At 44.5% G+C, this 72089-nt stretch overlaps 1 protein-coding gene across 2 annotated transcripts; it reads right to left on the minus strand.

Moving 5' to 3' along the window:
- Nucleotides 1-13127: 13127 nt before the first annotated feature.
- grb14 (growth factor receptor bound protein 14) lies at nucleotides 13128-44929 on the minus strand. 2 transcript variants are annotated; one of them, XM_033024197.1, is made up of 13 exons: nucleotides 44538-44929; nucleotides 37207-37363; nucleotides 36476-36597; nucleotides 34905-34976; nucleotides 32018-32155; nucleotides 29675-29785; nucleotides 29060-29155; nucleotides 24710-24790; nucleotides 23598-23714; nucleotides 21688-21757; nucleotides 17697-17784; nucleotides 15658-15751; nucleotides 13128-14232 (listed from the first exon to the last, which is right to left on the minus strand). In XM_033024197.1, exons 1-13 carry the CDS (start codon nucleotides 44598-44600, stop codon nucleotides 14086-14088), a joined length of 1356 nt encoding a protein of 451 aa, XP_032880088.1. In that variant the 5' UTR covers nucleotides 44601-44929; the 3' UTR covers nucleotides 13128-14085. The 2 variants fall into 2 exon arrangements, with proteins under 2 accessions (XP_032880088.1, XP_032880089.1); XM_033024198.1 differs by lacking the exon at nucleotides 24710-24790.
- Between the last annotated feature and the right edge of the window lie 27160 nt (nucleotides 44930-72089).

Genomic DNA, 72089 nt, shown 5'->3' on the forward strand with positions numbered 1-72089 from the left:
TGCATGTACAGCTTTGAAATATTTTAGAAACCAATCAAAGAATTCTGATGATGACTTTATTCAATTGTACAGGAACATCAGGTTTTAGATTTTATCGTTATGTTTTATATATATTATACATACACACATACACACACACGTCCCTTGAATAATTGAAATGCTAATAGTTTTGTTCCCACGCCAGTGATTTTAGCATTCAGCATAAATTACAGCAGAAATAGATGCGTTTTGATTAATTAATTCATGTAGTCAGGATCTGTTCATACCTTTCATTCATTTGTTCTTTGCACCTTTTCATACTCTAGTTTCCAATTCCCCTGACACTCAGTCTAGAGAAGGGTCTCAACCCGAAACAACACCTGTCCTTTTCTCCGGAGATGCTGCTTGACCCGCTGAGTTACTCCTGCATTTTCTGTCTATCTGGTTATCAATGTCAAGGCCAGGATTTATCACCCATCCTCAATTGCCCTTGGTCTTGATGGGCAACTTCAGAGGGCATTTGGCAGTCAACAGTATTGAATGGATCCAGAGTCACATATAGACAAGACCAGGGAAAGATGGCAGACACAGGGAACTGCAGACGCTGGAATCCTGAGTGAAACACAGAGTGCTGGAGGAACTCAGTGGGTCTTTACAATTTAGTCTTTGGAGATTTTAGAGATACAGCGTGGAAATAGGCACTTCGGTTCACATCGGGGGGCCGTTGAAGAGCCGAGGAAAAACCATCGGAGAGCGAGGAAGACTGCCGAGAATGATGTGGGACACAGTGGAGAGTGGGGGAGCGAGGGGGGGGGGGGGGGATGTGAGCTTGAGAATGAAGGGGGACCCGGCAAGGGAAGGGGGTGCCTGGTTGCCACATGCGGCGGCTGGCAGTAGATAGGAATTTTGGTGAATGTTTGTAACTTTGTCGATGCCAGAATCATGGCGACACTTGTGTATTGCCTAGGTGAGGTCTGCTGCATGATTTTACCGAGTTGCATTCAAAGCAAAGCTTTTCACTGTACCTCGGTACAAGTGACAATAAATATATCATTGAATGATTGAATCAACCCATATCCTGCTGTAACATACCTGTGACCAGAGGCTGGACAGACTGGAACTGTTTTCCCTGGAGTGTATGAGGTTAAGGAGTAGTTTTATAGACGTGTATGAAATCATGAGCGAGTAACAAAGGAGGATCTTTATCCCAGGGCAGGAAAAATCCTAATCCAAAAATCCAATGGAAGACATAGACCTAAGGAGAGAGGGGAAAGATTTAATAGGAAGCCGAGGGGCAACTTAACCACACAGAGAGTGGAGGGTATATGGAACGAGCTGCAGAGGAAACTATAGAGGCGGCTACAATTATAAGGTTTGAAATATATAATATTATATTATAATATTTGGACAGGTACATGGAAAGAGAAGATTTAAAGGGACAGGGCCAAATGCAGGCATATGGGATGAGCTCATATGAACAGGGGCATGTTGGAATGATGGGGCAGTTTCTATGCCCTGTAATGTCATGGGCGGCACAGCAGTAGATTTGCTGCCTCACAGCGCCAGATACCCAGGTTCGATCCTGACCTTGGGTGCTGTCTATGGAATTTGTACCTTCTCCCTGTGACCATGTAAGTTTCTCCGGGCGCTCCGTCTGGTTTCCTCCCACGTCCCAAAGACATACAGGTTTGTAGGATAATTGTCCCCGGTGTGTTAGTGTATGGGGTGATCACAGGCGAACCAAAGGCCTGTTTCCGCACTGTATCTCTAAAGTCTGAAGTTTCTAAAATTCTAAAATTTATATTAAAATTCTAAAATGATGGATCATTAAAATGTCTAAAATGTTTAACTAAAATGTTCTCTTGTGATTCCAAATGCATTATATTCAGTGATTGCCCTGACATTTCTTACATTACCCCTTTCGCATTTGTTACTGTGAACAAGGCTAAAAGAACAGCAGAAATATTAATTGTGACGTTGGTCTTATACTGAAGGTGCTGAGTAACATGTGTGAAACAATACTGCTACCTAGAGCTCAGAAAATGCCACTAAACCTAGAAATGCGTTAAAAGTAACAATAACACAACAATGCATTATGTTGGCTAAAGTGGTTCAATTAGAAATATCTTCTTAAAAGATTAGAGTTATAGAGTTACAGCTTGGAAACGGGCCCTTCAGCCCACACAAACCAACATGTCCTAGCTACACTAGTCCCACCTGCTTGTGTTTGGCCCATATCCCTCTAAATCTATCCTATCCGTGTACCTGTCTAAATGTTTCTTAAACATTGTGGTAGTACCTGCCTCAACTACCTCCTCTGGCAGCATATTCCATATACCCACCCTGGTGTAAAAAAGTTGCCCCTTAGGTTGCTATTTCCCCACTCACCTTAAACCTTTGTCCTCTGGTTCTTGACTCCCCTACAAAAGACTTCTGCATTGACCCGATCTATTCCTCTCATGATCTTGTAAACCTCTATAAAATCACCCCTCATCCTCCTGCCCTCCAAAAAACAAAGTCCTAGCTTGCTCAACCTCTCCCTATAGCTCAGGCCCTTAAGTCCTGGCAATATCCTTGCAAATCTTTCCTGCCCCTTTTCCAGCTTAATTAGTTAATTTCATTTTATAATAAAAATGAAGTGAATTTAGCAAACTAAGAATGTCTGTTGACTAAATAGACCTGAGATTTTACAGAAGTATATAATATATAAAATTAATGTACTAAGCTAAACTAGAGAGTGGTAGACACTGCCCGGTCCATCACGAGTTCTGACCTCCCCACCATCCTAAGGATCTACAGAAGGCGCTGCCTCAAAAAGACAGCCATCATCATCAGAGACCCACACCACCCTGGCCACGACCTCATCTCACTGCTACGATTGAGAAGGTGGTGTAAGAGCTTGAAAAACTGTGACCTCCAGGTTCCAGAACAGCTTCTTCCCAGCAACTATCAGGCTCTTGAACACTGCACAACGCTGACCTCAACTACTATGAACTTCAATGGACTGTATCTGTGGATGCACAACGGACTTCCATTTTGCACTGTTAGAGTTTGGTTAACTTGTATTACTGATTATTAATGTATTGTATTTTTCATGATTGTATATTTATTTGTTTAAGAAACAACTGCAGATGCTGGAAAAATCAAAGGTAAACAAAAATGCTGGAGAAACTCAGCGGGTGAGGCAGCATCTATGGAAAGAAGGAATAGGTGTTCATTGTTTGGGCCTGTTAAGCTGCAGCAAGTAAGAATTGCATTGTCCTCTTGCCTGTGCTTATGACAATTAAACACTCTTGACTTGAATCTTGACTAAAGAAAACAAATAATGCTTTATCCAAGAGAATCAGGAAGAAAATGAGAGGATGGAAAGAGGAATTAAAAGTTATAAATAATCAGACGAAACAAACGGGGTGTTAACAAATACATATACAGTAAAACACACAGTGCTGAAGGAACTCAGTGGGTCAGGCACCGTCTGTAGAGGGAATGGACAGACGACGATTCAGATCGGGACCCTTCTTCAGATTGATGGAGTAAGGGGAGAAAAACTAGAAAAGAGAGGTGGATGTTGGACTTTGTTGATTGGAGCGTGGGAGGTTGAGGGGAGACCTTATTGAGATGCACAACATTATGAGGGGCATGGTTAAAGTGAACACTCACAGTATTTTTCCCAGCGTAGAGGATTCTGAAACTAAAGAGCACAGACAGGGTTAGACGGGAGAGATTTAAGGGGGACCTCAGGGGCAACCTTTTTCACCCAGAGTGTAGTCCACATCTGGAACAAGCTGCCAATGGAAGCTATAGAAGCGGATACAATTATGACTTTTAAAAAACATTTGGACAGATATAGGAAGGGTTTAGATGATTATGGGCCAAATGCAGACATTGGGACTAACCCAGTATGCCAACTTGTTTGGCATGGATAAGGTTGGCCAAAGGGCCTGTTTCCTTGCTGTACAGCTCTGACTGATTAGTCATAGTCATACAGTGTGGAAACAGGCCCTTCGGACCAGCATTCCCATGCCAACCAAGGTGCCCCTTCTACACTAGTCCCACCCACCTGGATTTGACCCATATCCCTCTAAACCTTTCATATCCATGTAACTGTCCAAGTGTATATTAAATGTTGTTATAATACCTGCCTCAACTATCTCCTCTGGCAGCTCGTTGCATACACCCACTTCCCTCTGTGTGAAAAAGTTGCCTCTCAGATTCCTATTAAATCTTTCTCCTCTCACCTTAAGCCTATGTCCCCTGGTTCTGTACCAGACTGTTCTGATTGTACTTGGTAATTAGCTTCAACATTCAGGATATTCCAAAAGATATTATAACAGTCACATTTGGGCACCACAATCCCATTGATCTCAAGCCATTGGAGAACAGCCAATAAGCAATTGTTTTAATGAACATATACATCACAATCATTTGATTTGTTCTTCCCATTGCCATCACATATATCTTAGTGAAATTGCCCCAGCATTACACTTGATTAATCAGTTCAAGCACTTGAGGTTAGCTGTCAGTTTCCATCGTGAACAGAATAACAGGTTTTCAATATGTAACAAATATCTAAATCACAAGCTGCCAATGAGTCAAATCTTGAAATACTTAGAGCAGACGGAAATAAGTCAATTTACGAATTAGTTAATAGACAGTTATTTTGTTCAGATTAGGTTTGAGATTCAGCGTGGAAACAGGCCCTTCGGTCTACCGAGTCCACACCGACCAGCGATCACCAGTACATTATTTCTACCATACACACTTGGTGCAATTTACAGAAGCCAAGTAACCTACAAGTCTTTGGAGTGTGGGAGAAAACCCACACATTCACAGGAAGAACGTACAAACTCCATACAGACACCACCCGAGGTCAGGATTGAACTTGGGTATATGGCACTGCAAGGCAGCAGCTTTACTGCCGTGCCACTGTGCCACCTCAAATGTTAAAGTAATAATACAATTGTTTTTAAAATCATTGCCTGGATGGCATACTGTGATGCATTTGGTGGTGTTGCTGCTGCACAGCACCAGAGACCTGGGTTTAAACCTGACCTCAGGTGCTAGTTGTGCAGAGTTTGTGCATAGTTTCTCCCTATGACCTTGTGGGATACCTCCGGGTGCTCCGGTTTCCTCCCACATCCCAAAGACGTTCACGTTTGTAGGTCAATTAGCTTCTGTAAATTCCCCCTAGTGTACAGGGAGTGGGTGAGAAAGTGGGATAACATAGAACTAGTGCAAACAGGTTATCAATGGTAGGTGTGGATGCAGTGGGCTGAAGAGCCTGTTTCCATGTTGTATCTTTAAACTCAACTAAATTAAAATCCCTTAGTTTGGATTTGAGACTCAAGAGTGTTGAATTGTCATAAGTGCCAACTGTAGAACAATGAAATTCTACTCGCTGCAGCTTAATATTCCCATAAATACAATTACACACTGATAATATATAAGCATCAAATATACAAACATTAATAATACTATGTAGCCATAATAGTGCAAAAACCGAAGTACATAGTGCAACCAAAGACACAGTCTGCAGAAGATCATAGTTGCTGAGGTTAGTGTTGTGCAGTTGGTTGCTAGGAAGAAGCTGTTCTTAAACCTGGAGGTCACGGTTTTCAGACTTCTGTACCTTCTTCCGATGGTAGCAGCGAGATGAGAACGGCCAATGTGGTGTGGGATATTGGCTGCCCTTTGATCTCTTCAATGGTGAGGAGGTCAATGTCTGTGACGGACTGGGCATTGTTCACCACTCTCTGTAGATCCCTTCGATGGCGGGGTGGTCAGTGTCCATGACGGACTGGACAGTGTCCACCACTCTCCGTAGATCACTTCGATGATGGGGAGGTCAGTACCCGTGATGGACTGGGCAGTGTTCACCAGTCTCTGTGATCAACTTTGTTCCTTTGTGTTTGAGTTGCCGAACTAGGCTGTGATGCAACCAGTCAGTAAGCTCTCCACTGTAATCCCTTTGGAAGTTTGATGGAACATTGATCGACATACCGAATCTCCTCAGTTTTCTAAGGAAGTAGAGGCTTTCTTTGGGATTAGATTGATGTGTGATCTTTGGAGATATGTACACCTAGGAATTTGAACTTGTTTATGAACATAAACCCAGTGTCTGCTTCTGGGAATATTGTCAAGCCATCCAACCAATTGTGGGCATATTTAAACAATGAAATGGTGCAAATGACAATAAAAATGTTGTTTAATTCCTGAAATCTTAAATTATTAATTATCCTCCATTGTCCCAAAGGTTGACTGATTAAGAATAGGTTCCTTCACAAAAGTGCAATTCACAACTTGCATTTACTACCACAGATATGCACTCCATGGCCTGTCCCTCCCTCCTACGCCACAGGGATCACCCGGGCTGTCTTCCAGTTCATCTGAGGGTCAAGGATAGACCGGATGCGACGGGCCACAATGTACAAGTCAGCAGACAACGGGGGTAAATGCGTGCTCAACTTCACCCTCACCCTGATGGCCACCTTCGTGTGTGGCTGAATCAGGCGGAGCGTTGAGCCAAGGCACGTGGGCACCAAGTGTCACTACCTGCTGAGGTTCTACCTGTCCTCGGTGTTGCGAAGGATGGGTCTGGCGCAGATGCCACGCAATGTGCCAATCAGCTGGACATTGCCGCACCATCTGTAGTTTGTGGAAAGGTTCTTCCGGACCAACACCTTTGACCACAAGTCCATCGGGCAGTGGTTAGCACGGAACGTCCTGCAGGCACTGCAGGGAAATGACTCCCTGGATCCAGTGGCGTGGTTCCCAGAGCAGACTGCCCAGCTTGTGTGACGAAATGCCTCATTGCCAGAACTGACCAACAAGCACCAAGACCTGGCTTGGCTGGCGGTGAGGGGAGCCATAGAAACATAGAAACATAGAAACATGGAAATTAGGTGCAGGAGTAGGCCATTCGGCCCTTCGAGCCTGCACCGCCATTCAATATGATCATGGCTGATCATCCAACTCAGTATCCCGTACCTGCCTTCTCTCCATACCCTCTGATCCCCTTAGCCACAAGGGCCACATCTAAGATTTCCCCCTTATCCTTAAGCTGTGACCCCTTGTCCTGGACTTCCCCAACATCGGGAGCAATCTTCCTGCATCTAGCCTGTCCAACCCCTTAAGAATTTTGTAAGTTTCTATAAGATCCCCTCTCAATCTCCTAAATTCTAGAGAGTATAAACCACGTCTATCCAGTCTTTCTTCATAAGACAGTCCTAACATCCCAGGAATCAGTCTGGTGAACCTTCTCTGTACTCCCTCTATGGCAATAATGTCCTTCCTCAGATTTGGAGACCAAAACTGTACGCAATACTCCAGGTGTGGTCTCACCAAGACCCTGTACAACTGCAGTAGAACCTCTGTGCTCCTATACTCAAATCCTTTTGCTATGAAAGCTAACATACCATTCGCTTTCTTCACTGCCTGCTGCACCTGCATGCCTACTTTCAATGACTGGTGTACCATGACACCCAGGTCTCGCTGCATCTCCCCTTTTCCTAGTCGGCCACCATTTAGATAATAGTCTGCTTTCCTGTTTTTGCCCTCCCAGTTAGATCCTTCCTGCACCGTCAGAACCTCACTACCAGCGCACGCTGCCCTCGGGACGGCTGCTATGGAGAGGAGATGGTTGCCCACCTCTTTGCAGAGTGTGGATTCGCAAAGAGAGTCTGGAGAGGTTTGCATTGGTCCCTGTCATGATATATTCCGAATAGCTCTGTCACAGAGGACCCTGTGATTTACAGACTGTACTCAGGGATGAATTCAGAGACTGATATCAAGTGCTGCTGGAAGGTCATCAACTGGAAAGACACTCTTTGGTCTGCCCGAGCATTGTTGACCTCCCAGCAGAGCGGGATGTCTGTCGGTTGCCGACTGTACGTGCTGAGGGACGCACTGAAGCTTGGCGCAGCCAACGCCAAGTCTCGGTTGGGGAGGATCACAGTGTAAGGTCCTTCCACTGCTGGACATGGGGGCAGGGTATGGTGGAGACCCCCCTCAAAATAAGGGAAGGGATTCCACGCCAGTGGGCCACATGAGTGGCAAGGATGGGGGAGAAATTTGAGAAATTTGAGAAATGTGTGTAAACTATATTGAATGTTTGTATAGCCTCCGAAAATGTTGGATGAATTTTTTGCACGGTTCATGTATTGTACATATTTATTACTTGAATAAAGTCTATTATGAAATAAATAAATAAATTGACACCAGATCACTTTAATTTAAGCATGCACCAATAACATTTGTCTACATGTTGTCCTGAGAAATTACGATGAAAATATATAATTAATCTTATTAGCAAACTAATTTAAAAAACAGTTTTTAGATTATTCTCAAGAGTATTACAACCTATTAACTATATTGTGTTTTATGGATTATTGAATTGTAAATCTAAATTTATTGATAATTGAAATGCTTAATAAAAGATAGAGGTTACAAAAATAAGTTATAGCTACCTTTCAAATTAAAAGATAAGGGATCAGAGTGTTTTTGATTTTGTACTTGTTATTTTGATGACATTTGTCATAGATAAATTAATGAACCACCATCGACTCCATCTGCACTTAATGCTGCCTCGGGAAAACAGCCAACATAATCAATGACCTTTTTCATCCCAGCCGTTCTCTCTTCTCCCCTCTATACACGCACTATTAGATTAAGGAACAGTTTCTTCCCCGCTGTTATCAGATTTCTGAATGGTCCTCCCATAAACTAGGGAATAGTCCCGATCTGCCAATCTACCTCATTGCAGATCTTGTACTTTTTCTCTGTAACTGGAAGGTGCAACGCTTTTACTGTATATTCTGCACTCTGCTATGTTTCTCTTTGCACCACTGGTGTCATTGTGTATGTGCATTGTGTTCAGTTTTGGTCGCCCTGCTTCAGGAATTATGCCACTAAGTTGGAAAGAGTGCAGAGATGATTTACGAGGATGTTGTCAGGACTTGAGTCCTTGAGTCCAGTGCTCCGGTTTCCACCCACACTCCAAAGACCTGCACGCTTGTAGGTTGTGTAAGAAGGAGCTGCAGATGCTGGTTTACACCAAAGATAGACACAAAATGCTGGAGTTACTCAGCAGATCAGACAGCAACTTTGGAGAAAAGGAATGGGGCAACGTTTCGGGTTGGTCTGATGAAGGGTCTCAACCCAAAACTTCACCTATTCCTTTTCTCCAGGATGCTGTCTGACCCACTGAGTTACTCCATCATTTTGTGTCTACATTCAGATTTGTAGGTTAATTGGCTTCTGTAAATTGTCCCTAGTGTGTAGGAAAGAACTAGTCAGCGCGAACCTGATTGGCCGAAAGGCCTTTTTTCATGCTGTATCTCTAAAGGCTAACGCTTGGGCAGGCTAGGACTTTATTCCTTGGAGCGCATAGGGCGAATGCAGAGTCTTTTACCCAGAGTAGGGGAATCAAGAACCAGACGGCGTAGGTTTAAGGTGAGAGGGGAAAGATTTAATAGGAACCTGAGGAGCAACTTTTTTTATACAGAGAGTGGTGGTTATATGGAATAAGCTGCCAGAGGAGGTAGTTGAAGCAGGTACTATAACAACATTTTAAAGAAGATATTCTATCTTCGTTACTCAATTCCCTGACCGATGAAGGCCAGCGTGCCATATACAGTCTCGTAATTTATGTACTCCAAATAATTTGTGATGTTGGAATAAAAAGTAGTAAATTGAGATATAAATATAGAGAACAATTATAATGTTTGTCACTGGATATAAAATCCATTAAACACGAATAGACCTCCTAAACCACTAGATGGTGCCAGAGGGCATGTGGGAGAGACCTCAACAGAAAGATGGCATTGTTAAGTTATGAATTGTAAAGCTTGAAGGTGAACAAGCACACTGCTTGTCTTCAGTATTCTGAACTTCAATAAATTAGATCACAATTGCAGTTTCCAGATATAAATTATTTGATGGAGACACAAGGAACGGCAGATGCTGGAATCTTGAGCAAAACACAGAGTGCTGGAGGAACTCAGCAAGTCAGACAGCATCTGTGGAGGGAGATGGAAGAACAGTTCCAATGCGAAATGTCACCTATTCTTTTTCTCCAGAGATGCTGCCTGACCTCCAGAGATTCTACATTGAAAATATAATTCTCTCACCTCTGTACAGAACCATTATAAAAACCAATCCAATGAAAATTGGAGGATGCTTTATTTATGTGGAAAATGGCAATTAAACACGAGTTGCTTCAACAGTTTGCAACTAGCTCTCTCACTCAACCCACTAAAATTGAAAGGTTATGAAAGCACTTGCAATTTAAATTTCAGTGCACTACAATGCTGGGCAAGTTGTTCTCATGTCTTCACAAACAATATCTAGAAAGGAAAATCCAATGCAGAATGTTCAACTAAAAATTAAAATGTGCTGAATCCAAGCTGCTGAAGGAAATACGGAACTACAGATGCTGGTTTATACCAAAGATAGGCACAAAGCGCTGGAGTAACTCAGCAGGTCAGGCAGCATCTCTGTGGAAAAAGGATGGGTGATGTTTCGGGTCAGGACCCCTCTTCAACCTGCAAGTGGGGGGGGGGGGGGGAGGGGGGGGGGGGGGGAGGGGGGGTGGCATGAAGAGATGGAGGCGAGGGAAGAGCAGGACCCAGTGCCTTCTACTTACACTACCTTTCCCTTTCAGCCCCTCCTTGTCCCCTTCCTGTACCCTAGTCATTTTACCAAGTCTACAGTTCTCCACATTGTTTCCCCCTTGAGGTCATTCTTTCCCCAGCCAACAATTGACTTACCAGGCACTGCCCTGCCAGAAGTCATTTGCCCTTAATGATCCTGGTCTTCTGATCATAACCTCCCCCCCCCCCCCCCCCCCCCACAAATCCCTACTTTCAGTCTGATGAACGGTCCCGACCCAAAACATCACCCATCCTTTTTCTCCAGAGATGCTATCGCACCCGATGAGTTAATCTAGCACTTGGTGTCTATCTTTGCTATACACTTACATTTGCAGTTCCTTGTTTCTTTAACAAATTAGCAAGTTGAGCTCAGTTCACATTTTAATTTTAATTAAGAATTCTGTATAGGATTATAGAAACATCGAAACATAGAAAATAGGTGCAGGAGTAGGCCATTCGGCCCTTCGAGCCTGCACCGCCATTCAATATGATCATGGCTGATCATCCAACTCAGTATCCTGTACCTGCCTTCTCTCCATACCCCGTGATCCCTTTAGCCACAAGGGCCACATCTAACTCCCTCTTAAATACAGCCAATGAACTGGCCTTAACTACCTTCTGTGGCAGAGAGTTCCAGAGATTCACCACTCTCTGTGTGAAAAATGTTTTTCTCATCTCGGTCCTAAAGGATTCCCCCTCTATCCTCAAACTGTGACCCCTTGTCCTGGACTTCCCCAACATCGGGAACAATCTTCCTGCATCTAGCCTGTCCAACCCCTTAAGAATTTTGTACGTTTCTATAAGATCCCCCCTCAATCTCCTAAATTCTAGCGAGTACAAGCCAAATCTATCCAGTCTTTCTTCATATGAAAGTCCTGACATCCCAGGAATCAGTCTGGTGAACCTTCTCTGTACTCCCTCTATGGCAAGAATGTCTTTCCTCAGATTTGGAGACCAAAACTGTGCGCAATACTCCAGGTGTGGTCTCACCAAGACCTTGTACAACTGCAGTAGAACCTCCCTGCTCCTATACTCAAATCCTTTTGCTATGAATGCTAACATACCATTGGCTTTCTTCACTGCCTGCTGCACCTGCATGCCTACTTTCAATGACTGGTGTACCATGACACCCAGGTCTTGTTGCATCTCCCCTTTTCCTAATTGGCCACTATTTAGATAATAGTCTACTTTCCTGTTTTTGCCACCAAAGTGGATAACCTCACATTTATCCACATTATACTGCATCTGTCATGCATTTGTCCACTCACCCAGCCTATCCAAGTCACCTGGCAGCCTCCTAGCATCCTCCTCACAGTTAACGCTGCCCCCCAGCTTCGTGTCATCCGCAAACTTGGAGATGTTGCATTCAATTCCCTCATCCAAATCATTAATATATATTGTAAATAGCTGGGGTCCCAGCACTGAGCCTTGCGGTACCCCACTAGTCACTGCCTGCCATTCTGAAAAGGACCCGTTTACTCCTACTCTTTGCTTCCTGTTTGCCAGCCAGTTCTCTATCCACGTCAATACTGAACCCCCAATACCGTGTGCTTTAAGTTTGTATACTAATCTCTTATGTGCAGGGGACCGCGGGTCAAATGAGATGGAGGAACTGGGTGAAATCCAGGTTAGCAGGGAAGTGTTGTTAGGTAAATTGAATGGATTAAAGGCCGATAAATCCCCAGGGCCAGATAGGCTGCATCCCAGAGTACTTAAGGAAGTAGCCCCAGAAATAGTGGATGCATTAGTGATAATTTTTCAAAACTCTTTAGATTCTGGAGTAGTTCCTGAGGATTGGAGGGTAGCTAATGTAACCCCACTTTGTAAAAAGGGAGGGAGAGAGAAAACGGGGAATTACAGACCAGTTAGTCTAACACCGGTAGTAGGGAAACTGCTAGAGTCAGTTATTGAACCATATAACAACCATATAACAATTACAGCACGGAAACAGGCCATCTCGGTCCTACAAGTCCGTGCCGAACACTTATTTTCCCCTAGTCCCATCTACCTGCACGCAGACCATAACCCTTGTAGTATATGTATATGTAGATTGAAGTCACCCATTATAACTGTTTTACCTTTGTTGCACGCATTTCTAATTTCCTGTTTGATGCCATCCCCAACTCCGCTACTACTGTTAGGTGGCCTGTACACAACACCCACGCGTTTTCTGCCCCTTAGTGTTTCGCAGCTCTACCCATATCGATTCCACATCCTCCAAGCTAATGTTCTTCCTTTCCATTGCGTTAATCTCCTCTCTAACCAGCAACGCTACCCCACCTCCTTTACCTTTCTGTCTATCCCCCCTGAATATTGAATATCCCTGGATGTTCAGCTCCCAGCCTTGGTCACCCTGGAGCCATATCTCCGTGATCCCAACTATATCATAATCATTAATAGCTATCTGCACATTCAACTCATCCACCTTATTACGAATGCTCCTTGCATTGAGACACAAAGCCTTCGGGCTTGTTTTTACAACGCTCTTACCCCTTATACAATTTTGTTGAAAAGTGGCCCTTTTTGATTTTTGCCCTGGATTTGTCTGCCTGCCCCTTTTACTTTTCACCTTGCTATCTATTGCTTCTACCCTCATTTTACACCCCTCTGTCTCACTGCTCACACACTTCAAATAAGAACAACTCACTCTGACTCGCTTACTCCAACACTTTGTATCCATCTCTGCTCATTTGTTGCCTTGGGTATCAAGAAAATGGCATATTTTATCTCAGGTTTTGGTGCCCCTTCTTACAATTGAAAGGATTGTTCCGTTAGCAAGGCATTGTGATCTGAATAAGAAAGGCATGCATACATTTTGAAATGAGAATAGTGTTACCACAATCAAAGTTATTGCGCGCAGATCATCAACTCACAAGAAGACAGACACAAAGTATCAGCGGGTCAGGCAACATCTCTGGAGAAATAGAATAGGTGAAGTTTCAGATTGAGATCCTTCCTTCAGACTGACTGTTGAGGAGAGAGAACTGGAGGTAAGAAAAAGTCAGGGTTCTGTCTGAAGCATCCCGACCCGAAAAGTCACCCATCCTTTTTCTCCATAGATGCGACCTGACCTACTGAGTTACTCCAGCATTTTGTGTCTATCTTCGATTTAAACCAGCATCTGCAGTTCTTTACTGCATATCTGCAGTTCCTTTCCACACAACTGACAAGCAGCGTGGATTTTACTGATGCCGCACAGATTGTCTTGGTATGGGCCTCCCATTACAAGCAGCAACCAAAGAAACACTGATTCCTCATGGACAAGTGGATTGAAAAATAAATCCACAAAGATGGAGTATTAATGAACATCAATCTAACCATCCAAATACACAGGCAGTCTTCCCCTATGTCGGAGACACCACACACTTCATCACAAATACTTTCTCACAGTTTCGGTGTTTTTGTTCTAAGCCCACACTCCATTTATTATTGAAGACATTCTGCTGAGCCGATGGCTTCAAAGGGAACTCCGTGTACAGTGGTACCTCAGCTTGCAGGGCAGTGCTCCTTTGTTAAGTTCGTAGAACTCCACCAGCTGAATAAGGTCAGTAAATTTGGTGTGACCCTCATCCAGGGAATAATACAATTCTCCATCTTCTTCCAGCTGTATTGATGACATGAAATAATAAAACATTTCCAATATATTAAACTTTAAAATTCATCAACATTGATATTTTATATCCTTTTCACTCACTTTTTACAATACTGCATATCCACGAAAGATCTCAGCCATTACGAGGATGTAGTCAGGACTCGAGATAACCTCTTTCTTGATTAGCAATGGGTGTCACAGGTTATGGGGAGAAGGCAGGAGAATGGGGTTGAGTGGGAAAGATAGATCAGCCATGATTGAATGGCGGAGCAGACACGATGTGCTGATTGGCCTGATTCTGCTCTGATGAATGGGATGCCACAGTAATGCAGAAGTAGAGTTACGGCCTTACAGCGCCAGGGTTTGATTCTAACTATGGTTCCTGTCTGTACGGAGTTTGTACGTTCTCCCTGTGACCATGTGGAGATTCTCCGGGTGCTCCGGATCTCTCTCATGCTCCAAAATTGACTTGAGGGGCCGAATGGCCTAATTCTGCTCCTATGACTTATGAACATTGAACGATTTCTATTTTACTTAGAACCCAACAGTATGAACACTGAAGGTAGACACAAAATGCTGGAGTAACTCAGCGGGACCGGCAGCATCTCTGGAGAGAAGGAATGGGTGACGTTACAGGTCGAGACCCTTCTTCACACCAGCATCTGCAGTTCTTTCCCACACAGTATGAACATTGAATTCTCCAATTTTAAGTGACATTCCCCTATTCCCCCTCTCTCTTTCCTGTGCCTCCCGCATACACATTTCTCCCATTATCCCACCCCTCTTTGCATAACCCCCTAATCCCCTTCCACCCACATCCCTCCCTCCGGCTTAACATTTCACTCCTCCTCTTCTCTCCTTATCTGACATCATTTTGTCTCCTTCTCACCTCCAGCATTTGTCACTTACTCTACCCATCTGCCAATCACCCCCCTCACCTATATCCACCTATCACTTGCCAGGCTTTGTACCACCCCAGTCTCTTTTCCAGCTTCTTACCCCTGACTATAATCAATTTGAAGAAGGGTCCTGACCCAAAGCGTCGCCTGTCCATGTTCTCCAGAGACGCTGTCTCACCCGCTGAGTTACTCAAGCACTCAGTCGCTTATATTTGTAAACCAGCATCAGCAGTTCCTTATGTCTAATACAGGACAGCACGGAAACAGCTCCACCGGCCCAACTGGCCCACGCCAACCAAGATGCCCCAAAGCTTTCCTATCCGTGTCCAAGTTCAAGTGTCTTTTAAATGTTGTTATTGTACCTGCCTCAACTACCTCGTCTGGCAGCTTGTTCAATTCACCCACCACTTACGCAAGACCTCACTTACAAAAGCTAAAAGTAAAATTAATTCATTATCATTTTCAAATGTACTAATATTAAGCAAATCGCTATGTTATTAACACATTTGCAGCAAATCTTTAAGCTCCAACCACTTACCGGAACAATTTGAAAATGTCTTATCTTCTGGTAATGACATAACGATAAAACAAAACTCTTCACATTGCTTTGACTGTCACGTACTAAGAATATCCTAGATGATGAAACAGGGAGAAATACTGTACATACACATCAACTTGTTTGCGTTGTATTCTTTGCACACCCATTGATCCTGCACCTCTTTTCCCCTCCCTCTGTCCCCTTCTTCCGATATCCCTCCCTCTGGCATTACATTTAGAACATACGACCATCAGATCAGACATAGGAAAAAAATTAGGCAATGCGCCCATCGAATTTTCTCCGCCATTTAATTGTGGTTGATATCATTTTCCCTCTCAATCCAATTTTCCCTCCTTCTCCCCGTAACCTTTGTCACTCTTAGATAATCAAGAAATTATAAATCTCCGTTTTAAAAATGGTTTGTTTTAAGGTTTTTTTAGTTTAGCTTATTCACTGTCATGTTTACCGAGGTAGAGAGAAAAGCTTTTGTTGCATGCTATCCAGTCAGCGGAAAGACTACACATGATTACAATCGAGTCATACACAAGAAATGATTCAAATTTTGAAGGAGAGCAGTTTAAAAAAAGTTTTGTAAAGTTCATTATTGGAATCGAGAAAACCTTATGGAGTGTAAACATGCCTTTCTCCAAATAAGTTTAAATTTTGCATATTTATGTCCACTGGTTGACATTTTGGATTGTTTTTGTGCCATTTGTATGACGTTGAAGGCAGTTATGTGAGTATCTTTGATTGTTTTGGTTTTGGAATCAAGAACCAGATGACATAGGTTTAAGTTGAGAGGGGAAAGAATTAATAGGAACCTAAGGGGCAACTTTTTCCACACACAGAGTGGAGGTATATGGAACAAGCTGCCAGAGGAAGTGGTTGAGGCAGATACCACAACAGCACTCAAAAGCCATTTGGACAGGTACATGTATGGAAATGGTTTAGAGGGATATGGGCCAAATAGGGGCAAATGGGACCAGATTAGTTGGGGCATCTTGGTGGGCATGAATGAGTTGGGCCGAAGGGCCTGTTTCTGCGCTGTGTGACATCAGAATTCTATTGAAGCTTATCTTAAAAAAATAATATTATAACTTCCAATAAATGAATTTTATAATAAATAATGTAATTTTAATTAATTTAATTTAATGAATTAAAATTAATAATTAAAAATAAAATTATAACATCTTATTCTGCAGCTTCAACAGAGCTGTGAAATATTTAAATGCACATTTCTTTAGCCTATTATGGACCACATTTTAGAACTTTAAGGTGGCAACAACAAAATGTACAACTTCTGCGGTGATAGCTTTGATTAATGCACCTTAGATGATAATGTTTAAAAAATGTGTTTTCTTTACAGAGGATAATTATGCAAAAGGTCAAACCACCCACGGCCCTAATTACACGAATCCCATCAGAAGGAAGACACAGAAAGAGAAATCTTAGTAATATTAGCATTTGGCTTAATTATTCAAAGTTTAAAGACTTAACATGAAGATCGTATAAATGTAAGAAAAAGCAAGGAAAAAACAAAATAATTGATTTCAAAATGAAGAGATTTCACTCTTTAAAGTACAGGTCCACCACAGATTTTCCGGCAACCCAGATTCCAGCGCCTTTCTAGATTATCCATGTTGCCGCACCAACAGAGGTCATGGGCTTGGGAAGTCGGCTATGGGAACGGATCTGACGGCTCCAGCCGGACAGAGTTCCAGAGCCCCGGTCGCAGGGGGCAAGTTCGACCCGCCGATCGGCCGTGGAAGTCCCGATGAGGTCGAGATCGGCCGTGGAAGTCCCGATGAGGTCGAGATCGGCCGCCTCATCCGGCCTCGGTACCATGTTTCTAGGACTTCTGGGGGAGATTTCAAGTGTGCTCTCATAATTTATCCGGATTAAAGGATGCGCCGGACCACCAGTTGCTGGAAAATCAGTGGTGGATCTGTAGTTGAAACACTTGCTTTTTTATAACTTTGCCATTTAAATCATGGTAATTACATAGCTGGACAAATAATTACTTTAACACAGTTGCTTACCCATCCACAAGGCCTTGTTGTTCAATTGCCTTTTGAGCTTCATCTCTGGAGATTCGGTGATGAAACCACATCTGCATTCTGTGAACAGCTGCATTATCAAAGCAAGGTAGAATTGTAAAAAGGTGGCAAACTCGAACTGGTATTTTGAATGAATAATGAATGAATACGTTTATTGGCCAAGTATTCATATACAAGGAATTTGCCTTGGTGCTCCACCCACAAGTGACAACATGACATACAGTGACAGTTAGGAATGACACATAAAACATTAAACATTAATAATAAAATATTATTGATTAAACATGTGAATTAAATTAAATACCAGAGCAAAAGGAGGCTACAGATTTTTGGTTATTGAGTAGAGCTACCACTCGTGGAAAAAATTTGTTTTTATATCTGGCTGTGGAAGCTTTGACAGTCCGGAATCGCCTTCCAGACGGAAGTGACAAAAAGTGGCAAACTCGAACTGTTATTTTCATAATTTCATAAAGCCACACGAAAACCATGCATATTAACTGGACAGCACAGATGTTAGAGCACATGCACACACATAAATATACACAAACACACATGTATTATATATACACGCACACACATATTATATATGTGTGCATATATGTATAAATGCATGCATTTGTGTGTGTGTGTATGTATGTGCATATATATATATATACATATACATATATGCACATACATACACACACACAAATGCATGCATTTAGACATATATGCACACACATAAAACAAACAAACAAACAATAATAATGCAAAAAGACAAAGCCAATGCCCCCAAGTCGATGTAGTTCAGAGCTTATTTGGAGGTTTTAGTGTTTAATAGCCCCATGGCTGCAGTAAACACTCTTGATAAGAACTGTTTGACTGCATTTCCCAAGACGTTTGCAGCAATTGGCGGCACAGTGGTGCAGCGGGTAGAGCTGCTGCCTCACACGCCAGAGACCCGTGTTCGATCTTGACTTTGGGTGCTGTTTGTATGGAGTTTGTACGTTCTCCCTGTGACCTTGTGGGTTTCGTCTGGGTGTTCTGGTTTTCTCCCACATCCCAAAGACATGTGACTTTCATAGGTAAATTGGCCCTCTGTAAATTGCCCATGGTGTGTGTGGAATGGATGAGAAAGTGGGATAACATAGAAAAGTGTGAATGGGTGATTGATGGTTGGTGTGGCCTTGGTGGGCCAAAGGGCCTGTTTCCGCACTCTATCTTTAAGTCAATCAGTCATTCTCATCTCAAAAGTAATTTGTCCCATCAGAGGTGTTAAACTTAACAGTACAGCAGAACAGGAAGTCCTGGCCAGAGGAAATATAGAAAGGTAAAAAGATAGATGGGATAGACAGGATCCTTTCCCCAAGATGAAAAAATCAAATACTAGAGGGCATAGTTTTATGTTGAGAGAGGCAAAGTTTAAAGGAGATGTGCGTGGTTAGTTTTTGTATGCCTAGGGTGATGAGTGCCTGGAACACACTGCCAGGAGAATACCTTAAATGAAGATACGGTGGAAGACTTTTGGATAGGTACATGGATACAGGGAATGGAAGGATATGGATTATGTGCAGGCAGATAAGTGATGGGCCAGGCATCATGTATAGCAAAGACACTGTGGGCCAAAGTGCCTGTTCTTGTGCTGTACTATTATTCTATGATCTATGTACTATGTTCTATGTTCAAAGATGGGAAGAAAAGTGATTAGCAATAACCAGAGAGAGCTTGAACATACAAACTGGCAATACACAGATACTGAGAGTTAGCACAAGTGGTAAATAAGGCGAGGAGAATTGAAGACTCTTTACATGAATGTCCAGTGCATTCAGAAAGTATTCAGGCCCCTTCACTTATTCCACATTTTGTCACATTACAGACTTATTTTAAAATGGATTAAATTCATTTTTTTAATCATCAATCTATACCCCAGAATCAAGAAGCAAAAAGAGGTGTTTCAAAATTTTTGCAAAGTAATTAAAAAGAAATAACTGAAATATCACATTTACATAAGTATTCAGACCCTTTGCTATGACACTCAAAATTGAGCTTAGGTTCATCCTGTTTCCATTGATTATCCTTGAGATGTTTCTACAACTTGATTGGAGTCCACCAGTGGTAAATTAAGTTGATTGACATGATTTGGAAAGGCACACACCTGTCTACATAAGGTCCCACAGTTGACAGTGCATGTCAGTGCAAAATCCAAGCCATGAAGACGAAGGAATTGTCCGTAGACCTCCAAGACAGGATTGTGTTAAGACACAGATTTGGGGAAGGGAATAAAACAATTTCTGCAGTATTGCAGGTCCCAAAGAACACAGTGGCCTCTGTCATTCTTGAATGGAAGAACTTTGGAACCACCAGGACTCTTCATATAACTGGCCGCCCGGCCAAACTGAGCAATTGGGGGAGAAGGGCCTTGGTCAGGGTGACCAAGATCCCGATGGTCACTCTGACAGAGCTCCAGAGTTCCTCTGTGGAGATGGGAGAACCTTCCAGAAGAACAACTATATCTACAGCACTCCACCAAGCAGGCCTTTATGGTGGAGTGGCCAGACGGAAGCCACTCCGCAGTGAAAGGCACATGACAGCCCGCTTGGAGTTTGCCAAAAGGCATGAGAAACAAGATTCTCTGGTCTGATAAAACGAAGATTGAACTCTTTGGCCTGAATGCCAAGCGTCACGTCTGGAGTAAACCAGGCACCGCTCATCACCTGGCCAATACCATACCTACAGTGAAGCATGGTGGTGGCAGCATCATGCTGTGGGGATGTTTTTCAGCGGCAGGAACTGGGAGACTAGTCAGGATCGAGGGAAAGATGAACGGAGCAAAGTGCAGATAGATCCTTGATGAAAACCTGCTCAAACAGGACAACGACCCTAAGCACACCGCCAAGACAACGCAGGAGTGGCTTCGTGACAAGTCTGTAAATGTCTTTGAGTGGCCCAGCCAGATCAAACATCTCCTGAGGGACCTGAAAATAGCTGTGTATCGACGCTCCCCATCCAACCTGGCAAGAGCTTGAGAGGATCTGCAGAGAAGAATGGGAGAAATTACCCAAATACAGGTGTGCCAAGCTTGTAGCGTCATGCCAAGAAATCTTGAGACTGTAATCGCTGCCAAAGGTACCTCAACAAAGTACTGAGTAAAGGGTCTGAATACTTATGTAAATATGATATTTCAGTTATATCTTTTGAATTATTTTGCAAAAATTTCTAAACACCTGTTTTCGCTTTTTTATTATGGGGTATTATCTGTAGATTGATGATAAAAAAAAAGAATATAATCCATTTTAGAATAAGGCTGTAACATAACAAAATGTGGAAAAAGTGAAGGGGTCTGAATACTTTCTGAATACACTGTATGTAGCATTTGTATAGTTGAAAAACAGTAAAAATCCAATGGCTAAGAATCCCTATTATGCAATGCAAAAAGTGGTCCACACAGGCCAACAAGGAAATTTCAATCAATGCAAAATAATGTTGCCAAAGTGCAGTAAGTCTGAAAATTGGCAAAATTTCAAATCACAGCAAAATTTTAGATTAAGATATTTACAAGGATATTTCTCTCCTCCTGCCACTTCTCCTACATTCCTTACACAATTTTCAACTCTTCAATCTGTCTCTCACACCCCCTGCTATAATCCCTGGCTTTTGCTCCAACCATCTGCCAATCAACACCCGCCCCCTTCCCGTGCCTGCCTCCACCGATGAGCTGCCAGGCTTTGTCCAGCCTCTCCCAGCTTTCAATTCCCCCTCGCCCTGCAATCAGTCTGAAGAAGTGTTCCAACTTGAAATGTCACCAACCCATGTTCTCCAGAGATGCTGCTTGACCCGCTGAGTCACTTCAGCACTTTGTGTTCTTTTAGATATTGTTAATTATTGTTCACTGGTTTATAATCAGCAGCAAATAGTGATTTGAAATAAATTGGCTAATTAATAATTTATCTGGTTTACATTCTGATTTATCATCATAAGTACACATCAAAACCACCTTGACATGGTGTAGATGTCTGTGATGCAGTTGAACTTCCATGTGCGTTCATACGATGCCAACTTCTTCTCTGTTTTGATGCAAAGTAAATTTAAACAGCATGAATTTCATTCTTACTCTACGTGATGTACATTTCTTGAGAAGCACTGTATAAATTGTCAGGTGTTATTCCTGTACATTGAGCTGCGCAGAACTTGCATGGTATTACAGAGAGTTGTGGATGTAGCCCAGTCCATCACAGACCAGACTCCCCACCACTGAATCCATCTTCACTTCACGCTGTCTCGGGAAAGCAGCCAACATAATCAAAGGCTTGTCCCACCCCGGTCGTTCCTCCTTCTCCCCGCTCCTGTCCAGCAGAAGATACAGAAGCTTGAAAGTGTGCACCACCAGACTCAGGAACAGCATCTTCCCCTCTGTTGTCAGGATTCTGAATGGCCCTTCCATAAGCTAGAGTACTGTCCAATTCACCTCTATCTCATTGCAGGCATTGGACTTTGCCTATGGAACTGATGCGCCACAATGCTGAGAACTATATTCTGCACTCTGTATCTTCCCCTTTGCACTACCTATTGTATTTGAGTTTGGCTTAGTCATATCTATATAGACCTGAGACCCAGGTTTGGTCCTAGATCAACCCAAGTTTGATCTTGACCTCAGGTGCTGTCTGCATGAAGGTTGCATCTTCTCCCTGTGACGTGTGGGTTTTCTCCAATTTCTCTGGATCCCTCCCACATTCCAAAGATGCGTGGGTTTGTAGGTTAATTGGCCTCCGTAAATTGCTTCTAGTGTGTAGGGAGTGGATGAGAAAGTGGGATCACATAGAACTAGAGTGAACGGGTGATCGATGTTCGTTGTGGACTCGGTGGGTCAAAGGGCCTTCACTTTAGACCTCAGAGATACGGCGCGGAAATAGGCACATTGCCCCACAGTATCGTCACCAACCAGCAATCACCACGTACACTTGCACTATCCTACACACTGGGGACAATATACAATTAATTAACCTACAAACCTGCATATCTTTGGAGTGTGGGAGGAAACCGGAGCACCCAGAGAAAGCCCACGCAGTCACAGGAAGAATGTACAAATTCCACCTTGGCCACGCTGCAACCGTCGGGAAAAAAGGTGCAGGAGCCTGAAAACTGTGACCTCCAAGCTCAGGAACACCTTCTTCCCAGTAACTATCAGGCTCTATCAACGCTGCAAACACCAACTAAACTGGGAACAACAAACTGTCTTGTTGCACAAGGGACTTTGGGCTTTTGTTTTGCTCTAGTTTAGTTTAGCTTAGCTTAGTTTATTTTAGTTTAGTTTAATGTCACGTTTATTGAGGCACAATGAAAAGTTTTTGCTGTATGCTATCCAGTCAGGAGAAAGACAATACATGATTACAATCAAGCCACCCACACTGTTGAGATACATGATAAAGGGAATGACATTTTAGTGCAAGATAAAGTCCAGTAAAGTCCAATTAGAGATAGCCCCGAAGGTCTCTTTGGCTCATTTCTAATTTGTTGATGGTGTTATCTATGAGCACTGTGTGTGAGGAGAAGTGAGAGACGATGGTTTCACGGGATGAGCTGGCCATGGGTGACGGGGGAGATCGGGAGCCGCTCCAGTGGAATGAACATGCGGGAATCTAGACCGCTCGATAAAATGGCGCCACACACGGCTGCGCCGGCATTATTATGTGCAAAATGAATTTCACTGTGTAATGTTTACTTGCATATGTGAGAATAAATATCCATTGAACCATTGTGTTTACAGACATGTTATGCTGGTGCAAGGAAGAATTTCATTGTTCCATCTTACACCAATTAAACACCGTTGACTCTAAGTTCTGAGAGAGAGGAGTGTAGTGGGGAGGGAGTGCAAATATTGTTGACCATATCAAAGCCATACATTACCCTCCACGCCAACCCTTCCTCAGCAGCGGCCGACAGCGCCTCACTAGGGTTTTCAATCACGCGCCCTCTGCGTCCTGAAAAGTCCATTGCTACCAGCGAGTTTTCTGAGATGCTCCTCTGCAAATGCGAAAGACATTATTTTAGAAAATAGATCTAATGCGGACTTAAAATATAATACAAAAATATGAGCAAGACAATCTTAGAAAATAGATCTAAGGCACACTTAGATATAATATGAAAATGTAAGCAAGACATTCATAAGTTCATAAGTTTTAGGAGCAGAATTAGGCCATTTGGCCCATCAATTCTACCCCGCCATTCAAGCATAGTCTATCTTTCCCTCTCAAACCCATTCTCCCTTCTTCTCCCCTTAACCTTTGTCATCCTTACTAATCAAGAATTTGTCAATCGCTGCCTTAATAATAATAATAATAATAATAATAATAATAATAATAATAATAATAATAATAATAATAATAATAACTTTATTTGTATAACACTTTTTATACAATTGAATGCAACCCAGTGCTTTCCACAGACATAGGTCTAAACAAAAATACAATTTAAAATAGTAAGAACATAGGCAGTTAATATAGAGTATAGAACATAAAAAGCACAGATTTATATAAAAATATAAAAAATAAAATATTATTGATTTGGCCTCCACCGTCTTCTGTAGCAATGAATTCCACAGATTTACCACCCTTTGACCAAATAAATTCTCCGTCATCTCCTTTCTAAAGGTGCATCTTTTTATCCTGTGTCCTTTAGTCCTATGTCCCACGTGAAAACATCCTCTCCATATCCACTCGATCCAGGCTTTTCACATTCTTAGAAGGTAGATCTAATGTTGACTTAAAATATAATATTTAAATGTTAGAAATGGTGTTGGAGGCAGATACGGTAGGGTGTTTTAAGAACAATTTGGATGGATATGCAGGGATCTGAAGCGATATGGATCACGTGCAGGCTGAGGAGATTGGTTTGACTTGGCCTCATGTTCGACGCAGACATTGTAGGTCAATGATCTTGTTCCTGTGTTGTACCGTTCTATGTTCTATGTACAAAGCTATAGTCTAATGTTCTGCAATTGCAAGGACTGAACAACATACCATTGGCGATGAATTCCCTGATGCAAGGCTGCCGCTCCATTGGGGTGGAGTCTTATAATTTTGATAGAGTTGCAATCCATACTGTAAAATAACAAGGATTTTAAAAGAGAAAAATGCATAAAGCAGAATAATTTGATAATGAAATGATGTTAATGCTTTTAAAGTCTTTAAACGTGACAAAGCTGCCCGTCAATATAGGACTGTGTATACCAACAAAACCATTCTAAACACACTGGAGATTTGGGGGAAATTTGAGGGGAATAGATAGGGTAAATGCACAGAGGCTCTTTCCCAGGATGAGGGAACCAAGAACGGTCATGTGTAGGTTTAAGCTGAGAGGGGAAATTTAACAGGAAACATTTTCACACAAAGGGTCATAGAAACATAGAAAATAGGTGCAGGAGGAGGCCATTCGGCCCTTCGAGCCAGCACCGCCATTCATTGTGATCATGGCTGATCGTCCCCTATCAATAACCCGTGCCTCCCCATATCCCATGACTCCACTAGCCCATAGAGCTCTATCTAACTCTCTCTTAAATCCATCCAGTGACTTGGCCTCCACCACCCTCTGTGGCAGGGAATTCCATAAATTCACAACTCTCTGGGTGAAAAAGTTTTTTCTCACCTCAGTCTTAAATGACCTCCCCTTTATTCTAAGACTGTGCCCCCTGGTTCTGGATTCGCCCAACATTGGGAACATTTTTCCTGCATCTAGCTTGTCCAGTCCTTTTATAATTGTATATGTTTCTATAAGATATCCCCTCATCCTTCTAAACTCCAGTGAATACAAGCCTAGTCTTTTCTATCTTTCCTCATATGACAGTCCCGCCATCCCAGGAATCAATCTCGTGAACCTAAGCTGCACTGCCTCAATCACAAGGAAGTCCTTCCTCAAATTAGGAGACCAAAATTGTACACAATACTCCAGATGTGGTCTCACCAGAGCCCTATACAACTGCAGAAGAACCTCTTTACTCCGATACTGAAATCCTCTTGTTATGAAGGCCAACATTCCATTAGCTTTCTTCACTGCCTGCTGTACTTGTAAGCCAACTTTCAGTGACCGGTGTACAAGGACACCCAGGTCTCGCTGCACCTCCCCCTTACCTAACCTAACCCCATTGAGGTAATAATCTGCCCCCTTGTTTTTGCCGCAAAGTGGATAACCTCACATTTATCTATATTATACTGCATCTGCCACGCATCTGCCCACTCACTCAACCTGGCCAGGTTACCTTGCAACCTCCTAACATCCTCTTCACAGTTCACACTGCCACCCAGCTTTGTGTCATCTGCAAACTTGCTAGTGTTGCTCCTAATTCCCTCTTCCAAATCATTAATATATATGGTAAACAATTGCGGCCCCAACACCGAGCCTTGCGGCACTCCACTCGTCACTGCCTGCCATTCTGAAAAGGACCCATTCACTCCTACTCTGTCTGCCAGCCAATTTTCTATCCATGTCAACACCCTACCCCCAATACCATGTGCTCTAATTTTAGTCACCAGTCTCCCGTGCGGGACCTTATCAAAGGCTTTCTGAAAGGCTAGATACACTACATCCACTGGCACCCCTTCATCCATTTTACTTGTCACATCCTCAAAAAATTCCAGAAGATTAGTCAAGCATGATTTCTCTTTCATAAATCCATGTTGACTTGGACTAATCCTTTTACTGCTATCCAAATGCCCCATTTTTACCTCTTTAATAATTGACTCCAGCATCTTTCCCACCACCGAAGTCAGGCTAACTGGTCTGTAATTCCCCGTTTTCTCTCTCGCTACTTTCTTGAAAAGTGGAATAACATTAGCTATCCTCCAATCCACAGGAACTGATCCTGAATCTATTGAACATTGGAAAATGATCACCAATGCGTCCACTATTTCTAGAGCCACCTCCCTGAGGACCCTGGGATGCAGACCATCCGGCCCAGGGGATTTATCATCCTTCAGTTCCATTAGCCTACCCAATACTATTTCTCGCCTAATGAAAATTTCTTTCAGTTCCTCTACACCCTTAGATCCTCTGTCCTCCAGTACATCTGGGAGATTGTTTGTGTCTTCCTTAGTGAAGACAGATCTGAAGTGCCTATTCATCTTTTCTGCCATTTCCGTGTTGCCCATAATAATTTCACCCGTGTCTGCCTTCAAGGGACCCACATTTGACTTTGCTACTCTTTTTCCCTTAACATATCTAAAGAAACTTTTACTGTCCTTCTTTATATTCCTGGCCAGCTTCCCTTCGTACTTCATCTTTTCAGCCCGTATTGCCCGTTTTGTTTCCTTCTGTTGTCCTATGAAAGTTTCCCAATACTCTGGCTTCCGGCTACTCTTTGCTGTGTTATACATCTTTTCTTTTAGTTTTATTCTATCCCTAACTTCTCTTGTCAGCCACGGTTGCCTCCTACTCCCCTTAGAATCTTTCTTCCTTTTTGGAATGAAATGATCCTGCGTCTTCCGGATTATGTCCAGAAATTCCTGCCATTGCTGTTCCACCGTCATTCCTGCTAGGATCCCTTTCCAGTCTACCTTGGCCAGCTCCCCTCTCATGCCTTCATAGTTCCCTTTGTTCAACTGCATCACTGCCACTTCCGATTTAACCTTCTCCTTCTCATATTGCAGATTAAAACTAATCATATTATGATCACTACCTCCAAGCGGTTCCTTTACCTCGAGTTCTCTTATCACATCTGGTTCATTGGACAACACTAAATCCAGAATTGCCTTTTTTCTGGTCGGCTCCATTACAAGCTGCTCTAAGAATCCATCTCGGAGGCATTCTACAAACTCTCTTTCTTGGGGTCCTGAACCAACCTGATTTTCCCAGTCTACCTGCATATTGAAATCCCCCATCACCACAGTGGCATTACCTTTGTTACATGCCAGTTTTAACTCCTGCTGCAACTTACACCCTACATCCGGGCTACTATTTGGGGGTCTGTAGATAACACCAATTAGTGTCTTCTTGCCATTTGCAATTCCTCAACTCAATCCACAGTGATTCTACCTCGTCAGTCCCTATGTCTTCCCTCGCAAGGGACTGAATTCCATCCTTCACCAGCAGAGCTACCCCCGTTTAACTATCCCTTTACTCTCTTTCCCTTTAACTCCGTCCTCGACTATCCCATTTGACACCCCACCCCCCTTATTCAGTTTAAAACCACCCGTGTAGCAGTGGCAAACCTGCCTGCCAGAATGCTGGTCCCCCACCTGTTAAGGTGCAATCCGTCCCTTTTGTACAGTTCCCCCTTACTCCAAAACAGATCCAAGTGATCTAAGAATCTAAATCCCTGCCCCCTGCACCAGTTCCTCAGCCACACATTCAGGTCCCGTATCTCCCTGTTCCTGCTCTCGCCAGCACGAGGAACTGGAAGCAAACCGGAGATAACAACCCTGGACGTCCTGCTTTTCAGCATTTTTTCGAGCTTTTTTGGGTGGGTTTTTGAAAGGAGCTGCCGGAGGAGATAGTTGCGGCAGGTATGCTACTGCAAGTAACAATTTCACTGATAAAGTTAGGGCATCACCAATGAGTTAAATACCTGAAACCAGACTAAATTGTAAGGTGCATTCAAAGCATTATTCACAATGATATGCTCTATAATTTGATACGTAAATATATTATATACGTATATATAGATACATACACACATATATCTACATGTGTGTGAGCATGTGTGTGTGTGCGTGTGTGTGATCACGTGTGTGTGTGTGTGTGTGTGTGTGTGTGTGTGTGTGTGCGCGTGCGTGTGTGTGAGCACGTGTGTGCGTGTGTGTGAGCACGTGCGTGTGTGTGTGTGATACAATATAATATATATTCCTTAGGAGCTAGATTAGCGGTACATCATGGAACCAAGCCCTTCGTCCCACCGAGACCACGCCGACCATTGATCACCCGTTCACACTAGTTCTATGTTATCCCACTTTCTCATCCACCACTCCCTGCACACGATGGACAATTTAGAGGCCAATTAACCTACAAACCTGCACGTCTTTGGGATGTGATAGGAAACCCGGAGGAAACTCCACAGATGTTTATATATTATTGTCATCTGTACCTCTGTACAGTAAAATTCTTTGCATACAATCCAGTAAAATCATACTGTAGATAGGCACAATTATAGGTAAGTACAAAAGTGCAAAGATTGTAGTGTAACAGTAGACCTCACCGAGACAGTAATCAGAGAGTCACCACATTTCTGGTGCCAACTGGTGCCCTTCAGGTTTCAAAGTTCTTAATAGTAGGGAGAGGTAAATAAATTGATTATGGGCTATTTCTAAGCAAATATCCAAGAAGGATGCGGTGATGAATACAACATAGGTTAATTCTTGCAACTATACTCGTGCTATTACCTTGAAGAGCCGTACCACTGTCACCCAGCACATCCTGGACTGCTCATCATCTGCGCAGAACAACCGCAGGTCCCTGGCATCTGCTGATTTGTTACACTGGAAGGTCATGTTACATTATTTAGTATTAGTGCACAATTTAACACCTGCAGGAATTAAAAATAGTTAAAAACTGTTTATATCTCCTTAAACCAAGAGCTAGAGTACCTAGGTTAAGGTGAGAGGGGAAAAATGTAATGGGAACACAGAGGACAGTGGGTATATGGAAGGAGCTGCCAGAGGAGGTAGTTGAGGCAAGTACTATAATAATATTTAAAAGGCACAAAGTTCTGGAGTAACTCAGTGGATCAGGCAGCATCTCAGGAGAACATGGATAGGTGATGTTTCAGGTCAGGACCCTTCTTCAGACTGAAGAAAGGTCTTGGCCCAAAATATATCCTATCCATGTTCTCCAGAGATGCTGCCTGACCTGCTGAGTTTCTTCAGAACTGTGTGTCTTTTTTTGTAAACCAACACGTATAGTACCTTGTTTCTAAGATTAAAAAATAATAAAACATGCACATTCAGATTAAGGGGATAACTAATCATATTTAGAAATACAGTTCGCAGGTGACGTACCTTGATGCAGAATCCAAAGTTTGTTGGAGCTCCATACATCTTCCTCCCTGATAATAGTATGTAAACGTTGCTTTCATTTAACTCAGCAATAAACTGTAGATGTCTTGGTTCCTGTTATTACAATATCAAAACAGTTAGAACATAGAACAGTATGGCATAGGATCAGGCCCTTCAGCCCACAATGTCCATGCCGAACATGATGCCAAGTTAAACTAATCTCTTCTGCCAGCACATCACTTTAAACTTTGCTCCTCTCACATTAAAGCTGTGCCCTCCAGTCTTTGACATTTTCACCCTGGGAAAAAGGTTCAGACTGTCTACGCCATCTATAGTTTGATATACTTCTATCAGGTCTCCTCTCAACCTCCTTTCAAGTGTTCGTCTGGGTATATAAACATATCGAAAATGTCTGCTTCTACCATTATTGTTCGAATACAACACCTTCAGTACCCTCAGGGTGAATAGATTTCCCCTCAATTCTCCTTGAACCCATTGACTAATAACCAAACGCTACTAATGAACAAGTCCTACTCAGCTAGGAATGAAACAGATCCTACTCATTCATGCTGCCTACACCCATCATTTCCTACTCTTTACGAAGTCAAAGGGTCCTGATCCAAAACATCATCAGCCCATTCCCTCTACAGATTGGGGCAGCATGGTGGTGCAGCGGTATAGTTGCTGCCTCACAGCACCAGAGACACAGGTTCAATCCTGGCTATTGGTGCTGTCTGTTTCTCCCTGTGACCGCATGGGTTTTCTCTGGCTGCTCCGGTTTCCTCCCACACTCCAAAGATGTAGGCTAATTGGCTTCAGTAAGTTGCAAAATTGTCCCTAGTGCGTGTAGGTTAGTGTACGGGATGATCGCAGGTTTCTGCGCTGTATCTCTTTAGTCTAGAGTAAAGATGATGCCTGACCTGCTGAGTACCTCCAGCACTTGTGTTTTACTCAAGATTCCAGCATCTGCAGTTCCTTGTGTCAAATGGTCATCCAGCACAGAAACAGGTCCTTTGGCCCAATGCTATTCATCTATGCTTGTCCCACCTGTCTGCCTTTGGCCAACTTCCCTCTAAACCTTTCCTATTCATATACCTGTCCAAGTGTCTTTTAAATGTTGTTTTTATCCCCTTTGTTCTGCCTGCCTGCCTGCCAGCATGGCCTTCCTGCCTAGGATCCCAAGACCTGGGCGCTGAGCCTGGCTCTGACGGCTGATGCTCCTCCGGGGCACGCAAGAAGGGAGAGGAGCGGCAACCTCAAAATCCTGGGGAGGTGAGGAGGGAGAGTGGGGGGGGGTTGAGGGAGAGGAGGGGGTAGGGAGGGAGGGGAAAGTGGGGGAGGTGAGGAGGGAGAGTGGGGAAGGAGTGGGGATAGAGGGAGGGGAGGGGGTAGGGAGGGGAGAGATGGAGGGAGGGAGTGACTGAGGGTAAGGGAAAGGAGAGGTGAGGGAGGGATAGGGAGATGGTAGGAGGAGAAGGGAAAGAAGATGGAGGAGGTGAGGAAGGAGAGTGGGGGAGGAGGGGAATAGAGGGAGAAGAGGGGGGTGGGGGAGGTAGGGAGTGGTGAATAGTGGGAGAGGAGGGCAGTGGGGGAGGTGAGGAGGGATAGTGGGGGGGATAGGGGGAGGTGAGTAGTGGGGGAGGTGGGGGATAGAGGGATCGGAGGGGGTAGGGAGGGGAGGAGTTATGGAGGGAGGGAGGGAGTGACTGAGGGTAGGGGAAAGGAGAGGGATGGAGAGGTGAAGGAAGGATTAGGGAGGGAGGAAGAGAGGGGAAAGAAGAGGGAGGGTGAAGAGGAGGGGGATGGAGTGCTGGGGGATGAGGGGTTGCTTGCGCAGTTGGGGGCTATGGGTGAGTGGTGGAATATTGCGTTGGGGGAACAGATTGTGTTGGGGGATCAGGCCTCCCGTGTGACAGGGACCCAACGGGTCCCAAATAGTCTAGTAGCTGATAAAATCCATTATTGCTGAGCCTTCACAACCACATTGAAAAAAAAACTATTCCCACTTCGTCAACCCTCTAAGGACTTGCACTCCAAACTTTGTATGCTCTTCCACACTTTGGTGCATCATCAGAACTTGCATCTCTACTCTCTCCAAATATTTCCACCATTATCGAAGAGACATAATTGATTTATTTTTGTCATAACATTTGTTTCACCATCACAACATTGGAGGTTAAAAGATCAATATAACGGCCAGTGAATACTTCCTCAAATTCCATGCTGTTATTCCAAAGAGTTCAATAGAACATAGATCAATATCCATGAAAAAATAATAAAAAGCTTGAAAGGAATTTTGGGTGAAATGTAGTTCAGAAAATAATTCAATTGGTGCTAATCTCTTACCTTTGACGTTCCTTTGGTGGAAAAGTATAGGCCTGACCTTCGCAAGATGAAGTAACATTTCTTCCAAGACTTCTTCCCCTGTTCTCTAATGTGGAGATGCCCATGAATTTCAGGACATGTTCTTGAACTCAGGAAATCCTAAACAACCAAATTTCCAAATGTAAGTACGTCTAAAGATTAATTCTCATCTCAACTTTTCAGAGCAGCCCAAAAGTTTTAAGATATATATATATATATGTATGTATATGTGTATATATGTATATATGTATATGTGTATATATGAGGAATGGTTTAGATTGTGCATATTGGTATATATATTCATAGTCATCTCAATGTTTCTACACCACTCCTCACTCACACCTTGATCTCAATCTCCATGTTAAATCTTCACCAAAAACTCCTATTTTCTCATCACCAGCTCTCTATCTATCTATCTATCTATCTATCTATCTATCTATCTATCTATCTATCTATCTATCTATCTATCTATCTATCTATCTATCTATCTATCTATCTATCTAAAACTCTCATCTTGTTCTCTTCTAGTTTGCGTTGTTTTTAAATTTGTGCAAAAACGGTACGCGATAGCGCTACGATTTTTTGCTACCTTACTCGCCATTCTCCTGTGCTGCAAGTGCATCAAGTTTTGTTCCGATCGGTGAAATATTACGAAAGTCATTGTTCTTCTCTCCTGTCATTCGCTTCCGGCACCCACTGTCAATCACCGGCGGCGAGAATAAAGCTGAAGGAGCGGAGTGAGCAGAGTGTAGGCGGGGGCTGTGTTCGCGGGTGGGCGGGGCCTGTGTTCGCGGGCGGCACCTGTGTTCGCGAGCGGGCGAGGCCTGTGTTCGCGGGCGGGGGCTGTGTTCGCGGGCGAGCGGGGGCTGTTCTGTGGGCGGGGGCTGTGTTCGCGGGCGAGCGGGGGCTGTGTTCAGGGGCGGGCAGGGGCTGTGTCCACGGGCGGCGGCGGCGACAACCACGATGAGCAGGGAGCCGCTGAGTGCAGCCGGGAGCCGGGAGCCGTGAGTGCGACAGGAGCCGGGGACGGGAGCCATTGAGTGAGTCCGGAGCCGGAACCTGGCGCCGGTGATTGCGGTTGGAGCCGGGAGCCGCTGAGCCCACACACCCCCCTCACCCCCTCTACCACACACACACCTACCCCCCTCCCACATACACCCCCTACCCTACCCCCACTCCCCCTCACACATCCCCCCACCAACAATCCCCCCTCCCCCACACTCCCCCTCCCCCACAACCACACACCCCCATCACCCCCGGCCCAGCGGCAGCAGCAAGCAGGCAGGTAGGCAGGTGGGCAACATGGGGACTGACTGAGCGGCAACAGCAGGCAGGCGGGTGGGGAGGTCGGGGATGGGCCGAGCAGCAGTAGCGGGTGGTCGGGCAGGGCAGGGACCGGCCGAGCGGCAGCAGCAGGTGGCTGGGCAGGGCGAGGATGGGCCAAGCAGCGGCTGAGGCGGAGTGGGTAGTGTGTGGGAGGGAGAGTTGGGTTTCAGGGTGTCCAAGCAGTTCACACGGAGTTTGAGTAACTCACACATGCACTCACACACAATGCAAACTGGTCCAATCGACAAGTCAACGGGATCTAAACCACAGCTAACAATGAATGACCTGTGGAGGAAGGAACTGCAAATGCGGCTTTATATGGAGGGAGGGGGTGACTGACGGTAGGGGCAGAAGATGGAGCGAGAGGGGAGGTGAGGGAGGGATTGGGGGAGGGGAAGAGGAGAGGGGAAAGATCCTGGGGAAAGATCCTGGAGAGGGGGGGAGGGGAGGAAGAGGGAGGGGGGGAGGGAGGGGGGAAGGGGGGGAGGGAGGGTGAAGTGTGGGAGGGCAAGTGGCGGGAGGGAAGGGGAAGAGGCAAGGGGGGAGTGAGGGGAAGAGGGGGGGATCAGTGGCGTCACAACGGGAACCCATCAGTTGCGCCTGCGCAGTTGAAGGCTATGGGTAAGTGGTGGAATATTGCGTTGGGGGAACGGGACCCAATGGGTCCCACTTAGTCTAGTATACTATTAAAAGTCTCATTTTGTATGTATGTACACACGTGTGTGTGTGTGCCTGTTTCCGTAAGTGTTCTTTTACATTCGTCAAAATGCTACGCGCTACAGTTTAAAATTTTGCAGATTATTACACACATTAACCCGGTTGCCGCAATAAACAGGTTCCCTTCACATTTCATGCTATATTTTACGAGTTATTGACGATTCAAGTTTTAAAAAAATGGCAAAAATCGGTTCTCACACAGCCTTTTCCCATGACTTTCCACTGATGATGTCACAATCCCACTCACAGTGCACCAATCACAATGGGCTCTCACGCTGCCGAGTGCCACAATGACATCACAATGTTCCACCACCTTCCAGTGACGTCAGAGGGAGGTCCTCATTTCAAAAACAGCTTAATCAGCTCCCCAATGCATACATTTAGTCTAGTAAGTCCTTAAGATTTACATCCCTCTGCACTTGCTGAAGTAACTTAAAAATTGCATTTTCAAACCACCTGTTTCTTTTTAACCTATTGACACAAACATTTTTGACTGCAATTTCAGGCAATCATCTTCTTTTAACCTGTGTTTTTTTTCTGTAGACAAAAAGTGCCGTTTATATTCAAACAAGCTCACAGAGTCAGAGAGTCATACAACATGGAAACAGGCCCTTCGGCCCAACTGACCCATGCTGATTAAGCTGCCCCATCTACACGTCCCACCTGCCCACATTTTGGCCCATATCCCTCTAAACCTTTCCTATCCATGTACCCGACTAAGTATATTTTAAATGTTGAAGCCATTTAGAAATCATCCCCTTAACGAATTACAGAACAAATAGGTTATAAAGATATTGTTCGAACATTGTACAATATAATGGCTCACCTGTATCAACTGTTGATGACTTAAACATCCATTTGTTTCATTGCTGCAAGACACCATGTTTTCTGGAAAAAACTAAGGGAGGGAAAAAAACACAAACATTCTGACTATAATTTCAGGCAACTTCCTATTTTATCCTGTGCCTTTATTTGTAGACAGCAAGGTGCTGGTATTCCTCTTGAATGGGGATCCTCTCTCTTGTCAAGTGGCTTTTTTTTTAACCACAATCTGATGATCAACTACCCTCTAAATCTAATCAAGACTACAAGATCGTAATCTACTGACCATCACTCTGGCCATCTGCTTTAGTATCTTGAGTTGTAGAAGGCACTTGTAATTGGTGATATAGTGGTGCTGCGGCAGTATCTGCCTTACAGCATCAGTGACCCCTGTTCAATACTGACTAAGGGGGGAGGGGGGTGGGGGGGGGGTGGGTTGTCTGTATGGAGTTTGTACATTCTTTCTGTGACTACGTTGGTATTCTCCGGAAGTTCCGGTTTCCTCCCAGACTCCAAAGATGAGTAGGTTTGCAGGTTAATTGGCTTCTGTAAATTGCCCTTTGTGTATAGAATGTGAATTTGGGACAACATAGGACAGTGTGGTCGGTGTGGACTCAGTGGGCCAAAGAGTTTGTTTCCATGCTGTGTCTCTAAACTAAACTAAACTAAACCATCAAGGAAATCTTGATCATTTTGCATTATTCCAATCAGAATAAATTAATCTTTAAATATATTTTAAAACTTTGTTTTTGCAGAAGATAACAGAGGAGGACATTTGTAAAAATAGAACACTCATTATTATCACATAAGACATACCAGCTACTTCAAAACACTGTAATTAGTTTTCTATTTATGGTAAGTCCTCATATCACTGTTGATAATACTCCAGAAGTATTTGCTATAGGAAAATGCCATTAAGCTGGAAAGAGTGCAGAGCAGATTTACAAAAAATGGTGTCAGGGCTCAGGGGCCTGAGCTATAGGGAGAGATTGGGCAGGCAAGGACTTTATCCATGGAGCACAGGAGGATGGGGGGTGTTCTTATAGTGGTGTATGAGGGGAATAGATAGGATGAATGCACTCGCGTTTATCCAAAATGGTGGAATCAAGAGCAGAGGACGTAGGTTCAAGGTGAGAGGAGAAAGATTTAATAAGAACCTGAAGGACAAGTCTTCGCACAGAGGGTGGTGGGTATATGGAACACAGGACCTTGGGTATATGGAACTAGCCACCAGAGGACACTAAATGCTGGAGTAACTCAGCAGGTCCGGTAGCATTTCTGGAGAACATGGATAGGTGATGTTTTGGGTCAGGCCTTCATCAGAGCTGCCAGAGGAGGTAGTTGAAGCAGGTACTATAACAACATTTAGAAGACTGTTGGACAGGTATATGGATAGGAAAGGGTTAGCAGGATATGGGCTAAACGTGGGGAAATGGGACTAGCTTAAATGGGGTATCTTGGCCAGCATATGGACATATTGGGCTGAAGGGCCTGTTTCCTTGCAGTGTGACCCTATGACTCTAAAACAGCGACTGAGATATGGGTTCAGTTCCCCAAACAGCTGATTTCACTCACCGATGGATTTTTAAAGAATTCGTATTTAGTATACATTTTTTTGAAGTATAATTTACAGTCTTGATCCATCGGCCAGCTTGATTGTACCTGAATTATTGATTCATGATCTTCTACAATTCTTTCTGCACAAAGGATAAAAACATGTCACATTTTATGTGTCTTTGCATTTAAAACAATTATTTTTGGCATAATGTGGTAAATAAGTCCAGGCACACAAAGAAGCTTTTACGCTTTTCCCAAAATCCTGTAGACACAAGGAAGTGCAGATGCTGGAATCTTGAGCCAAATACAAAGTGCTGGAGGAACTCAGCGGGTCAGGCAGCATCTGTAGAGATGATGAACCTCTAAAATATTACTTTGGTCTAGTTGTAGAGATACAGCAGGGAAACAGGCCCTTCGGCCCAACGAGTCCATGCCGACCAACAATCCCCTTATACTAACACTATCCTTCACACTCTAGGGACAAATTACAATTTTACCGAAGCCAATTAACCTACAAATCTGTACATCTTTGGGGCGTGGCAGGAAACCAGAGCACCGGGAGAAACCCCCCGCAGGTCACGGGGAGAATGTACAAACTCTGTACAGACAGCAACCGTAATCACGATCAAACCAGGGTCTGTGGCGCTGTGAGGCTGCAACTCTACTGCTGCACCACAGTGCCACCCTGACCCATTTAAAACACATTTTACTTTAATTAAAGAAGTATTCAGCAGCCGATGCTGGCTTACCTATACCAATATTAGACAAGTGCTCAGCAATAGTCCAGACACCTTCATTAACACAATGGTTTCTCATTAGGAAGAGCTGACACACATCACGGGCCACAATGTCACTTGGTACCTCCAATGCACGGCTACTGCCATCTTCATTAAATACCTTAATTACCTGGAGATAGAAAGATCCAGTCACCAGCTCAAATTAAATTGTTGGCCATTATTATGCTATTTACCTATATCAATCGTATTGACAATCCCCAGTGACAAATCCTGCAGCATTCTACCCAAGATAAATGATCAATAATAGATCTTAACACAAGTTTTAACAGGAAATAAGATATCTAAACACAACAGATAATCAGAGTAAAACTTGGCTTTTGAAGTAGCTGCCAGAGGGGGAGGTTGGGGCAGGTACTATAACAACAATTAAAAGATTTGGACATGTACATGGATAGGAAAGGTTTAGAGGGATATGGGCCAAATGCAGGCAGGTGGGACTAGCGTGGATGGGGCACCTTGGTCAGCAAGGGCAAGTTGGGCCGAAGGGCCTGTTTATGTGCTGTATGACTCTATTAATCTATATAGGCATCCTCAAAAATAATTTTGACTGCTTATGATATAATTGCCCTTTTCCAGGTCACAGCATGGAAGTTCACAACCCGTCACCTGTTAACATGGCTCAGAGGAAATCATTTTACAAAATCATCAATTTAATAAACAAACTTACTGAAAGGAAATCATTAAAGATTGATGCAAATAGTCCTATAAATGTATTCATTATGTTTTGCACACGCACTCATTTAATTATCCAGATATCTATCACATTTGTTTTTGACAGGCAATGCAATATGCAAATCCAGTAGACTACAATCATATCTGTTTTAAGGCTTTTTTTGTCTACCTCTGTTTTAAGGCTGTTTTATTATTTATACATTGTGCCTATCTTGCAGTAAAAATAAGATTAATGGTATTTGAACAACTTCGTATTTGTTTAAAAAAATCTTTCCGAGCACATCTCTTTTAATGTTTGCTCATCTCATCTTAAAGCTATGTCCTCTATTCCTCGACATTTCTGCCCTGGGTGAAAGGTTCTGACTGTCTACCCTATCCTATGCATTCAATCTGTGCTTCAATAATCCACTTTACCGGTTATTATTTCTGTAGACAAAAGGGTGCTGATATACAAATCAACTAGAAATTTAAAAAAATTCCATCAATGTATCCCACTTTTCAGTTATAATTTTGTGATCAATAAATTTCAAATTTAATAAAAGTATTTATGTTGCAGCAAATTTTGGACAATAAAACTGAGTGGGCATGAGATTATTTTAAAAAGAGAGTCAACGAGTTTAGAGAGTTTAATTGTCATATGTACTGACAACGGAACAATTAAATTCTTACTTGCAGCAACAGCACCACAGGCATGTAAACACAATAACACACAGATATAATAAACAAATCAATAAATAATTCACACCCGCAGTTTTCATCTTCAATTTATTTTTAGCAAAGTTTCAGACCACAAACCTTGCATTGTGCTATTTATACATTTACATTCTCATTTATTATGTCTAAATGATAAGACCAAGGCACAACTGTACATCCCTAGAGGAGCAAAGGTCACCTGGCTCAGAGTCGGCGAGGCAGGGACACAGAGAGACACAGAGACACAGACACAATAACAGCATTTAGTTTAGTTTAGGGATATAGCATGGAAATAGATCCTTCGACCCACCGAGTCCATGCCTGCAGTCGATCACCCGAATACTAATTCTATCCGACACACTAGGGACAATTTGCAGAAGCCAACTAACCTGCAAACCTGCACGTCTTTGGAATGTGGGAGGAAACAGGAACACCCGGAGAAAACCCACGCTGTCACAGGGAGAATGTTCAAACTTGATACAGAGCGCCTGTAGTCAGGATCGAACCCAGGTCACTGTAGCTGTAAGGCAGCAACTCCACTGCTGCGCTATTATACCACATATTTAAAAGACGCTTAGATAGGTACATGAATAAGAACGGTTTAGAGGGATATGGACCAAGTGCAGGCAAATAAGACTAGCTTAGATGGGGAATCTTGGTTGGCATGGACGAGCTGGGCCGAAGGTACTGTTCAGTGTTGTGTACTGTACGGGATAACATGAAAAGCAAAGCTCATCATTGTACCTCAGTCATGGAGGCATGGAGACAGAGGGGCAGAAGGTTTGAAAGCACCCACCACCAGGCTCAGGAACAGCTTCTTCCCCTCTATTGTCACACTTCTAAACGGACCATCCATAAGCTAGTGCTAGGATACTGCCCGAATCACAGAATCAAAGTCTCGAATGCCTGGAAATGAAGAAGACTCTAGAGACGGTGGTGGACACTGCCCAGTCCATCACGGGTACTGACCTGCCCAACATCAAAGAGATCTACAGGAGGCACTGCCTCAAAAAGGAGCCATCATCATCAGAGACCCACACCACCCTGGCCACGCTCTCATCTCACTGCTACCATTGGGAAGAAGGTCCAGGAGCCTGAAAACCGTGACCTCCAGGTTCAAGAACAGCTTCTTACCAGCAACCATCAGGCTCTTGAACAGTGCACAACACTAACCACAACTACTGTGATATTCTATGGTCTGCGTCTTTGGTAACAATATGGAATGTGACTTTGCATTATTGCGATTACCTACTACTATTACTGTTATTAATTTATTGTATTATTGATTATTATATATTTATTTGTGATTTATTGTGTTAATGGGCCTGGGTGTTTAAGTTGCCGAACCAGGTCATGATGCAGCCAGTCAGTGTGCTCTCTACTGTGTGCCTGTAGAAGTTCAATAGAATATTCTTCAATATATTACATCCCTTCAAGCTTCCAAGGAAGTAGAAGCGATGATGGGCTTTATTTGTGATTGCATCAATGTGCTGGGCCCAGGACAGGACTTCAGAATCGTGTACACCCGAGAACATAAACATGTTGACTCTCTCCATCACCATCCCATAGATGCTTAGTTTAGTTTATTGTTGTCACGTGTACCGAGGTACAGTGAAGAGCTTTTGTTTGCGTGCTATCCAGTCAAAGAAAAGACTATACATGAATACAATCAAGTCATCCACAGTGAACAGATAAAGGATAAAGGGTACAACATTTGAGAAAGATGAAATCTGATAAATTCGGTGGGCGGCGCGACTTTCGTCAGCAGCGGCCTCTGCAGTCTGTCTGCGTTTTTATTATTTTATGTCTATGTTTTTATGTAGTTTTTGTTATTTTTTGTTGGGGTATGTGTGTGGGGGGGTGGGGGTGGTGTGGGGGGGAGGGGGTAACTTTTAAATCTCTCCCTGCACGGGAGACCCGACCTTTTCTTTGTCGGGTCTCCGTTGTCGTTGGGGCTGCAACGAGGAGCGGCCTCCAACAGGAAGACCGGGGGCTCTGGTGCCGACTACTCACCTCACCGTCGCGGAGCTGGCCGAGTCCAGAGCGGGTGGAGCTGTGGTGGACGCTGCTGCGGCCCGACCTCCGGAGATTCGGTGGCTGCAACTGCGGGTTTGGCGGACAGTGACACCGGGAGCCCGCGGGTCCCTGGAGGGAGACCGCTTTTCGGGGCTTCCGCAACGGCGACTTCTCCCGCCCGAGTTGCGGGGTTGAAGAGCTCCTGGAGCGGGGCCTTACACCATCGCCCCGCGCGGCTTGGAATGGCCGCGGGACTGCGAGCGCCCGCCGGGGGCTCTAACACCAAGACCCGGTGCGCGACCTTGCATCACCCGGCGTGGCTTTAATGGCCGCGGGACAATCGCCATCGCCAGCCGGGGGCTTTGACTTTGACTCTGACATCGGGGGGGGGGGGGGGGGAGAGTGCAGTGGAGAGATAAGTTTTTTTGGCCTTCCATCACAGCAATGTGATGGATGTTTATATAAATTATGTTGTGTCTTGGGTCTATTTGTTTGTAATATATGGCTGCAGAAACGACATTTCGTTTGGACCTCAAGGGGTCCAAATGACAATAAATTGAATTGAATTGAATTGAATTGAATTGAATTGGTTAAAGATAGTTCAAAGGTCTCTAATCACACTCAGGCTAGTAAACCCTTCAGATGTCTGACAACAGCTGGGAAGAAACCATCCCTGAACCTGATGGTAGACATGTTTGTGGATCCCCAACATCCCCCTCCTTCAGAATATGTTTGCTGGATATTCCCCATACTCTGGACTATACCAGAAGTTCAAAAAGTTTTTGATTGAAAATGCAGATGGATTTTCCTTTCATGAAAGTTGATAATGATGGGGAAACGTCATTGTTGAGAGTTTAGTCTGTTATTGTCACGTGTAACGAGGTACAGTGAAAAGCTTTTTTGTTGCATACCATCAGCGGAAAGACTATACAAGATTACAAACAAACTCTCCACAGTGTTCAGATTCAGGATAAAGGGAATAACATTTAGTGCAGGATAAAGACCAGTAAAGTGCATTTAAAGATATACCAAGGGATTTCAGTAAGGTAGATGGGAGGTCAGGACCACTCTCTTGTTAGGGATAGGATGGTTCTTTCATATTTCCATTGGGCGGCTTACAACTCAGTGGTATGAACGTTGATGTCTCTAATTTCAAGTAACTCCTGCATATCCTCTGTCCCCATTACCCTCACCCTAAATGTCCTACAAGTTCCATTGTTCATGTCCTTGTATCCCTTTATTATTATCTCTTCCCCAGCCAACAATGGGCCATTGTGGGCTCCACCCTTCCTTGGTCAACGGTTGCCAGCCCTGCTTTGTTCTGGCCTTTTCCTAACTCCCGTTCCCAGTCTGAAGAAGGGTCCTGACCAAAATCGTCACCCATCCTTTTTTCTCCAGAGATGCTGCCTGACCTGTTGAGTTACTCCAGCACATTATGACTATCTTCAGTATAAACCAGTATCTGCAGTTTCTTTCCACACATAGGATGCTTCAGTTGCCTGATAACATGTCTCAGAACGTGGTGTTGCTATCACTGTCCAATAGGTGGTGTTAAACATTGCAATACCACCAAGTGAAGGAGATCGTGGAAGTGCAGGAAAATAGTAGACGGCCCCTCATGGCAACTGTTTGCACAGCCAGCCAATGCATTGTAGATGAGTGGAAGTGAAGCAACAGTTTTCAAACTACTAAATATTTAGAATAAATGTTTCCATAATTTAAGACCAGTATTTCTCCAATTTTCTCAGTCTTGGGAATCAAGTGCATACAAAGTAGGCTTGAAGATAAAAACTCTTGATAGTCAGAGATTCATAGTCATACAGCAAGGAAACAGGCCCTTTGGCCCAACTTGCCCATGCCGACCAACATGCCCGGTCTACACTAGTCCCACCTGCCTGCGTTTGGTCCATTTCCCTCCAAACCTAACCTATCCATGTACGTGTATTTTAAATGCTGCGATAGTGCCAAGATACTGGAAATGTGAAATAATTTGAGATAACTTTAGGAAACTCACTCTTTCTATCTGCATCAGGACTGAGGGGATTTTGCATGCTGCCGAATACCCTTATCAAACTTTTACAGGTTTACAGTAGAGAGCAAACTGACTGGTTGCATCACGGCCTGGTTCGGTAACTTGAACACCCAGGAACAAAGGAGATTACAGAGAGTGGTGAACACTGCCTGGTCCATCATGGGCACTGACCTCCCCACCATCGAAGGGATCTACAGAGAGTGGTAGACACTGCCCGGTCCATCACAGGTACTGACATCCCCACCATCGAAGGGATCTACAGGAGGAGCTGCCTCAAATAGGCAGCCATCATCATCAGAGACCCATGTCACTCTGGCCATGCTCTCATCTTGCTGCTACCACTGAGAAGAAGGTACAGGAGTCTGCAAACTGTGACCACCATGTTCAGTATTTTCCAAGTGCCTGGAATTACAAATCTTAGCATATAAAATATATTTCTTTACCCAAAGTCTTGTGCCGGCATGCATGGGGGCTGCAAGAGCCACTCTACATCTGCTCCGAGTGTGTTAATCCATAAAAAGCTAGCGTTGGACAATTCAGCAGCAGTGCAGATGCTGGGACCACATTAATACATAAACCACCAAATTCAAATGATCTCTTGGGAGAGCCAAGCTCAAAGTCCTTCTGACTACGGGTTCAACAAACTTCAGGCAGATCAGAAAACACAGCCCATTGTCTTTGCAATTGACAGTCATACTCCAGTGCTCCATGTCTCCCATGGTTTGTTATGATTCAACACCGAAAATAATAAGATTAATTGGCAAGTCATAAAATACACATGTTCAATAATATGGTGTTCTCAGTCAAGGTCTCTGTGGTAGAGCTGCTGCCACACAGCGCCAGAGGCCCAGGTTCAATCCTGACTTCAGGTGTTGTCTGTGTGTGGAGTTTGCACGTTCTCCCTGAAACCACGTGGGTTTCCTCCGTGTGCTCCGGTTTCCTCCCACACCCCAAAGACATGATACATTGAACTTTTTTTTTTCATTAATTATGTTATTTACAGAGTACTATGCTTATATATTCTGCTGTGCTGCTTCAGGTAAGAATTTTATTGTTCTGTCAGGGATGTATGACAATAAAACCTTCTTGACACTTGACTCTTGACTAATTGTCCTCTGTAAATTGCCCCTGGTGTGTAGGGAGTGGATGAGAAAGTGGGATAACTTAAAACTAGTGTGAACAGGTTAATCTCCGAAGGGTCCAGACCTGAAACGTTACCTATCCATTTCCCCCAGGGATGCGGCCTGACCTGCTGAGTTACTCCAGCACTTTGTGCCTTTTTTACTAAACCATCATCTGCAGTTCCTTGTTTCCACATCCTAATGTGAATGGGTGATCAATGGGTGGTGTGAACTTGATGGGCTGAACAGCCCGTTTCCATGCTGAAATTCTAAACTAACCTAAACATTATTTTCAACTCATGGAGTCATAGTCATGGAGTCATGCAGCACTGAAACATGCTCTTCTGGCCAGCTTGCCCACACCGACCAAGATGCCCCATCTACAATGGTCCCACCTGTCTGCATTTGACCCATATCCCTCTAAACCTTACTCGTCCATGTCCCTGTCCAAATATCTTTTAAATGCTGTTATACTCCCGACCTCAACCACCTCCTCTGGCAGCTCGTTCCATATACCCACTGTGTGAAGAAATTGCCCCTCTGATACCTATTAAATCTTGCCCCTCTCACCTTAAAATATTATAAATATTCACTACTGAATAAAATATCACAATGTGAACACAAATTACAACGTTTTTCAGTGTTCAAACAGTTAAGGAGTTAGTCTAAGAGGTTGTAGCTGAATTAAACACTGGGGCTTGGAAATAGTTTAGAGAAAATAACGATCTCTGACACCCAAAAATTCTTACCCTTTTCTGCAGGACAAGTGGAGTGATTGCAGGTAAGGTTACTCTTCTTACAAACAAGTTCATCTCTGTTCCGTGGAGCGCATAGCCATTAAGCAATCACAGAACACACATCCGTAGCACAGTGGTGAATACTCTTGACAAAATCGCTTGCAAGGCACAGAACACAAAATAGTTTGTCATCGCTCAGAGGCAACTAATCAAAGCACGGTTTTAAAGGATCATCAAATATCACCCAGCCTACGTGAATCAGACGCTGCTCAAAGCAATTAAAAGAAATGTGATCATCAGACAGGGCAGAACAGCAGCCAATCGCTGTCACTACAAAGCTCCTCCTTTGCCCTTGAAATCAAATTCTAAACTCTTTGTTTACACTTTTACGGCAACAAGAACACAAATTTCCTGTCTGCCAAAGAACATACTTCTAAAGTCTGAAGAAGGGTCTTGACCCGAAACATCACCCATTCCTTCCCTCCAGAGATACTGCCTGTCCCACTGAGTTACTCCAGCATTTCATGTCTGTCTTCGATTTAAACCAGCATCTGCAGTTTTCTCCTAAACATACTTTTAAATCTATTGTTAGTCAAGAAATTCCACTTTTAGTCCCTTCGAATCCTATATTATACTTGTGTCACTGTTTAAAATCAGGAAAACTTCCTCTGACAAAGAGACATAGAAACATAGAAAATAGGTGCAGGAGTAGGCCATTTGGCCCTACAAGCCAGCACCGCAATTCAATATGATCATGGCTGATCATCCAAAATCAGTACCCCATTCTGGCTTTTCCCCCATATCCCTTAATTCCCTTAGCCCTAAGAGCTAAATCTAACTCTCTCTTGGAAACATCCGGTGAATTGACCTCCACTACCGTCTGTGGCAGAGAATTCCACAGATTCACCACATATAAGATTGTTAAGGGTTTGGACACGCTAGAGGCAGGAAACATGTTCCTGATGTTGGGGTAGTCCAGAACCAGGGGCCACAGTTTAAGAATAAGGAGTAAGCCATTTAGAACAGAGACGAGGAAACACTTTTTCTCACAGAGAGTAGTGAGTCTGTGGAATTCTCTGCCTCAGAGGGCGATGGAGGCCGGTTCTCTGGATACTTTCAAGAGAGAGCCAGATAGGGCTCTTAAAGATAGGGGATATGGGGAGAAGGCAGGAACGGGGTACTGATTGGGGATGATCAGCCATGATCACATTGAATGACGGTGTTGGCTCGAAGGGCCGAATGACCTACTCCTGCACCTATTGTGTATTGTCTATTGTCTATTGTCTATTGTCTCTGGGTGAAAAAGTTTTTCCTCATCTGTCCTAAATGGCCTACCCCTTATTATTAAACTGTGGCCCCTGGTTCTGGACTCCCCCAACATCGGGAACATTTTTCCTGCATCTAGCCTGTCCAATCCTTTAAGAATTTTATATTTCTGAAAAATCACCTCTCATCCTTCTAAATTCCAGCGAATACAAGCCCAATCAACCCATTCTTTCATCATATGTCAGTCCCGCCATCCCTGAAATTAACCTGGTGAACCTACGCTGCACTCCCTCAATAGGAATAATGGCCTTCCTCAAATTAGGAGATCAAAATTACACACAATACTCCAGGTGCGGTTTCACCAGGGCCCTGTACAACTGCAGTAGGACCTCCTTGCTCCTAAACTCAAATCCACTCGCAATGAAGGCCAACATGCCATTAGCATTCTTCACTGCCTGCTGTATCTGCATGCTTACTTTCAGTGACTGATGTACAAGGACACCCAGGTCTCGTTCCAAATCCCCTTCTCCTAATCTGACACCATTCAGATAATAATCTGCCTTCCAGTTCTTGCCACCAAAGTGGATAACCTCACATTTATCTACACTATACTGCATCTGCCATGCATCTGCCCACTCACCCAACCTATCGAAGTCACCCTGCAGCCTCATAGCATCCTCCTTGCAGCTCCCACTGCCACCCAACTTTGTGTCATCCGCAAACTTGGAGATGTTACATTTAATTCCCTCATCTAAATCGTTAATATATATTGTAAATAACTGGGGTCCCAGCACTGAGCCTTGCGGAATCCCACTAGTCACTGCCTGCCATTCTGAAAAGGACTTGTTAATTCCTACTCTTTGCTTTCTGATTGCCAACTAGTTCTCTATCCATGTCAATGCCCTACCCCAATACAAAATAATTTTGCACACTGATCTCTTGTCAAAAGCTTTTTGAACCTTGTCAAAGGCTTTTTGAAAGTCCACATAGACCACATCCACTGGCTCTCCCTTATCCATGCAACATCTTAACAATTCATTGACATTATTGTGCACCCTAGTTATTCAGCAAGTTTACATGATGTAATACACAGCAATGTTCAAAGCTGCAAAGCAAGTGAAGATTTTCAAATCAAAACATCAGTTTATAATAAAGATAAACACAAAGTGCTGGAGTAACTCTGTGGGTCAAGCAGCATCTCTGGAGAACACAGCGCGGAAACAGGCCATTTGGCCCATTGAGTCCGCGCCGACCAGCGATCACCCTGTACACTAACACTATCCTACACTCTAGGGGCAATTTACAATTTTTACCGAAGCCAATTGACGCCATCAATTGGTGGCGCCATCGAGTGTGGCTGCCTCGCCTGCAGCTGTCTGTCCTTTAATTATTTTTGTTATTTTTAGTCTGTTTTAAAGTTTGTTTTTGGAGGTCTTTTAGTCTTTTTTATGTGGGGGGAGGGGGGGAAGGGGGAAACTGTTTTTCTTAGTCACTTCCTGGTCGAGGATGCGACTATTCTCCGAGCCGCATCTTCGCCCCCTCCCCGCGGCCTATCATCTAGATTGGCACAGCCTTTCCTGCCGGAGACCGGCCAGAGCTTCAGCTTCAGCAGCGGCGCAGCACTGGATTCCATCGCGGAGCGAGCTACGCCTTACCGGGAATCGCCGTGTTGGAGGTCCGGAGTGCTGGGACTGTCGACTTTGAACACCGTGGAGCTGTGGTCAGCGGAGCTTCCAGCCACGGGCGGCACTGACTTTCCAGCCGCTGGAGCTGCTGACTTTGACATCGCGGAGCCTGGGATCTCTCGCCGAGGTCACTAGCGTTGAATCTCCACCCAGTTTGGCCTGTGGACTTCGGAAGCCGCAGTCTCCAGAGGAAGCGGCCGATTTGGAGGCTCTGGGCCGCTGGGAGTGTTCTTCCGTTCGAGGCCTGAAACATCGGGCCATCGTTGTGGCGACTGCGGAGGCCTCAATAGGCCCCGAGCACGGGTGAACAGAGGAAGAGGACTGAACTTTGGTGCCTTCCCTCACAGTGGGAAACGTTGATTCCACTGTGAGGGGATGTTTTTTATGTTTTATGTTAAATTCTAAAGTGTTGTGTTTACCTTATTTGTGTGCTGCATGGTAACTCAAATATCACTGCACCAATTGGTGTATGTGACAATAAATGTCCTTTGTCCTTTGACCAACAAACTGCTGCATCTTTGGAATGTGGGAGGAAATCGAATCTCCCAGAGAAAACCCGAGCGGTCACAGGGAGTATGTACAAACTCCGTACAGACAGCCTCCATAGCTAGGATTAACCCCGGGTCCCTGGCACTGCAAGGCAGCAACTCTACTGCTGCGCCACCGTGCTGCCCTGATGTTTCAGGTCGAGACCCTTCTTCAGACTATTTCAAACTTCAAACTCCTTCTCCTAAGTCTGAAGAAGGGTCCCAACCTGAAACATCACCTACCCTTTTTCTCCAGAGATGTCGCCTGGCCCACTGACTTACTCCAGCACTGTGTGTCTATCTTTGGTATAAACCAGCATCCGCATTCCTTTATGTCTACAGAACAGTTTTCAACATCCTGTTGAGTTACCAAACCAAAGTAGCCGAATGTACACTGTTTTGTAACTGCCTTTTAATTTTCCTTGATGATCATTAATGATTTAATGTTGGGAGTAATTTGAGAGCATTTGTTATTGGTTAGGTCCATGTTGGACCTGCAGGGAGATGTTTAAAGACCAGCTGATTCAGGCTCAGGACCGGCATGTATCAATAAGGAGGAGGGGCAAGGATAGCAAGGTAGGGGAACTTTGGATGACCAAAGAGGTTGTAAATGTGGTCAAAAAGAAAAATGGAAGTGCACACAAGGTTTAGGAAGATTAAACAGACAGGGTCTTAGAGGAATATAAATGAAGTAGAAAATAACCCAAGAAGGGACAAAAGTAATTGTAAAATAAAGTGTGATTGTCAAGAGTCAAAAGTGTTTAATTGTCATATATCCTGAAACGGAACAATTGAAATTCATACTTGCAGCAGCACAACAGACATGTAAACATTGTACTCTGCAAACACCAAACTAGTTCAGTATATATGCAAACAGTAATAGTGCAAACAAACAACAACAGTGCATTAAAGAATAACCCAAGGCATAGTGATGCAGCGGGTAAAGCCATTACCTCACAGCGCCAGAGACTAGGATTTGATCCTGACCTCAGTTGCTGTTTATGTGGAGTTTGTACTTTCTAACTGTGTGGGCTTCCTCCAGCTTCCTCCCACATCTCAAAGACCTGCAGGTTTGTAGGTTAATTGGCCCTCTGTATATTCCCTCTAGCGTGTAGAGCATGGATGTGAAATTGGAATAACATAGAAATAGTGTGCTCGGGAGATCGATGGTTGGCATGGACTCGGTGGGCCGAAGGGCCTGTTTCCATGCTGTATCTCTATAACTAAAACTAAAAAGGATGCAATCCAACAATTATTTTATCTAAAATCAATAAAATATGAAAATGTTCCTGAAAGTAAAACCTTAAAGAACAATCTTGAGTAATGCCATCACAATAATTAACATTTGGCAATCAACTACTGCGCACATTGTTCCAGAATTGGTTTAAAGATGCACTTAATGTTCTACCAAGACTTGCAGGCTGCAGATGGGAAAATTCAAGCTGACGAGTTCCAGACGTATTCGTATGTGAGAGAAACACAGCACTCTTCATTTCTGTTTTTGCTTTTATACATGAATGAATGCTCGGTTCTTCCATAATGAACATAGGTGCCTGGATTAAGGGGTGTTAGCTACAAGGAGAGGTTGGACAAACTTGGATTGTTTTCACTGGAACGTCAGAGGTTGAGGGGAGACCTGATAGAAGTGTATACAATTATGAGAGGCATAGTAAGGGTAGACAGTGATAATCCTTTTCCCAGGGTGGGAGTATGAAATACTAGAGGGCTTAGCTTTAAGTGATGGGGGGCAACGTTTAAAGAAGATGTACGGGGCAAGATTATTTACACAGAGGATGGTGAGTGCCTGGAACATGCTGTCAGCGGTGGTGGTTAAAGCAGATGTGTTAGTAGCATTTAAAAGACTTTTGAATAGGCATCCGGATTTGCCAACTTACCAACTTCCACAGATCCACTGTAGAAAGCATACTATCAGGTTGCATCACATAGAAAATAGGTGCAGGAGGAGGCCATTCGGCCCTTCGTGCCAGCACCACATCTTGGTTCGGGAACAGCTCTGCCCAAGACCGCAATAAATTTCAACGAGTTGTGTAGGTATGGAGTTAAAGTCACCCATTGCAACAACTTAGTTGCTTTTAAATGTTTCCATAATCTGTCTACATCCCTGTTCCTCCATCTTCCACTGGCTATTGGGTGGTTTGGAGCATAATTCCATTAGAGTACTTGCACCTTTCTTATTTCTTAACTCTATCCATATCATCTCAGTGAATGAACCCACCAAAAATGTCCACATGTCTGTTTATGAATTCAATGACAAGTTACTGATAAACTCCAACTCAGTCCTAAAGGGATGGGCACGGTGATAAGGCTAGTCTTGTATAGTACATGGTTAGTATCATGCACGCTGGGGTGAAAAACGCTGAGCAGCTTATAAACAGCTCAAGCACTTTGACATTCATGAACATTCAAAACCAATGAACCGAAAATCAAATTGCTAAAATATTTGTAATTGTTTGTATTTTTAAGTAAACCCAATTAATTCAAAGGAATGTTTGTCTTCCAATGTGTAGGAAGGAACTGCAGATGCTGGTTTAGTCCGAAGATAGACACTAAAGTGCCAGAGTAACTCAGTGGGTCAGGCAGCATCTCTGGAGAAAAAGGAATAGGTGACGTTTCGGGTCGGGAGCGTTCTTCAGACTGAAAGTAGGGGTGAGGAGGTGAAGAGCTGGAGGCAAGAGAAGACCAGGACACAGAAACTTCTACTTACACTCCCTTCCTGTCCCCCCCTTGCCCTCTTCCTCCACCCTATTTGTTTTACCGGTTCCACAGTTCTCCACATTGTATCCCTCATGAGATCACACCTTCCCTGGACAACAATGGACCTACCTGAGGTCATTTGCAACTGGCCCTGAGTGGTCCTGGTCTTTTCTCACCTCTAGATCCTCACCCCCTCCCCTCCACCCTGCACTACTGTCTGTGTGAAGAAATACATCACTCATCCATTTTGTCCAGTGATGCTGCCTGTCCCGCTGAGTTACTCCACCATTATTTGTTTATCTTTGTCATCTAATACTTGTCATGACTTGGAGCGTGCATTCTCTGTTGCTGTATTACTCAAAGAATCAGCAATACAGCAGAGAAACAGGCCCTGCCCACCTTGACCTAGTTGGCAAATTGGGTTAGTCCCATTTGTCTGCATTTGGCCCATAACCCTCTAAACCCTTCCTATCCATATATCACTTCAAATGTTTATTAAAAGTCATCATTGTATCCGCTTCCATAGCTTCCTCTGGCAGCTCATTCCAGATACGGACTACCCTCTGAATGAAAAGGTCCCCCTGAGGTCCCTCTTAAATCTCTTCCCTCTCACCTTAAGCCTGAGCCATCTTGTTTTAGAATGCTCTATCTGATAAAGAAAGACTGTGAGTGTTCACTTTATACATGTCCCTCATGATCCTGTACACCTCAATAAGGTCGCCCCTCAGTCTCCTACATTCCAATTTAGTTTAGACATACAGAGTGGAAATAAGCCCTTCGGCCCATCGAGTCCACACTGACCATCGATTACTCGTTCACACTAGTTCTATGTTATTCCACTTTCTCATCCACTCCCTACATACCAGGGGCAATTTACAATTTACAGAGGGCCCAATTAACCTACAAATCCTCACATCTTTGGTATGTGGGAGGAAACAAAAGCGCCTGGTTCTCCCTGTGACCCCACGCGGTCACAGGGAGAACGTGCAAATTCATGGAGGTAGTTGTGAGTACAATAACAACATGTAAAAGTCATTTGAATAGGGAAAGGTTCAGAAGGATATGGACCAAAAGTGAGTAAATTGGAGTAGTTTAGGTCATCTTGGTCGGCATGGACGAATTGGGCCAAAAGAACCGTTTCTGTGCTGTATGACTTTATGACTAAAATCTCAAGTGCTGTAAAAACTGGTATCCAAAACACTATTTTACAATGTGAAAAAAGGCAGTTCTTGGATCACACAATTAATTATTGATAAACTACATGGTTAGCTAAATCAAAGATATTTTTATAAATGGCCTGCCTTGAACCAGCTGTGCAACACTTTAAATTCTAGATTGGAATTTCAAGTCTGTTAATAAATAGTAGATTAAATGGACAGTCATATCTGACTGTTCACCAATGCATGGTGATCCTACATCTCAGCTCGCCTGGTGCACAAAATCACAGGCTTTCATTCTAACCACATCGACTAGGGCACATGGGACATGTTGGTTGGCATGGGCAAGTTGGGCCGAAGAGCCTGTTTACATGCTATATCACTCTATGACTGTGATTAATATCAAACATTAGTGGCATTATTTTCCATAATAATCTCATTGGGATCTGCTGGAGTGGTGTCACAGATCCACCAAGGCAGGAAGTGAAGAAAAGCTGGGAACAAAATAGCGCACCAACATTTCTACTTTCCCAGGAGTCTAAGTAAGTCATATCTCCAATGATTCATCTGCTGATTGCACCATGGAAAGCATACTGTCGGGTTGCATCTTAGCTTAGTTTGGGAATAGTTCTGCCCAAGTCCAGAAGAAATTGCAGAGAGTTGTGGATGTAGCCCAGTCCCTCACACAGACCAGACTCCCCACCATTGACTCCATCTACACTTCATGCTGCTTCGGGAAAGCAGCCAACATAATCGAAGATCTTTTTTACCCCGGTCATTCTCTCTTCTCCCCTCTCCCATGGGCTTGACAGCATGTAGCACCAAACACCGGAACCACTTCGGTGTCTGGGCGGGGGGGGGGGGTTGTGGGGGCGTGGGGGGAGAGAGCTCGGAGAAAATACGGGGGTTGTGGGGGTGTATCACGGGGGAGGGGGCAGGAGGCAGCGAGGGGGACCAGAAGGGAAGGGACTGGAGCGGACTCACAGCGGTTGCTGGTCGCTGGTCTACTGGTCACTGGTCGTTCTCCTCCGCCAAGATCAGATTCTCCGCTTTCCGTTTGGTGACATTCCCGCGCCGGGATGAGCCGTTTCCAGTCCCTCCGAAAATTGTGTCAGGTTGGAAACCTCCGTCGGCCATCCACCGCTCTAGTAAAGACGCGATGGCGCAGAAAGGGGCGGACCGTCCCATGGAGTGACAGGAGAAAAGACCAATCCATGCGGCGCTGACTGACAGGAGAGTAGATTGACCTGCGCATGCGCGTTTTTAAGATTTTTAAACCTCGCTAACGTTTACATTAGACGTCCGATCGGAACGAAACTTGGTGCAATCGCAGCTCAGGAGAACGGTGAGTAAGTGGCGAAAAATTGTAGCGCTATCGTGTAACGTTTTTGCGCAAATAGAATGACCGTGCAACCGGAAGATAACAAGATCAGAGCTTTAGTTATGTATAGAAGACTGTGAGACACTGCTCTCCAATTTGCATCCTGACAATGCTTAAACATGTAACAGCCTTAAACCAGTAATTGTTCATCCAAGCTCACAGTCATAGTCATACAGTGTGGAAACAGGCCCTACTGGCCCAAACTGCCCATGCCAACCAACATGTCCCATCTACACTAGTCCCACCTGATTGCATTTGGCCCATATCTCTCTAACCTTCGCTATCCATGTACCTGTCCAAATATAATATCTTCCCAACTTCTATACTTAATACTGACTTATGAAGGTCAATGTGCCAAAAGCCTTCGTGACCATACTATCTACCTGTGGAGCCATTTTCAAGAATCTGAGACAGTGATAGGTGGATACAGGTGAGGGGGGTGATTGGCAGATAGGTGGAGTAAGTGACAAAGGCTGGAGATGAAAAGGAGGCGAAAGGGTGTCAGATAAGGAGAGAAGAGGAGGAGTGAAATGTAAAGCCGGAGGGAGGGATATGGGTGGGAGGGGGAGGGGGGGAGGGGGGGGAGGGGAATATCAAAGTGCTGGAGGAACTCAGCGAATCAGGCAGCATCTGTGGAGGGAATAGATAGACGACATTCTGGGTCACGATCATTCTTCAGACTGATGGAGTCAACGGGAGAAAGCTGGGAAAGAGAGGTGGGGACAGGACAAAATCTGTCAAGTGGATACAGGTGAGGGGGGGGGGTGTGATTGGCAGATGGGTGGAATAAATGACAATGGCTAGAGGTGAAAAGGAGAGAACAGGGTGTCAGATAAGGTGTCAGAAGAGGAGGAGTGAGGAGGGAGGGATTCGGATGGAAGGGGGCAGAGGGGAGGGAAAAGAGAGGGGGAAAGGGAAAATGGGGACCTTGGGGATGGGAGATGAGCATACAAAGGAGATATTCTCCTTTTAAACCAGAACAGATTTTATTCAACCCATCTTTTGATATTGGGTTCAACATTTAGATGGTACAGTTGAGGACATTGTTTATTTAATGCACAAACCAATTTACCAGTTTGATTCAATACAGATGATCCATCATGTCTTCAGCCATTGTTGTCTGGGTTAGAGGGTATTAGCTATATAGAGAGGTTGGACAGACTTGGATTGTTTTCTCTGGAACGCTGGAGGCTGAGGGGAGATCTAATAGAAGTTGTTAAAATGAAGAGAGGCATTAGATAGGTTCCACAGTCAGAAAGCAGGCAGGTGGGAATATTGTTGGTCGGTGTCACAGTTTAAGGATAAGGGGAAAATCTTTTAGGACCGAGATGAGAAAAACATTTTTCACACAGAGAGTGGTGAATCTCTGGAATTCTCTGCCACAGAAGGTAGTTGAGGCCAGTTCATTGGCTATATTTAAGAGGGAGTTAGATGTGGCCCTTGTGGCTAAAGGGATCAGGGGGTATGGAGAGAAGGCAGGTACGGGATACTGAGTAGGATGATCAGCCATGATCATATTGAATGGCGGTGCAGGCTCGAAGGTCTGAATGGCCTACTCCTGCACCTAATTTCTATGTTTCTATGTTTCTATGTGTGGGCAAGTTGAACCAAAGGGTCTGCTTCCACGCTCTATGAGTCTATGAGTCTGGAGGACATTTGGATTTTCAAAATGTTGCATTAGAGTGCTTTTTAATTAATAATCCCATTTATGCTACAAACAAAGGTAACATACCCAACATGTTTTTGTTCATTGTTGTCTGGATGAGAAGGTATTAGCTATAAGGCGAGGTTGGAGAGACTTGGATTGTTTTTCCTGGATCTCTGGAGACTGAGGGGAGACCTGATAGAAGTGTATAAAAGTTATGAGAGGCATACTGTAGATAGGGTGGACAACCAGAACCGCTTTACAAGGGGGGGAAATGTCAAAGATTAGAGGGTATAGCTTTAATTTCAGAGGGACAAAGTTTAAAGGAGATGTGCAAGGCAAACATTTTACACAGAGTGGGGTGGGTGCCTGGACTGTGCTGCTAGGGGTGGTGATGGAGGCAGAAATACAGGAGGCTTTAAGAGGCTTTTAGATCGACAGCTGGATATATAGGGAATGGAGGTATGTGGATCATGTGCAGGCAGAGCAGATTAGTTTAAAAGCTTTTCACTATACCTTGGCACATATAACAATAAACTACACTAAAGATAGACACAAAATGCTGGAGTAACTCAGCGGGTCAGGCAGCATCTCTGGAGAAAAAGAATGGGTGACCTTTCGGGTCGGAACCCTTCTTCAGACTGGTTAACTAAACTAAGTATCGTGCTGGGCATGGACATTGTGGGCCGAAGGGCCTGTTGCTGTGCTGTACTGGTCTATGCCCTATAGTGTTCCACACTGCCATAACAAATATACATCTGAGCAGGATAATATAAATAGGCTTGACAATCTGATTATTCCACTTATTTGCAATAAAGTAGGGTTGACATTTAGATAAAGCACTGTACCAAAAATGAAGCTGCCCAATTTAAACAGTGGCAGGTTCACATCGTATACTTGAGTATAATATTACAATGTTATAGCTCAGTAATCTTCTGTATAAACATTGACTAGCTTTCATCTCTAACGACTTTATATTACACTAGGCTGCAGGACGGCCCGTGTTATGGTTGAGTTCACTATCCGTATTTGAAGTAGGGATAAGCGAGAGATCACCATTTACTTGCACAGACTATTGGTGATATCGTTGGTGGCCAAAAGAGAATTGAATTAGGAAGCTCATCTCAGTTATCACAACGCAAGGATGAGGAAGCACTTAAAAGCTTTTGTGGGTAAATTTAAACACTTGCTCTTTGTTCCATTCCCAATCTCATAACTCCCACGGCCCAAATCCTCCCTTCCTGATTTCTCATCTGCTCACAGCCAGATATTACAGCCAAAACAAAGTTGGTTTTGTTTCGAGATTCGGCATGGAAACGGGCACTTCGGCCCACTGAATCCACACTGACCATCGATCACCCATTCACACCAGTTTAATGGTATCCCACTTTCTCATCCACACCCTACAAACTAAGGGCAATTTCCAGAGGCCAAATTAACCTACAAACCCGCACGTCTTTGGATACAAGGTACAAGATGCAAGATACAAAATACATTTATTTGTCACATGTGCCAGTTGACACAGTGAAATGTAATTGCCATACAGCCATACAATAAAAATACAGAACACAACACACGATAGAGTTCAACATAAAACATCCCCACATAGCAGAATGAAAACTTCCCACTGTGAGGGAAGGCACCAAAGTCAGTCGGAATGTGGGGGGAAACTGGAGCACCCAGAGGAAATGTATAAGACATTGGCGAGACCACATTTAGAGTATTATGTTCAGGTTTGGTCACCCTGTGATAGGAAAGATGTTGTCAAGCTGGAAAGAATGCAGAGAAGATTTACAAGGATGCCTGAGCTATAAGGATAGGTTGGGCAGGCTAGGACTTCATTCCTTGGAGCACATGAGGCTGAGGGTGATCTTACAGAGGTGTACAAAATCATGAGAGGAATAGCTTGGGTAAATGCACTCTGAGTTTTTTGCTCAGATTAGGAGAATCGAGAACCAAAAGACATTGGTGTAAGGTGAGCGGGCAAGTTGGACCGAAGGGCCTGTTTCCATGCTGTGTGACTCTATGATTCTCTATGACTTCTGTTTCAATGCACCACACAAAAGGCATTTGTGGGGATGCAAGATAAATATTTCTTAAAGAATTATACTTTATAACCACAAATCCATAAATCTATGTTTGAAAAAATGCTCATTCCCTTTTCCTAAACATAGCTTTACACAAATATTGTATTCTATCAAATAGGAAGCGTGAAGTACATTTTTTTAATTTTTAATTTAAAAGGAAACTGGTGGAGGAAAATGGAGAAATCAGATGGTTGCGACATTCAATTTACCTTTTATGTTAAACAAAACTATTCTGCACAGAATGTGATGAAATGCTTTAAAGTTTGTGTATCATGAAGATGTTCAACACACTGCATTTACCCACCGAGGTTAAGAATAAAGGGCCTGTCCCACTTTTTTCGGCTACTTACCGGCTCCCGTCATAGTAGCAGCAGGTGGCCAAATATTTTCAACAAAAATCCAGTGGCGACCAGAAAAAGGTACGACTCTTTGGGTGACTACTCACAACCATACAGGCGTCACCCCGCACCATGTCAAGGGGTGACGCATGTAGGGTTATGAGTAGTTGCCCAAAGAGTCGTACCTTTTTCTGGTCGCCGCTGGATTTTCAACATGTTGCAAATTTTCGGCCACATGCAGCGACTATGACAGCAGCCGGCAAGTTGCCGAAAAAATCGTGTAAGTGGGACAGGCCCTTAACATCTTACTAACTTTGTTAAGAAGCATTCCTAACAAATTAGGTCATGAAACACACCTAAATAATGCTACAGGAAAATCAACAATTCAATGTATACAAACTTTAAAAGGGCAATGATGAATTACATCCTAAAAATAAAAGGTTAAAACATAACAACACCCAAGAGTGTACTTTTGTCATTTAGTTTAAGACAGACACAAAATGCTGGAATAACTCAGCAGCATCTCAGGAGAAAAGGAATAGGTGACGTTTCAGGTCGAGACGCTTCTTCAGACACTTATGGCCCTGTCTCACGGTGCAAGTCCACCCACGAGTGATCCCGAGTGAAAGAAAAAAACACATTTGTGGTTGTCTATGAGATTCCAAGTTTATGTTCACGAGTTTAAACGAGTTCCCACGTGTATGTCTAAGTTTGCCGTTTACTTCTCATTTCTGCGATGTATCAAGTTCCTCTCCCGAGTTACCAAGTTCCCCTCCCGAGTTACTCTTGAGCCAACCGTGAATGAAGGCCTGTTTTAAGTATCAAATAGAGGAGCTGGACAGCATCTCATACAGTAAGTATATTCTGATTCAGTATTGAAAGTTATTCAATTTCAGAACTTAAAAAAACTATCTCGGCCCTCGCTCTCGCTGTCATTGTTCAGCAAGGAGGGGGTGGCGGCGAAGCAACAGTGTTAAAGAAGACACTCCATCCTGCGGCTTTGAGTTAAAGATAGAATTCAGCGCGGCCGCATCTATTAATATGACCTACAAAGGGAAAATGCGCACCGTCCAGTGCCAGAGCGTTTCTCCCTGCTTCATACACGTGGGAATTCCCTCAGTATGGTCACTCAGCGGGATAGGCAGCATCTCTGGAGAGAAGGAATGGGTGACGGGATGACGTTTCCAAAATTCTGTTGCGTCTTTATGTTACTCCAGCACTGTGTGTTCACTTTTTGTCAACCAGCATCTGCCCTTCCTTGTGTATGACATTATTTGTATCCGTGGCAGTTGATTGTCGCTCCCTTCAGTTTCCCAGGGGGTCAGGATGGGACTGGAGTTGGGAGGGAAAGGTGGGGGTGGAAGGGGGGGGGAGGGGAGGGGAGTGGGGGGAGGAGGGGGGGGGGGGTTGACTTAGTACAGGAGACAAGTGTAGGAGAGGTGTACTGACTGTGTGGGCAGACACTTTGGTAGTGATTGCCCACCAGTCTCAAAAGCCGCTGTGTCTCCCTGTCCCTGGGATAACAGGCGATCAAACAGCACAATACCCCCCTCCCCCTCCACGCCAACAAGAAGGGCAACAATCCCAAGGCTTTAGCGTCAGAAACAGCGGGCAGGCGACAATCACCCGCCATAACGCGAGAGAGATCATGCACTATTGTAGGTCTCCTTTGCACGTCGGTGTTTCAGTCTTTCTCCACCTCATTGTTGGCCCTGTCTGTGGCCACCCCCACCCCACCCCTCTGCTTCCCGGCCATGTGTGTGACCCCTTCCCTCTCCAGCTCCCCACCCATTGCACCGGGCGCGGGGGCTTCGCACTGTCTTCACGTCAGCGACGACAGCAGGTCAGTGCCAGTCGCCCCGGGGCAGGTGCTCGGGGGCTTTGTCCCAGCGTGGACCCGGACCGGGGGGGGGGGGGATGGGAGTCAGCGGGCACGCCGGCTCTGCCACACCATGGGCCGCCGCCAACCAAGCCATCCGTCCACGTCCACACGCTCGGTAGAACAGGAGCTGAGACTGGGAACTGTACCGCCCTTGCCCCCTCCCTCTGCAACTGCAAACAACCTCACTCTCCTGCTCACCTAACCCGCCCATCCCTTCTCTCTGGGTATTGAAGGTGCTTCTGGTCTGCAGTGTGCAATAGTCACCAAAATACACTGCATCTTTAGAAAGGAAAAATACAAAACATGTCAATCCCACTGGATAGGCCTTAGTCAAGGTGCTGCACAACACAGAAACAGGTCCTTCGGCCCAGCTTGGCTGTGCCGTCCAAGTTGGCGTCTTGGGGTAGTCCTATTTGCCCGCATGTGGTCCATAGCCCTCTAAACCCTTCCCATCCATTTATCTGTCGTTAATAACCTCAAGAAAATTCCTGCTTCAGTTACCTGGGTCCAACTCGGAGAGAAGTCTCCCCCCTTTCCAGGGTTAATCGCTCCACTGTGCTCTCTGCATTATGAAGTCCTCGACAGTGAACCCCATGGGCAATCACTACCAAAGTGTCTGCCCACACAATCAGTATACTTGTCTCCCGTACTAAGTCACCTCAACCCCCCCCTCCCCCCTACCCTCCACTCCCCTCCCCTCGACTCCACTCCTACCTCCCCCCCCTACCTTTCCCTCCCAACTCCAGTCCCGTCCCGACCCCCTGGGAAACTGAAGGGAGCGACAATCAACTGCCACAGATACAAATAATGTCATACACAAGAAAGGGCAGATGCTGGTTGACAAAAAGTGAACACACAGTGCTGGAGTACCACAAAGACACAGCAGAAATTTGGAAACGTCATCCCGTCACCCATTCCTTCTCTCCAGAGATGCTGCCTGTCCCGCTGAGTTAAAGAGTGCCCACGGTAGACTCACGAATCACTACGGTAAACTCACGGGCTACTACGTTCTTACAACGAGTTTAAATGTTTCAAATTTTAACTTCAAGAGTAAATTTGACTCGTGGAAATCTTTAATCATGTTTGAAGTTTTTCAAGAGTTAACAAGTTTCCCGGGTACCTGCCGTTAGCGCCACGAGTCGTTAAGTTGCGTCCACGAGTTCCGACGTTCCCGCTACGTTAATTGCACATGATTACCACGAGTTTAATTTTAAACTCGGGGTCACTCGTGGGTCGACTCGCACCATGAGACAGGGGTTTTAGTTTAGTTTAGATTAGTTTAATTGAGTTTAGAGATAGAAACAGACCCTTCGGCCTACCAAGTCCATGCCAACCATCGATCACCCTTTCACACCGGTTTTGTTATCCCACTTTCTCACCCACTCCCTACACACTGGGGGCAATTTATAGAGGGTCAATTGCCCTACAAATCCGCAAGTCTTTGGATGTGGGAGGAAACCGGAGCACCCGGAGGAAACCCACATGGTCACGGGGAGAACTTGCAAACTCCACACACAGAGCACCCGTGGTCAGGATCAAACTCGGGTGTCTGGTGCAGAGAGGCAGCGCCACTACCCGCTGCATCACTGTGTTGCCAATTGCTTCACCCTTCACAGGAAATGCAGTCAAACCGTTTTGTCATGAGTGTTTAATTGTCATATGTCCTGGAAGAACAATAAAATTATTACTTGTAGCAGCATAACAGGTATATAAACAGTACTCAATTGAAAACATAATATAATATAAAAGATTATAAAAAAAACAAACAAAAATGTTAAATACATATTTTAAAAAATCTAACACTAATGCAAAACAAAACAAAATCCCAAAGTCCCTAGTGCAACTAAGACAGTTTGTAAAAGTGCTGGAGTACCTCAGCGGGTCAGGCACCATCTCTGGAGAACATGGATAGGTAACGTTTTGGGTCAGGACCTTTCTTCAGCTTTAGTTCATAGTAGGATTTGGAGAAGAACTAGGATTTGACCATCTTCACAACAGGTCAGACATTAAAAGAACATGGAACAGTACAGCACGGTAATAGGCCATTCGGTCCATAATGCCCTTGCTGAACATGATGCCTAATTAAACTAATCTCCTCTGCCTGCACGAGATCCATATCCCTTCATTCCCTGCATCCCTGGCATTCCCGGCAGCAGTGAAGCCTCGTGACGAGTGGACCTCGGCGGTGGGCAGTCGACGGTTGATGAGAGTGTGGGAGGACCCCCGTGAGGGGGAGGGAGGACAATGGACAATTGGGGAGGGTGGGAGAACAAAGGACAATGAGGACACGGTGTGGGGGAACCGCTGTGAGGGGGGAGGGGAGAACAAAAGGAGGAGCGCTGCAGGTGGCTGCTATTTGTATACATTGGGTATGCACGCAAAGAATTTCACTCTGCATAGTCACATGTGACAATAAAGTAAAGTATTTCATTCCATTCCATCCAGGCTATCTAAAAGCATCTTAAATGCCATTATCGTATCCGCCTGTTAATTCCAACCTGACCACAGATGCTGGCTGCGTGGAGTTTGCATGTTCTCACTGTAGGTTTCCTCCCACATCCCAAAGACGTGCAGGTTTGTAGTTTAATTGGCCCTCTGTAAATTGCCCCTAGTGTGTAGGAAGAGGATGAGAAAGTGGGTTAACATAGAACTAGTGTGAAAGGGTGATTGATGGTGGGCGTGGACTCTGTGGGCCAAAGGGCCTGTTTCTATGCTGTATCTCCAAATTATCGTACGTTTTAGATATGACCATCTTCACGCCAGACAATAAAAGGTCATCTAGAGTTGTTTTCAAGGTGTGTTTCCAAAATGTATCCATGAAATAATTTTGATGTCAAAACAAGGCGAATGAAATTCGTCTGCACCACCCAGAATCTGTCAGATATCAAGTGTCAGGGTTATTTCATCAAAGGGGTGTTTCACGTAAAAACAAAACACATGGTTGCCATTTAATGCACAGCTCGACCGGGAAAACAGGTCATTCTGCTTCTTGGAAACTCCATGCTCAACTTCAAGACAATGAGCTTCACTGAAGAGTCCTTGAGGCTGACAGGAGATTCCCAATATAATTACCCAACTTATATTGCGGCTGCCAGAACAATAATCACCATGCAGCCATGACGCATCACAAAACCATGGTGTTCATAAGTTCATAGGAGCAGAATTAGGCCATTTTGAGCAATTTTGGGCACCATATCTGAGGAAGGATGTGTTGGCTCTGGAGAGGGTTCAGGGGAGGTTTACAAGAATGATCCCAGGAATGTGTAGGTTAACATATGATGAGCATTTGACGTGACTGTGCCTATAGTAGACGATGGGCCGAATGGTCTAATTCTGCTCCTATCTCTTACGATCTTGAGTCTATTCCACCATTCATTCATTCATGACTGATCTATCTTTCCCTGTCAACCCCATTCACCCCATAACCCCTGACACATTTTTCACATAGAGGGCGGTGAGTATATGGACCGAGCTGCCAGAGGAGGTAGTTGAGGCTGGAACAATAACAACATTTAAATCCTTTGCCTTTGAGCAATCCCATTTAAGCAAGAATACACTTTGGAGTTGCAGGGACCTGCAGATGCTGGAATCCTGAGCAGAACACTAAGTGCTGGAGGAACTCAGCAGGTGATGCAGCATCTGTGGAGGGAATGGGCAGACACCGTTTCAGGTTGGGATCCCTCTTCAGATCTTTATCCATTTGAAACATCATGATGTATTCAAGAGAGAGTTAGATATAGCTCTTGGGGCTAATGGAATCAAGGGATATGGGGAGATCCACCATTGTACCATTGCCAAAGAATGCCTCTCCAGCTTGCTTGAATGACTACTAACTGGTGGCCTTCACCTCGGTAGTCATGAAATGCTTTGAGAGGCTAATCAAGAACCACATCTGTGCCTTCCTCCCTCGTACCATGGGCCCGCTGCAGTTCGCATACCGTCCTAACAGATCCACGGACAATGCAGTCTCCCAGGTTCTGCACACCGCTCTCTCCCACCTTGACAGCCAGAAGGGGGACTATGTGAGGATGCTGTTCATTGATTTCAGTTCAGCTTTCAATACCATAGTCCCCACCAGCCTTGCGGAGAAGCTGCTGGAACTGGGGCTGAACACTCCCCTGTGTGCCTGGGTCCTGGACTTTCTCACCGCCAGGCCCCAGGTGGTCAAGATGGGGAGACATACCTCCAACCCCCTCACCCTGAACACAGGATCCCCCCCAGGGTTGCGCCCTTAGCCCCCTACTGTACTCCCTGTACACACATGACTGTGTGGCCAGGTTCAGATCCAATTCCATCATCAGGTTTGCTGATGACACTGTGGTGGTGGGCCTGATCTTTGATAACAATGAGAAGGCCTCCAACAGCCTCCTCTTGAATGTCACAAAAACTACGGAGCTGATTGTGGACTTTAGAAGGGCTCAACATCCGAGGACTGGAGATAAATGGGACTACTGTGGACAGGGTGAGCAGCTTTAAATATATGGGAGTCCTCATCACAGAGGATCTGACATGGACAACACATACTGCCACACTGGTGAGTAAGGCAAGGCAGCACCTTTACCACCTCAGGAAGCTGAGGAAATTCAGATTCTCTCTGAGGATCCTTCAGTGCTTCTACTCAGGGGCTGTAGAAAGCATCTTGTCCGGCAACATTTCAATCTGGTTTGGGAACAGCTCTGCCCAGGACAGGAAGGCTCTGCAGAGAGTAGTGCGTTCGGTCGTACGCACTATGGGAACTACACTCACCCCCCTGCAGGACCTATACACCAGGAGGTGCAGATCCAGAGCCAGCAACATTATGAAGGACCCCTACCACCCCAGCAACGGACTGTTCCAGCTGCTACGGTCAGGCAAACGCCTCCGCTGTCATGCTGTGAAAACAGAGAGGATGAGACGGAGTTTCTTCCCACAGGCCATCAGGACTGTAAACTCTTATCTCACCAGGGACTAATTTACTGTTGTGTTGTATCTTTAAAAAAAAAATTCTAAAATGTAAATACTGGTTCTGTTCTATTCTGTTCTGTTGTTCTGTAGTTTTTGCACACTCCGCAGGCATTGCCACTTTCATTTCACTGCACACCTTGTATGTGTATGCAACAAATAAAGTTGACTTGACTTGAGAAAGCAGGAACGGGGTACTGATTTTGGATCAGCCATGATCATATTGAATGGCGGTGCTGGCTCGAAGGGCCGAATAGCTTACTCCTGCACCTATTTTCTATATTTCTATGTTTTTTTTAATCTGTCCATAAGCTCCACAGAGTATACTCAGTTGCCTCAATTGTAATGATGTATTGTCCTTCCGCTAGCATGCAACAAAAGTTTTTCACTGTATCTCAGTACACATGAAAATAAAGTAAATTCAAACAACAAAACTCAATAAAAACTCAAAACTTCAAACTCAATACCTCAGTACACATGATAATAATAAACTAAACTAAGCCAGTTCCCTTCCCAATTGCTTTCTGTACCTCTCGGTCAGAGCACAATGCTAACAAGGTCCCTTTAAACACAAACATCTCCCAATCACACCAATTAAACCCTCTCTATTTTACTTCACAATCACACGGCAAGGTCAGTCCAGGGAAAGGCAGACTCCACAGTGAAAAGCACCAGGCCCCAGTCTATTTTTGTACCCACACATGAAGGCTAAGCACTTTGTTCTGAGCCAATAGCCACATGCTTCAAGGATAGATCAACAACTGCTGAACATGGTTCAGTCCAAGGCAATTTTTGTTTCCTTGATATTCATTTTAAAATGTCACGAAAAATAAAGAACACATTATTCTTGGATAACATGTTATCTCTGACATTTTATCTGTGTGTTTCTTATTTATATCTTCAATTTCTATTTTAAATCCAGCCAGACCAAATTTTCCACCAGAATTAAACTGCTCACTAAAATCATTGACTATAAATGTACTGGAGCACTATATTTTTCAGCTAAAACTTGACCTGTGTCAAGTTTATAGCTTAAAATTTATTTGCAGTGATATCTAAATTCCTAATTTTCTTGTGACAAGTTTTCAAAAACCTAATTTGGAAAAATATATAATTGAATTTCAATTAATCTTATGTAATACATAATTTTCTGGTATAAAAGTATGCAAAGTTGATTTACATGACTTAAGGAAAAGTATTAAAACATGGATAACAAACAAGATTGGTTAGATGCACACAGTCTCTTGCCCAGAGTAGGTGAATCGAGGACCAGAGGACATAGGTTTAAGATGAAGGGGAAAAGATTTAATAGGAATCTGAAGGGTAACGTGGTGGATGTATGGAACAAGCTGCCAGAGGAGGAAGTTGAGGCAGGGATTATCCCAACATTTAAGAAACAGTTAGACAGGTACATGGATCGGACAGGTTTGTAGGGAAATGGACCAAATGTTGGCAGGTGGGACCAGTGCAGCTGGGACATGAGGGCCGGTGTGGGCAAGTTGGGCCGAAGTGCCTACCTGCACATCGTATCACTCTTTGACTCCGTGACGCCATGAAGATGATGGTGAGATCGCACGGAGAATTGTGTTCAGTTTTGGTCATCTTAAGATAGAAAAGATGCCATTAAGTTGGAAAGAGTACAGAGAGAATGTACAAGGATTTGCTGGGACTCGAGGGCCTGCTCTAGAGGTTGGGTAGGTTAGGACTTTATTCCTTGGAGCACAGGAGTCTAAGGGGTGATCTTGCAGAGGCGTACTAAATCATGAGAGGAATAAATGGGGTGAATGCAGAGTCATTTACCCAGGGTAGTGGAATCAAGAATAAGAGGACATAGGTTTAAGGTGAGAGGGAAAATAATTAATAGGATCCTGAGGGGCAACTATTTAACACAGATGGTGGTGGGTATATGGAGATAGTTGAGGCAAGTACTATAACAACATTTAAAAGACAGGTACATGGATAGGAAAGGTATGGAGGGATATGGGCCAAGCTTGGGCAAAGGGGCTTAGCTAGGACGGTACATCTTAATCGGTATGGCTGAGTTGGGATGAAGGGTGTTTAATGCCCCTGTCCCACTTAGGAAACCTGAACGGAAACCTCTGGAGACTAAGCGCCCCACCCAGGGTTTGCGTGCGGCTCCCGGAGGTTGTAGGTGGTTGCCGGAGGTTGCAGGTAGTGGAAGCAGGTAGGGAGTCTGACAAAAACCTCTGGGAACCGCACGGAAACCTTGGGTGGGGCGCAAAGTCTCCAGAGGTTTCCGTTCAGGTTTCCTAAGTGGGACAGGGCCATTAAGGCACTGTATGACTCTGATTATACCAACCAAGGGTAGAACAACACAGGGGAAAAACCGTTGAAAGCTAAATAAGATGCTCAGTTGCTGTCAGTGGGTCAAAGTGCTTAGTTTCATGCAGTAATCTCTCAATGGCTCGATCCTACTCCCCAGCTTCCACATCTATCTGAAACCGGTCCTAATATCTGAATGAAGGAAACTGTGAAGTACAAACTGGTGATGTCCATGGTAGAGCAATAGCTACTGTTTACATTATTGGGGATCCTCGGATTATCTTTAATCAGAATTTACTGGACTTAATCTTGCCCTAAATGTTATTCCCTTAATCGTGTATCTGTACACTGTGGATGGTAATCATGTATTGTCTTTCCGCTGACTGGTTAGCACGCACCAAAAGCTTTTCACTGTACCTCGGTACACATGACAATAATCTAAACTTCAAACTTCAAACCTACATTAAAACTATTTACAAACAGCCGGAAGCCCTGCTGCCTCACAGTGCCAGAGATCCTGACCTTGGGTGCTGTCTGTGCGGAGTTTGCACGCTCTCCCTGTGACCATTCGGCCCTTTGAGCCAACACCACCATTCAATAAAATCATGTCTGATCATCCAAAATAAGTGCCCCGTTCCTGCTTTTTCCCCATATCCCTTGATTCCTTTAACCATAAGAGCTATACCTAATTTGCTCTTGAATACATCCAGTGAATTGGCCTCCACTGCCTTCTGTGGCAGAGAATTCCACAGATTCACAACTCTCTGGGTGAAAAGGTTTTTCCTCATCTCAGTCTTAAATGGCCCACCCCTTATTCTTAGACTGTGACCCCTGATTCTGGACTCCCCCAACAATATCCCTTTCAATATCCCTTCAGCAGAAAAAAAGAACGACATCAGCAAGCCTTCCAACTGTGGCCATCGAGTTAAAGATAGCATTAGATCAAAGGAACAGGCTTGCAACTTTGCCAAAAGCTAGTGAGCCCAAGGACTGGGAAGATTTCAAAGGAGAATTAAGGCAATGATAAGGAAAGTGAACATTGAATATGAGCAAAGGTCAGTGAGATACAAAACCATTCAGAATGTAAAGTTTTCAGTATGAAAAAATGGTAAAGATTAATAAAAGTTAATGCCAGACTACTTTCAGAGATACAGTGTGGAAACAAGCCTTTCAGCCCACCAAGTCCACACTACCTATTGATCACCTATTCACAACAGTTTTCCCACTGCCACTCTGTAAAGATAGCACCTGAGGTCAGGATCGAACCTGTGAGGCAGCAATTCTATCACTGTGCCGCCCCCAAAGAGTTTGGAGTTTAGAGATACAGCATGGGAATAGGCCCGTCGACTCAATGAGTTCCTTCAGCACTTGAGCTTAGAAATAATGTTATTAGGTTTCGAACAAAGAAGCTAACAATGTCCATGACAAGAACTAAGCACTATGGATGGGACTGAGTTCCCTCTGGCCAGTAATCTCTTTCTCTCCCGTCAGCTCACGGGACTTGCTTGTCCGTGCAGTGGAATGTGGAACGATATGAAGAGCTGAAGGATCACATCCTAGTTCCACCTACTTGCCACGGCACCACTGAACTCAACATGGACTGTAGTCCTATCCATTTGCAAAGGGTCGCTGACAGGGTTTAAATACGTGCAGGCAAGTATAATCTAGTCATGTTTAATGAGCATATGTTCCAACAACGGGAACAATACAATTAACACTTGCTGCAGCTTTACAGCCCTGTAAATGCAATAGCACACAGATAAATATATATTTTATAAATATATTTTACAAATATATATAGCACAGTGGCGCAATGGGGCGACACAGTGCCGGAGCGGTAGAGGTGCTGCCTTGCAGCGCCAGAAATCCTGGCTCAAATCTGACTACGGGTGCTGTCAATGTGGCGTTTGCACGTTCTCCCTATGACCGCGTGGTTTTCCTCCGGGTGCTCCGGTTTCCTCCCACATCGCAAAGTCGTGCAGGTTTGTAGGTTAATTGGCTGTCTGTAAATTGCCCCCTAGTGTGTAGGGAGTGGATGAGAAAGTGGGATAACATGGAACTAGTTGAACATGACATGATGGAGTTACTCCAACACTTTGTGTCCTTTTGAATGAATGAATTAATACGTTTATTGGCCAAGTATGTGCAAGGAATTTGCAGTGTACAGTTCATCAATGGGGAGAAGGTTGCAGCCGATAACCTTCTCAGCTGATCGAACGATTCACTGCAGCCTCTGGATGTCATGCTTGGTGGCTGAGCCAAACCAGACCATGATTGAGAAGGTGAGGACAGAGACAGAGTATAGAATTGGACCATCATTGCCTGTGGCAGATTGTGTTTCCTCAGCTGCCGCAGGAAGTACATCCTCTGTTGTGCCTTTTTGACTGTGGAGTCGATGGTGGCCCCACATTTAAGGTCCCTGGAGATGATGGTTCCAAGGAACTTAAAAGACGCCACAGAGGTGAGGTGTTGTTGATGGTGAGTGGATGGATGGGAGAGGGAGCTCTCCTAAAGTCTACAATCAATTCCACTGTCTTAAGACCATTGAGCTCCAGGTTGTTGCGATGGCACCAGGATGCCAGCTGTGTTACTTCCTGTCTGTAGGAAGATTCCTTCTCATCCTGGATCAGTCCAATCAGGGTTGTATCGTTCGCAAACTTGAAAAGCTCGACAGAGGAGTCTGTGGAGGTGCAGTTGTTGGTGTAGAGAGATTAAAGGAGAGGGGAGAGTACATAGCCATGCGGTGCTCCTATGATGAGGGTCTGCGGGTCCGAGATGAGCTTTCCCAGCCTCACATGCTGCTTCCTGTCTGACAGGAAGTTGATGATCCACTGACTGAGGGGTTTAGGCACAGCCAACTGGGAGAGTTTGGAGTGTAGTAGCTCTGGAACAATGGTGTTGAATGCAGAGCTAAAATGCACAAACATGCTGTTTCTATATTAGCCAGCATTTGCAGTTCTTAGTTTCTACAAAGAACCAGTGTATGGGGTGATCATTGTTCAGCTGGACTCTGGTGGGCCGAAGGGTTTGTTTCCATGCTGAAACTCTAAATTAAACTCAAATAAATACCGTATATAATAATCAAAATAATCAAAACGGCAATTAATTAATTACAATACAAGTGCATAAACCCCAAAGTGCAACAAAAGACAGGCCATAGAAGTTCATAGCTGGTTAGTGTTATGTAGCCAGATGCCTTTACAGTATTAAATGACTATTTAATATTTTCAACATTGAAATACTTCAAGCAGCCTTATTCCCCCCCCCCCCTCTCTCTCTTTCTCTTGTGCTCCCCCCCCCCCCCTACTCCCCAGCCTGCAACCATTTCTCCCGCCACACCCCACCCCCCTAGTCACCCTGGTCCTTTCCCCTCCAAATCCTCATCTCCCAATTTCCACATTCCCATTTTATCCCCCCCTTTCCCCTTGCCCACCATCCCCTTCCACCCATATCCCTTCCTCCAGCTTTACATTTCACTCCTCCTCTTCTCTCCTTCTCTGACACCTGCTCATCTCCTTTTAACCTCCAGCCTTTGTCACTTACTCCACCCATTTGCCAATCACCCACCTCACCTGTACACATCAATCACTTGCCAGGTTTGGTCCTGCCCCCACCTCTCTTTTCCGGCTTTCTCCCACTGACTCCGTCTGAAGAAGGATCCCAACCCGGAACGTCGCCTGCCCCTTCCCTCCACAGATGCTGCCTGGCCCACTGAGTTCCTTCAACACTTTTGATATTCCACCTTATTCCCCTCCTCTCCCTCCCACCCACCCATATCCCTCCCTGCGGCTACATTTCACTCCTCCTCTTCTCCCATTATCTGACACCCTTTTGTCTCCTTTTCACCTCCAGCCTTTGTCACTTACTCCACCCACCTGTCTCCTTTTCATCAGCACTTTGTGTTCAACTGATAGATAAAGAGAGGACATTTGCTTGCGCTTCTATACCCACAAGCCCACATTACACCCCAAAGGCTCTCTCAATCCATCTTCTGTTAAACAAATAGATATCATCAATAAATACCAAGAACTCACGTTGTAAAAACAAATAAATGTGTTAATAGTTATTGCCACAGAAAATAAGTTTGATCTGTCAAATGCCATCCACAGACTTGTCTTTCTGGTTCAAAGAACGCTGACAAAATAAAATACCTTTGAGATATCAGTGACACCTTAGATAACAAACATTTGCTTGTACAACCCAGCTGTGCTAAATACAATGTGTAGGAAAGAACTGCAGATGCTGGTTTAAATCGAAGGTAGACACAAAATGCTGGAGTAACTCAGCGGGACAGGCAGCATCACTGGAGAGAAGGAATGGTGAGGTTTCGGGTCAAGACCCTTCTTTAGACTGATGTCAGGGGAGGGGGGTGGGACAGAGATAGAATGTAGTCGGAGACAGTAAGACTGGTGGGAGAACTGGGAAGGGGAGGAGATGGAGAGAGAGGGAAAGCAAGGGCTATTTGAAGTTAGAGAAGTCAATGTTCATACCGCTGGGGTGCAAGCTACCCAAGTGAAATATGAGGTGCTGTTCCTCCAATGTGCGCTGGGCCTCACTCTAACAATGGAGGAGGCCCAGGACAGAAAGGTCAGATTGGGAATGGGAGGGGGGGTTAAAGCGCTGGGCAACCGGGAGATCAGGTAGGTTAATGCGGACTGAGCGGAGGTGTTCAGCGAAACGATCACTGAGCCTGCGCTTGGTCTCGCTGATGTACAGGAGTTGACACCAGTGAATCTCAGCCTCACCTAAAAAGACTGCCGGGGTCCTTGGATAGAGTCGAGGGGGGAGGTAAAGGGACAGGTGGTGCATCTCCTGTGGTTACAGGGGAATGTACCTGGGGAGGGGGTGGATTGGGTGGTTTGGGTGGGAAGGGACGAGTTGACCAGGGAGTTGCGGAGGGAACGTTCTCTGCGGAAAGGGATCCACCTCCAAAGGGATCCCACTACTGGCCACTTCTTCCATCTCTACCCCTTATTCTGCTTTCCACAGAGATCGTTCCCACCGCATCTTCCTGGTCAACTCGTCCCTTCCCACCCAAACTACCCCCTCCCTATCTGTCCTTATCTCTATCCCGCCCACTCCCCTAACATCAGTCTGAAGAAGGGTCTCCACCCGAAAAGTCACCCATTCCATCTCTCCAGAGATGCTGCCTGTCCCACTGACCTTTGTGCTAAATACAAACTAGACACAAGGAATTGCAGATGCTGGTTTACCAAAAATATAGATACCTGGTGCTGGTAGGAAGCGTGTCTGGAGAACAGATGTTTCAGAGTTCAAGGTGAGAGGGGAGAGATTTAAGAGATGTCAGGGACAACTTTTTCACTCAGAGGGTAGTCAGTCCCTATCTGAAATAGGCTGCCGGAGGAAGCTGTAGAAGTGGATACAATTACGACATTTGAAAGGATATATGGACAGGAAGGGTTCAGATGACAACAAACCAAATGCATGCAAATGAGACTAGCTCAGAATGCCAACTTGGTTGACATGGTTGAGTTGGGCCAAAGGGCCTGTTTCCATGCTGTACAGCTCTGTAACTCGAACTCTATGATGCTCTCTGACCTCAGCCATTCTGGCACAGTGGCACAGCTGGTAGAGATGCTGTCTCGCAGTGCCAGAGACCCAGGTTTGATCCTGATCTTGGGTACTCTCTGTGTGGA

The sequence above is a fragment of the Amblyraja radiata genome, chromosome 7 (genome assembly GCF_010909765.2).
Source record: "Amblyraja radiata isolate CabotCenter1 chromosome 7, sAmbRad1.1.pri, whole genome shotgun sequence".
Classification (NCBI taxonomy): domain Eukaryota; kingdom Metazoa; phylum Chordata; class Chondrichthyes; order Rajiformes; family Rajidae; genus Amblyraja; species Amblyraja radiata.

Bases quoted from the DNA above. Each gene is read 5' to 3' on its own strand.
- grb14 (XM_033024197.1), bottom strand. From the start codon at position 44,600: ATGAACTTGTTTGTAAGAAGAGTAACCTTACCTGCAATCACTCCACTT. The intron at 32,156-34,904 runs GTGAGCCATTAT...TTGGTTGTTTAG, and splicing joins GTCATCAACAGTTGATACAG to GATTTCCTGAGTTCAAGAAC. The intron at 29,786-32,017 runs GTAAGAGATTAG...TTGTAATAACAG, and splicing joins CCACCAAAGGAACGTCAAAG to GAACCAAGACATCTACAGTT.